The sequence below is a fragment of the Bubalus kerabau genome, chromosome 10, assembly GCF_029407905.1.
Source record: "Bubalus kerabau isolate K-KA32 ecotype Philippines breed swamp buffalo chromosome 10, PCC_UOA_SB_1v2, whole genome shotgun sequence".
Taxonomy (NCBI): Eukaryota; Metazoa; Chordata; class Mammalia; order Artiodactyla; family Bovidae; genus Bubalus; species Bubalus kerabau.
In genome coordinates this window covers 8,511,683-8,583,771 of record NC_073633.1, presented here as the reverse complement: position 1 = coordinate 8,583,771, position 72,089 = coordinate 8,511,683, and the positions used below count along the sequence as shown (strand labels likewise).

The following is a 72,089-nucleotide window of genomic DNA, read 5'->3' as shown; positions in this document are numbered from 1 at the left end:
GCATAGAAATTTAATATCTCGTAGTAATTGAAAGAAAAAAGCAGAAGATCTCTATATTCCAAAGCTGTTCTTTGTATAAACATCCTTAAAAAGGTGTCTCAGAATAGAAGCAGCCTGTGTCTCTATACACAAAACTTGCAGAAATTCAAGAGACCCTGTAGAAAATTATCTCCCAACAGTTGTTTGGTGGTATATGGGTAAAAAAAGTTTAAATATTTTTCCTTAGCAGGCAAGTTTAATTTTTCTTGCTTAAAGCATTTGACTAATTTTTTTCAATGTGAGACTTGCAATATGTATAATACATTGGTGGAGGACCAAATGCTCCTGGGCCCTTTTCCTTTTTTTTGGAGAAGAAAGAGTGGCTTTATTACTTTGTCAGGCAAAGGGGGAACACAGTAGGCTAGTGCCTCAAGACCTGTGCCCCCGAGAAGTCTTAATAGATGAAATGAAACTTATTCTGTATCATTATCCATGTCCACTCTCAGTTAAGTGTTCACTGATAACTCGGGCAGCTCTAACTGGAGTGCCTTAAAAATAACACCAGTTAGTATAAATTCTGACATATCCATGTAAAACCCAGCACAAGTCTCATCTACAACAAGATAATGTCTCGTCTTAAATTAAATGGACATTTAATGTCTTGGAAGAATATAGAAAAAGGGGTTTGGTGTCATATATGAAATGAATCGCCAGTCCAGGTTTGATGCATGATACAGGGTGCTCGGGGCTGGTGCACTGGGATGACCCAGAGGGATGGTATGGGAAGGGAGGTGGGAGGGGGGTTCAGGATGGGGAACACATGTACACCCTTGGCAGATTCATGTTGATGTATGACAAAACCAATACAATATTGTAAAGCAATTAGCCTCCAATTAAATAAATTTATATTTTAAAAAAAAGAAAAAGGGGTTTGGGGTTGTCTGGGAAAGGAGAGAAAGGCTAAGAATGTACAACAGGAAGAGCTACCTGATTCCATTATTTAACCATACACAAAGAGAAACTTTTCTCTGCATGCATAGCAGCGCTGACCTCCCCTCAGGTATTGTGACATAAGTTGGACTTCACTTCATCAGTTCCAGGGTGGAGGGCACCAGCAGACTTTGGAGTCAGATATTCCAGCCTCTGCGGCTGACTAGCTTTGAGAGTTGTGCACAAGTTTCACGTTTTTGCTCCTTAACTGGGAAGTAGATATAATAATAGCACTTACCTCATAGGGCCATTATGAAGAGTAAGTTCTGAAAAGTGCTTGTATAGAGTCTAGTATACATTGTCAGTAAATGGTAGCTCATATAGTTGTTGAAAAGACATTAGTGATGATGGTCTTAATAATATATGGGAGAAAAATCATATCTTGTCCTCTATCCATGTTCCTCGCATATATGAGACAAAAGCTATTCTGTAAATCACCAATGGTGAGTGTAGACTCGCCATCAGAGTGATGAGGCATATCTGAGACTCAGTGCACCTCCAGACCACCGTGAGGTTTCTCTGGTTAATGATCATCTGTCCATTTCCTGGACTCTGTGCAGCCATAGAGCTCCCAGATCCAGGAGTGGGCTGCAGGGTGTGGTAGTTAAACTTACAGAATGTTCAATATGTATTCTGGTTCCACTTCGTTTTATATTGAGTTCACTTCTTTTTCATATTGAGTTATCCCTGGTGGCTCGGATGGGAAAGAATCTGCCTGCAATGCAGGAGACTCGGGTTCGATTCCTGGGTTGGAAAGATCCCCTGGAGAAGGTCATGACAACCCGCTCCAGTATTCTTGCCTGGAGAATCCCATGGACAGAGGAGGCTGATGGGCTACAGTCCATGGGGTCACAAAGAGTTGGACATGATTGAGCAAGTAACAGTTTCACACTTACACGTAGTTGATATACAATATTCTGTAAGTTTCAGGTGTACAACATAATGACTCATAATTTTCAAAGGTTATAGTTATTATAAAATATTGGCTATATTTCTTGTGCTGCACAAATATATCCTTGTAGCTTGTTTATTTTATGCATAGTAGTTTGTACCTCTTAATCACCTACCCCTATCTTTCCCCTCCTCCCCCTCCCCCCCCTACTCCCCCTCTCTACTAGTCTTTTCTTTGATTCATGAGACTTTTTCTCTTTTCTTATATTCTCTAGTTTGTTTTATTTTTTTAATTCCACAGATAAGTGATATCACACAGTATTTGTCTTTATCTGACTTATTTCACTAAGTTATTTATTTCACTTATTTCACCATATTGTTGCAAAGAGTGAGTTTTCATTCTTTTTCTATATCTGAGTAATATTCCATTGTGTATGTATATGTATGTGTATATATAATGTTTTTAAATGAAACAGAATAATACTTCCCAATCATCTGGGGTCTAGAAGAAGCAGCTCTTGCAGCAAATCTGAAAGTCCTTAATTATTTTCTTTTGTCTTACTTTTTATTTATTTTTTTAATACAAATTTATTTATTTTAATTGGAGGCTAGTTATAATATTGTATTGGCTTTGCCATACATCAGCATGAATTCGCCATGGGTGTACACGTGTTCCCCATCCTGAACCCCCCTCCCACCTCCCTCCCCATACTATCTCTCTGGGTCATCCCAGTGCACCAGCCCCGAGCATCCTGTGTCATGCATTGCACCTGGACTGGTGATTTGTTTCACGTATGATATTATACATGTTTCAATGCCATTCTCCCAAATCATCCCACCCTCTCCCTCTCCCACAGAGTCCAAAAGACTGTTCTATACATCTGTGTCTCTTTTGCTGTCTCGTATACAGGGTTATTGTTACCATCTTTCTAAATTCCATATATATGCGTTAGTATACTGTATTGGTGTTTTTCTTTCTGGCTTACTTCACTCTGTATAATAAGCTCCAGTTTCATCCACCTCATTAGAATTGATTCAAATGTATTCTTTTTAATGGCTGAGTAATACTCCATTGTGTATATGTACCACAGCTTTCTTCTCCATTCATCTGCTGATGGACATCTAGGTTGCTTCCATGTCCTGGCTATTATAAATAGTGCTGCGATGAACATTGGGGTACACGTGTCTCTGAAAGTCCTTAATTTTAGTGAGCATCAGAATCACTCAAGGAGCATGTCAAAAGTGCAAAATCCCCAGGCTCTACCCACAACATTTTTGAATGAATAAATCAGGTGGTGCCCAGTAATATGCATTTTTAGTAAACTCCCTGGGGATTCTTCTGGTGTTGGTGATGCATGGACCACCCTTTGAGAAATATTGCCTCAAATGTACCAAGCTGGTTGGGGCTCATTTATCCATCTGATATTACTTATTTCTGTTTCTCTTTTACCATATTCCATCATAAAAATCTGCTTTTCAGCATGAGATGTAGAACATGGTGGAGAAGATCAACCAGGGTGAGGCAGGCAGCTCTTCTATTTCCACCCCAGCATCCTTATGTGGGTATCAGGGCCTAGACTTGACACTGCAAATGAAAAGTGAATTTTCCAGTGATTGAGAGACTGTGTCTTGGTTTGAGAGAAGAGAAATGGAGGAATTTCTGACTTTAAGGGCACAGAAATACATGAAAGAAAAGGTTATCAAAGAATAAAGCAAACAGTGTTTATTAAATAAAAGGAACACCATCCATTAATGTGGTTGGTCAGTGAGGATTCAGGTTATTATTACAGATAAATTCAGAAGTGATGTTTATATGTTTTCAGTGACAAAAATGGACCCTCAGGTTATAATTCTGTTAATTAATATCTCCCGTACTTGAGAAAAGTCATCTGAGGATAAAAGTGATGATAAACACTGGGTCCTTTTCCATGTTATCACATTGCAGGTGGACAATACATGATAGAAAGTGGCTGTCAGTTCTTCCCCCAACGTAGGACTGGGAGCAACTTGGTTATTATGATCTGTTCCCAGCTGGCTGTTTCTAAAGAATGAAGTATTTCTGTTACAGAGACTCTGTGTTTCTACAGGTGCTTTCCTGTTCATTATTCAAATCCATACAAATACCTGCTTCAGCAGCAAAAGTTCCTTTGCTTCAGAATGGCAAGGTATAAATAGTTTTGTAAGATGAGTGCCTAGATCATCTTAAATGTTGAGAACATTGGCATATAGCTGTGAATCAGGTTTCAAGCTGTTGTACCATTTCTTGGGGGAAAAAAAGAAGTGTACTTCTTTAATTTATCCCTCAAAGGTCTAATGAGTTTAATTGCTCCTATTTTGAGCCTGGCTTCAAACAGTACACCCAATTAACCTGGCTATATTTAAAGGAGGAGGAAATATCATCAAATAAAAATGCAACACCCAGAGATACAAAACTGAAAACAGTGTTACTCTTTATTGAGTCATTTTTTGAGAGGAGTCGAGTGACATGCTAGCAAAGTAATACTCAAAATTCTTCAAGCTAGACTTCAACAGTACATGAACTGAGAACTTGCAGATGTTCAAGCTGGGTTTAGAAAAGGCAAAGGAACAAGAGATCAAATTGCCAACATCCATTGGATCATAGAAAAAGCAAGAGAATTCCAGAGAAACATCTACTTCTGCTTCATTGACTATGCTAAAGCCTTTGGCTGTGTGGATCACAACAAACTGGAAAATTCTTAAAGAGATGGGAATACTGGACCACCCTACCTGCCTCCTGAGAAATCTGTATGCAGGTCAAGAAGCAACAGTTAGAACTGGACGTGGAAGAATGGGTTGACTCCAAATTGGGAAAGGAGTATGTCAAGGCTGTATATTGTCACCCTACTTATTTAACTTATATGCAGAATACATCATGTGAAATGCTGGGCTGGATGAACCACAAGCTGGAATCAAGATTGCCAGGAGAAATGTCAATAACCTCAGATATGCAGATGACACCACTCTATGGCAGAAAGCGAAAAGGAACTAAAGAGACTCTTGATGGAGGTGAAAGAAGAGAGTGAAAACGTTGGCTTAAAACTCAATATTCAAAAAACTAAGATCATGGCATCCAGTCCCATCACCCTATGGCAAATAGGTGGGGAGACAATGGAAACAGTGAGAGACTTTATTTTCTTGGGCTTCAAAATCACTGCAGATGGTGACTGCAGCCATGAAATTAAAAAACACTTGCTCCTTGGGAAAAAGTTATGACAAACTTAACATATTAAAAGACAGAGACGTTACTTTACCAACAAAGGTGCATCTAGTCAAAGCTATGGTTTTTCCAGTAGTCTTGTATGGATGTGAGTTCAGTTCAGTTCAGTTGCTCAGTCGTGTCCGACTCTTTGCGACCCTATGAATTGCAGCATGCCAGGCCTCCCTGTCCATCACCAACTCCAGGAGTTCACTCAAATTCATGTCCATCGAGTCAGTGATGCCATCTAGCTATCTCATCCTCTGTCATCCCCTTCTCCTCCTGCCCCCAATCCCTCCTATCATCAGAGTCTTTTCCAATGAGTCAGCTCTTCGCATGAGGTGGCCAAAGTATTGGAGTGTCAGCTTTAGCATCATTCCTTCCAATGAACACCCAGGACTGATCTCCTTTAGGATGGACTGGTTGGATCTCCTTGCAGTCCAAGGAACTCTCAAGAGTCTTCTCCAACACCACAGTTCAAAAGCATCAATTCTTTGACGCTCAGCTTTTTTCACAGTCCAACTCTCACATCCATACATGACTACTGGAAAAACCATAGCCTTGACTAGACAGAGCTTTGTTGGCAAAGTAATGTCTCTGCTTTTGAATATGCTATCTAGGTTGGTCATAACTTTCCTTCCAAGGAGTAAGCGTCTTTTAATTTCATGGCTGCAATCACCATCTGCAGTTATTTTGGAGCCCCCCAAAATAAAGTCTGACACTGTTTCCACTGTTTTCCCATCTATTTCCCTAGTCCAATCACTTCATGGATGTGAGAGTTGGCCCAAAAAGAAAGCTGAGCACAGAAGAATTGATGTTTTTGAACTGGGTTTTGGAGAAGACTCTTGAGAGTCCCTTGGACAGCAAAAACAAACCAGTCCATCCTAAAGGAAATCAACCCTGAATATTCATTAGAAGGGCTGATGCTGAAGCTGAAACTCCCATACTTTGGCCACCTGATGTGAAGAACTGACTCACTGGAGAAGAACGTGATGTCGAGAAATACTTAAGGCAGGAGAAGGGGACAACAGAGGATGAGATGGTTGGAATGGCATCACCAACTCAATGGACATGAGTTTGAACAAGCTCTGGGGGTTGTTGATGGACAGGGAAGCCTGGCATGCTGCAGTCCATGGGGTTACAAAGAGTCAGGCACGACTGAGTGACTGAAGTCAACTGTACTAAATGACCTGGAGGCATGAAGTCTCCAGGCCATCCTATATTTGGAAGTGAACATGGACACAGTGAAATGGAATGATTGACTTCTTCACGAAGAGGAGTACACTGATCCACAGCCCAGTGAGGGGAGAAGAACCTTTCTTCTCCATCTCTAACATAGACAATATCACACCTCCATAAATTCCTAAGAGAGAAAGTCTTCTTCCACCACCCTCCTGAATTCTGTCACAGAGGATATGATGGATGCTGTGAAAGATACTGATTCAGAAACTTTCCTATTGGAGAAGGCAATGGCTGTGCGTACCTCGTTTTCCTGGCCCTTACTTAGATCGAGCTGTCCAGCCATCCATCTATCTCTTCCCTCCCACTCTCAGATTCATTGTTCAGAGAAGATCATTTCCCCAACACTTTCCACTGTGGTCACTGACTTGTCTAACTTCTTATTCCCTCTGTTCAAAAACTATCGAAGGAGAGTGATGAAACTCAGAAGGCTGTGAATTACCGCATCTTCACGAAGTACCACGGTTTCTATGTGCATTTGAGAAAAGCACTGAGTTTGGGAAAACCAGACAAAAATAACCAGCTGATACTTAAGGGGTGCTTATCATGTGCCTTTGGCCTTGTTCTAATTTACTTGATCCCCACATCAGGCCATGCATTTATTATATCCATTTTACAAAGAAGTGAATCAAGGAGGAGGAAGGGTCAGTGACTTGCTCAAGGTCACAGTTCATAAGGCTTGGAGCCAGGATTGGAACACGGGCTGTAGAAGCTATGCCTTTAGCCACTATGTAAACAGGAAGATTAACCAACAGTGTGCACTGGAGCCCTGTTCTCCTGGCCAGACGTTAAGTGCACTGTGTGACTTGGGGAAAAAGGGGAAGAGTCGCTGCTGCTGCCGTCACTCAGAGTGGAGAGGAGCAGCCTGTCCGCAGCTGAGAACCTTCGGAGGAGGCTGCCGGCAACGTTACATGAGCCCCTCAGACCTGGGCTCTGGAAAATAGGCCTCCTTTCCTGAAGCTGCTAGCTCAGCTGGTAAAGAATCCACTTGCAATGTAGGAGACCTGGGTTCGATCACTGGGCTGGGAAGACCCCCGGAGAAGGGAAAGATTACTCAATCTAGTATTCTGGCCTGGAGAATTCCATGGATTGTACTTTCCATGGGGTCGCAAAGAGCCGGACACAACTGAGTGACTTTTACTTCACTTCCTGAAGCCGCAGGACTCTAAAGATCAGTTGACGTTTCGTTGAGCAGATGGTCTCTAAGGAAAGGGAGAAGTTTCATGTCCCCTTTCGGTGTCAAGACGTCCATCACATGTGCTGGTGGGGAGGGAGGCCACTGTCTTTTGTCCTGACTCTGTGTTTTATCATTATTAATTTTTATTTCTTTATTTGGTTGCACCAGGTCTTGGTTGCATTCAGGATCCTGTGGCCTGCAAACTCTTAATTTGGGTGTGCGAACTCTTGGTTGCTGCCTGTAGGATCCAGTTTCCCAGCTACCGATAGAACCTGGGCCCCCTGCGTTGGAGTCTTATCCACTGGACTACCAGGGAAGTCTCATGGCTCTGCTCTCTTGAGCCTTCTCAGCTTCATTCCCTGACACGGAGGTGCCAGAGCTCCCCCCACTGCCCCTCTGGTTGGGTGGAGTCCTGAGCTGTAAGGATGTGGTGCAGATGGAGGGGTTTTCTCCGTGAGCAAACAGGACCCTCAAGGCCCCAGGTGTGGCAATGCTCCGGAGGTGCATGCCTGAGAGAAGGAAGACCCACTTCCTGTTAGGGCCTGGTCCAGCGTGGCCCTGGGCACTCACAGCGACACTCATGGGCATCTTTCCTGTAGTCCACTCACAGGGCAGCTCCTTTCATGTGGCCCAGGATCAGGTTCCAAGTGCAAAAGAGTATGTAAATTACACCTGTTTTAATCACTTCAGATATGTGTGTGTGTGTGTGTGTGTGTGTGTATATATATATATACAAACTCAGAAAAATCTCTAGATGTTGTCTTCCTTTCTCTTTTTCTTTTCTTCTTTGTTTTTCTCCCACACGATTAAAGCACAGAGTATTGTCTGTAGTTTTGAACATCAGTTCTTTGTTAATGTTCTGTTCACTGTTTTAATAATAGTGCAGTAATTTCTAAACTTCAGTGCAATGCGAAGCTTGCTTGTCTTTGACAAGTAGAAAACCATTTTTACAGAAACAAAAGTGCATACTTCTGTTTATGTATGTTTGTACTAACATGGGGAAAAGATGAAAGAATATACCCTGGGTCAGGAATATTGGTTATCTTGGAAAGGGGGATAGTAATAGGGGGGTAATGGAGGCAGTTTATATTATTAAGGTTTTCTTTATATGTTTTTTATTGTTTTACTTGTGAGAATAAGCATTTTTTTTGTAGACTAAGAGAACATTTTCAAAGGAGAATGTAGACTTACACTTCTAAAAGGATGGAGTAGAGTAGACACACTTTTCTCTACTGCTCCCACCAAGTGCAACTAATAACCTTAGACATTTTATATAAAACAAAAATAAAAATACTCCAAAAGGTAGAGAGAGAAGGCAGACCAGCATTGGCCAGAGGACTCCATGGAACAACTTGGTATTTAATTCTTTGGGTTTTCCCTTCTGCCTTCTTTATTCCTGACTTTGAGCTAAAGAAGCTAGCCCCTCAGAAAAGCCAATGGATACAGACACAAATAAAGCCTAGCAAAAGCCTGCTGTTTGTAACCAAAGGACCCTGGAAAGGGCAGTCTAGTAAGACAGAAAGCATTTAGATAAGAACGAGTGGGGAGCCTAGACTTCTACTTCCCGCAGACTGTCAGAAGAGGGTGTCAGAAAAGACCAGGTCAAAAGCCACTGTGCTTGCCAGACAGTAACAGCCCTGCAGCTTTTTGATGTCAGGTGGGAGCGTGCGGGACCTGGACTTCCACCCTGCAGGGTCAGTGATAGGCACCCCCTGCTTCCCACCAGGTAGCATCAGGGCAGTCGCCACCATCCAATGGCAAGGAGACGCCCTCCCTCCCCAGGCAGTGTCCATGGGGCAGTAACAAGGGACTTCCAGCTCCTCCCAGTCGGGGAGATACCCACAGAGGCCTCGTGGGTGCGACCACAGCCCCTGGCCCCCACTGTAACATCTATCACCAATTTTTAAAAGCTGTGAGACTCAGAATAAGCAGAGTTGTATCTTGACTAATGAACTACTAATTAGCAATTCATTAAACATGTGCCTTGGATGTTTGAAATACCTGGTTTCCTAAAAAAATTTATATAATATATGAATATATTCTAATTTAAAAGTCTAAAGTCTATAAAAGTACATAGAAGAAGACAGTCACAGCTAGCAGTTTGATGTATACCCTTCCAGAAAATGTTATATCCATTTATATAAATATATACATATATATTTATAGATCTATGGATAGAAAAATAGTCATTGAAAATTTTAACATAAGTGGAATTAGGCTTACGTGTTGTTTTACTTTTTAAAAACTTATAAATTAAAAAAAAGTTAGCACAATATCATGGAACCCTTTACATGATGGTACCTACTAGTACATGATATTTACATGACACTGCACAGTTTTTTCTCCACTGCTGTGTATCTATTACATGCATATATCATAATGCCATCACTACCGTAATGAATATCTTTGTATTCTTTGGGCACATATATATGTATTTTTCTAAGAAAACTCTCTAGAAATGAAAATTATGGTTTGAAAATCGTGGCACGTTTAAAATGTTGACCCATGCCTCCGCACTGTCGTCAGTAAAGTGTGCACCAATATGTCCTCCCAACAGTGAGGGAGCCTCATGCCTCTGTATCTGGAACGCAGCGTCTCTGACCTGGGAGTGCTTGCCAGACAGACCCTCGCCCGCAGCAGCTCTCCAGCAGTGTCCTCTCTCAGCCCACTTCTTGCTGTCTTTCAGGGAATTTTCAAAACATCTGTTATGGCAGTCCTTGTTTTCTAGCATTCCTTTATTTATTTTAAAACTATGGATCTTGTTAATTGAAAGGATTTGGAGAGGTAGGTATGTGGGCTCTGACATCTCGTTCTCATCTTTTGGCTCTGCACAAAGGGAAGATGAGTGATTCAGAATTATCACAGGAAAAAGACACTAAGAACCTTTACATAGAAACTCTCTAGGAAATTTTCCTCTTTTGGACATCTCTGACCTTGAAATCTGCCAGTGGGCTCTATGAAACATCATCTGTCCTGCCAGCTTTTTGTCGTTGTTGAATGTCTCTCACTGTGGGTCATGGGGGCAGAGGACATTAGATTTTTGTATCATCCTAATGGATTAATGGCTCGAAATCATATCCTGGCAGAATATCAAAGACTTACATCAGAAACACAAGAGTGAAACTTCCGTCTCTTGAAAATATATAATTTGGGACTTGTTGTAAATGTTGAATATATTTATCATTTTCTTTTCTTTTTTTTTTTAAATTTTATTTTATTTTTAAACTTTATAAAATTGTATTAGTTTTGCCAAATATCAAAATGTATTTCATTTTCTTTTCATCTAAGAAGTCAAAAGAAAACCACATGGTACCAAAGTAAGAAAGCAAGCCTCCAAAGAACAAAATAATTTTGGAAGCAATAAAATCTACTTTAAAAGATTTGCTCATTTTGAAGAGCAGCTCAATGACCTCACGTTTTGTATCAGGTTTCTGAAGTCTGGACGATCGTATTCTATTTTCTGTAAGAGTCCCGTTCCAGCATCCAGGCACTGCTTTCTCCAGCTGCGTTGTGCCTTGAGCTGTCTCTGCTCTTTTACAGGATTTCACCCGCTTCAGGTGGCAGGAAGGTTTCCGGCCACAAACTCCACACTCAGGGCTGATCTCTGCAACGCTGTGAAGTCAAGAGAGTTTCTTTTTAACCCCTGGCTTGCTAGTTTGAACAGCCTTTTTCTTCTTCCTCTGCATTTTCTTCTGTCTCCTGGCTATTATAAACCTTTGGTTCTTTGCTAGGTTTAGGTGCAGATAACTGTGAGTAGCTTAAAATTTTACCCCTTTAAAAGTACCTGCCTCTGATCATCGACGCTGTAAGTGTGACGCCCTGCTGCCAGCAAGCGGGTGAGGGGCCGCTGGCACAGGCCTCTGTGGGCACCAGCACCTTCATCTGCCTCTCTTCTCCTCAGGACTCTCACCTCCTTGCAGCCAACCAGTTCCTGTGCCTCTTCTGTTCAGAGTCTAGAGTCAGCAGGGCTTCGTATGGTCACTGCTTCAGTGTGAGCCCCTCAGAGGCCTCCAGGGGAGGAAGTTGGTGAGGGCAGGTGGGACTCCAGTCCCTCCCTAAACCCGTACTTCAACCAAAGCAATTCTTATTTTTTCCTTTTCTTCAGTGTAAAATGTTTCAAAAGGGGGTTCTGTGGCCAAAGGAGAAATTAAAAAAAGGAAAAAAAGTTGTCTGGAAAGGGAAAGATCTGGGCTCTAACTCCATCTTCCTGAAGCTCAGGTGAGTTCAGTATACAGTTGTATATTGATGAATATACATGTCAGAATATACATGTATGAATGGGCAAATTTAACTCAGATGACCATTATATCTACTACTGTGGGCAAGAATCCCTTAGAAGAAATGGGGTAGCCATCAGAGTCAACAAAAGAGTCCAAAATGCAGTACATAGGTACAATCTCAAAAATGACAGAATGATCTCTGTTCGTTTCCAAGGCAAACAATTCAATATCATAGTAATCCAAGTCTATGCTCCAAGCAGTAATGCTGAAGAGACTGAGGTTGAATGGTTCTACAAAGACCTATAAGACCTTTTAGGACTAGCACCCCCAAAAGATGTCCTTTTCATTATAGGGGAATGGAATACAAAAGTAGGAAGTCAAGAGATACCTGGAGTAACAGGCAAATTTGGTTTTAGAGTGCAAAATGAAGCAGAGCAAAGGCTAACAGAGCTTTGCCAAGAGAACACACTAGACATAGCAAATACCCACTTCCAACAACACAGTAGAAGACTCTACACATGGACGCCTCCAGATAGTCAATACCGAAATCATATTGCAGTCAAAGATGGAGAAGCTCTATAAGTCAGCAAAAACAAGAACAGGAATTGACTGTGGCTCAGATCATGAACTCCTTATTGCAAAATTCAGAATTAAATTGAAGAAAGAAGGGAAAACCACTAGACCATTCAGGCATGACCTAAATCAAATCCCTTATGATTATACAGTGGAAGTGACAGACAGATTGAAGGGATTAGATCCGATAGACAGAGTGCCTGAAGAACTATGGATGGAGGTTTGTGACATTGTACAGGAGGCAGTGATCAAGACCATCCCCAAGACAAAGAAATGCAAAAAGTCAAAATGGTTGTCTGAGGAAACCTTACAAATAGCTGAAAAGAGAAGCGAAAGGCAAAGGAGAAAAGGAAAGATATACCTGTTTGAATGCAGAGTTCCAAAGAATAGCAGAAATAAGAGAGATAGGAGAGATAAGAAAGCCTTCCTCAGTGATCAATGCAAAGAAATGAAAACAATATGATGGGAAAGACTAGAGGTCTCTTCAAGAAAAGTAGAGATACCAAGGGGACATTTCATGCAAAGATGGGCTCGATAAAGGACAGAAATGGTATGGACCTAACAGAAGCAGAAGATATTAAGTAGAGATGGCAAGAATACACAGAAGAATCATACGAAAAAGATCTTCATGACCCAGATAAGCATGATGGTGTGATCACTCACCTAGAGCCAGACATCCTGTGTGTGAAGTCAAGTGGGCCTTAGGAAGCATCATTACGAACAAAGCTAGTAGAGGTGATGGAATTCCCATTGAGCTATTTCAAATCCTAAAAGATGATGCTGTGAAAGTGCTGTACTCAATATACCAGCACATTTGGAAAACTCAGCAGTGGCCACGGGACTGGAAAAGGTCAGTTTTCATTCCAATCCCAAAGAGAGGCAATGCCAAAGAATGTTCATACTACCACACAATTGCACTCTTCTCACACACTAGTAAAGTAATGCTCAAAATTCTCCAAGCCAGGCTTCAGCAATACATGAACCGTGAACTTCCAGATGTTCAAGGTGAATTTAGAAAAGGCCGAGAAACCAGAGATCAAATTGCCAACATCTACTGGATCATCAAAAAAGCAAGAGAGTTCCAGAAAAACATCTACTTCTGCTTTATTGACTATGCCAAAGCCTTTGCCTGTGTGGATCACAACAAACTGGAAAATTCTTCAAGAGATGGGAATACTAGGCCACCTTTTCTGTCTCCTGAGAAATCTGTATGCAGGTCAGGAAGTAACAGTTACAACCAGACATGGAACAACAGACTCGTTCCAAATAGGGAAAGGAGTACGTCAAGGCTGTATCTTGTCATCCTGCTTATTTAACTTATATGCAGAGTATGTCTTGCGAAATGCCGGGCTGGATGAAACACAAGCTGGAATCAAGATTGCCCGGAGAAATATCAATCACCTCAGATATGCAGATGACACCACCCTTATGGCAGAAAGTGAAGAACTAAAGAACCTCTTGATGAAAGTGAAAGAGGAGAGTGAAAAAGTTGGCTTAAAACTCAACATTCAGAAAACGAAGATCATGGCATCTGGTCCCATAACTTCATGACAAATAGATGGGAAAACAGTAAGAGACTTTATTTTTTGGGGCTCCAAAATCACTGCAGATGGTGACTGCAGCCATGAAATTAAAATACACTTGCTCCTTGGAAGAAAAGCTATGACCAACCTAGACAGCATATTAAAAAGCAGAGACATTACTTTGCCCACAAAGGTCCATCTAGTCAAAGCTGTGGTTTTTCCAGTAGTCATGTATAGATGTGAGAATTGGACTATAAAGAAAGCTGAGCAGCAAAGAATTGATGCTTTTGAACTGTGATGTTGGAGAAGATTCTTGAGAGTCTCTTGGACTGCAAGGAGATCCAACCAGTCTATCCTAAAGGAACTCAGTCCTGATTATTCATTGGAAGGACTGATGCTGAAGCTGAAACTCCATTACTTTGGCCACCTGATGTGAAGAACTGACTCATTTGAAAAGACCCTGATCCTGGGAAAGATTGAAGGCAGGAGGAGAAAGGGACATCAGAGGATGAGATGGTTGGATGGCATCCCCGACTTGATGGAAATGAGTTTGAGCAGGCTCCAGGAGTTGTTGATGGACAGGGAATCCTGGCATGCTGCAGTCCATGGGGTTTCAAATAGTTAGACATGACTGACTAAACTGAACTGATATGAATGAGTCTCTGTGCCATACCTGTGCCTTACAGCTGCTGCCCAGCTCAGGCCACACATTTGTAGAGAGAGCACTTCTTCACTCCTCCTTGGGGCAGGAAAGATAATGTACATGAGTACATAACCAAAAACCATTTGGTTTTTAGTAAACATGAAAAAGCAGACTGTTGTAAGAGACATGTGACATTTTAACTTACTCTCCAAGCCTCAGTTTCCTCATCCGTAAAATGGGCATGACGGCAGTGGCCTCATAGGGTTGTTGTGAGGATTGAGTAACGAGGAGCATGCCAAGCAGTCTGCCCACTGTTTGGCCCACAACCAGTGTAAGTGCAGCTATTATCATTAAGTATCTGCGGTTCTGTTTCATTCTCCCATCTCTTTTTGTGGGACAGTGTGTCTCCCAGCTGGACAGGAAGTGGTTGGAAAATACCCTATGTTTTTAAATTCCTATTTCCCTACTGCGCCTAGCATGGTGTCTGGCATATCATGGATTCTCAACAAAACTTGTTAGTTGAGTCATAAATATTGCACCTGAGATCATGAACTCTTTTCTTCTGAAATCAATGAAATTGTGTCACCTCAGCTGACCTCATTGCTGTTTGTTCTTTATATATAGAACACTACCTTTCCTTCTAAGCACTTTTTGATTTTTTTTCAGAAAGAAAAGTTTCTCCTATTTGATCTTTTGGTCTACCTCCATGAAAATGTAAAGGAAAAGAAGGGATAAAAATCAACTTCCTCTGTGTTTTTTTTGAATGTACTTTTGAGTCAACTCAGTAAGAGCTTATATTTTCTGCTCTTAAACTATAGCATGTTGGAAGAATCTTTTGTTTTCATTTTGCTTTATAGTCTCATCTTATAAAAAGAAGAGAAAAATATGTTTCTGAGTCTTACAGAGACTGTCTTGTTTTTATAAGATTAGAGAGATAAACATCAAGAAAGATCAACTGCATAAAATGTGTTCAGTAGTAGGGACATGAAGAGAAGAGGATTACATTCTCTTCCATCATTGGGTGGATTTTAAGTTAAAAACAGATCTGATATAAGGTTGCTGCTAAGTCGCCTCAGTCGTGTCCAACTCTGTGCAACCCCATAGATGGCAGCCCCCCAGGCTCCCCTGTCCCTGGGATTCTCCAGGCAAGAACACTGGAGTGGGTTGCCATTTCCTTCTCCAATGCATGGAAGTGAAAAGTGAAAGTGAAGTCGCTCAGTCGTGTCTGACTTTTAGTGACCTCATGGACTGCAGCCTACCAGGCTCCTCCGTCCATGGGATTTCCCAGGCAAGAGTACTGGAGTGGGTTGCCATTGCCTTCACTGATATAAGATTAGGTTTGTAATTTATGAGGTGGCAAAATAATGACTTTATTAAGTTTTTTAAAATTTGTTGTTGTTCTGTCGCTAAGTCGTATCAGACTCTTTGTGACCCCATGGACTGCAGCATGTCAGGCTTCCCTGTAATTTTAAGAATTACAGAGTAAATATTATAGTTAATATTAGATTACAAAGGAGTTTTCTTAGTTAACATATGCTTTATAAACAAATAGGAATAAAGTGGTAGAGTTACTCCAGAATACAGTTGGGTAGTTTCTTTACTACTAAACATGTGCTTATCATATGACCCAGCAATTGCCCTTTGGGGGATTTATCCCAGAGAAATGAAAGTGTATGTTTATGTAAAACATGTACACAAATATTCACTGCAGCTGTATTCATTATAACCTCAAACTGGAAGCAACCCAACTGTCCTTCAGTGCCTAAGAGCTCAAACAAACTGTGGTCCATCCTTTCTCAGCAATAAAAAGATGAACTGTCAATATACACAACAGGAATTAAGCTGAGTTAAAGAGCCAATCTCAATATATATGGCATTGAATACTGTATGACTCCATTTGTGTAACATTCTTGAAGTAGCAAAATTAGCACTGTGGAGAACAGATTAGTGGTTGCCATGGTTTAAGCAGGGAGGGCATAGCTGTAAAAGAGGAGCAGGAGGCAGCCTGGTGTTGATGATACAGTTCTGTGTCTTGATTGCGGTGATGGTTACATTAATCTACACGTGTGATAAAATTGCATAGAGCTGAACACAAACATACACACACGCATAAGGGCATGTGATGCTGGTACAACTGAATACGCTCTGCGTGTTCTACCAGTGTCAAACTCCAGGTGTTGGTATTGAACTAGCTATGCAGATGATACAGTTAGAATAAACTGGATAATGGGTATTTGAAACCTCCCCATGTATTTAACCCAGGTATGTTTATTAATCTCTTAAAAATCCAGGAGAGTTCCCCAGCATACTTATCCATATATTTAGAGAAATAAAGCATAAAATGTCTCACTCTATGTGTAGTTTATGCTACTGAATTTCTGTTATCCCAGAAATTCTTTATTCTCCACTATTCTCTGTGTTTCTTTCCCATTTATTTGATCCTCACAATAATCACATGGGATATGTAGGGGAAAAAACAGAAGTATAAAAATCTTGTGTGCATGCTCAGTTGCGTTTGACTCTTTGTGAACCCATGGACTGTAGCCCACCAGACTCCTCTGTTCATGGAGTTTTTCAAGCAAGAACACTGGAAGGGGTTGCCATTTCCTCCTCCAGGGGATCTTCCTGACCCAGGGATCAAACTTGTGTCTCCTGCATTGGCAGGCAGGTTCTTTACCACTGAGCCACCTGGGAAGCCTGGAGAACTCTCTGTTGTTGTTGTTCAGTCGCTCAGTCAAGTCCAACTCTTCATGACCTCATGGACTGCAGCATGACAGGCATCCCTGTCCTTCACCATCTCTCAGAACTTGCTTAAATTCATGTCCATTGAGTCAGTGATGCCAAAAAGCTCATCCTCTATCGTCCCCTTCTCCTCCTGCCTTCAATCTTTCCCAGCATCAGGGTATTGTCTAATGAATCAGCTCTTCACATCAGGTGGCCAAAGTATTGGAGCTTCAGCATCAGTCCTTCTAATGAATGTTCAGGACTGATCTCCTTTAGGATGGACTGGTTGGATCTCCTTGCAGTCCAAGGGACTCTCAAGAGTCTTCTCCAACACCACAGTTCAAAAGCATCAATTCTTTGGCATTCAGCCTTCTTTATGGTCCAACTCTCACATCCATACATGACTACTGGAAAAATCATGGCTTTGACTAGGTGGACCTTTGTGGGCAAAGTAATGTCTCTGCTTTTTAATATGCTGCCTAGGTTGGTCATAGTTTTCCTTCCAAGGAGCAAACATCTTTTAATTTTGTGGCTGCAGTCACCGTCTGTAGTGATTTTGGAGCCCAAGAAAATAAAGCCTGTCACTATTTCCATTGTTTCCCCATCTATCGGCCGGGACCAGATGCCATGATCTTAGTTTTTTGAATGTTGAGTTTTAAGCCAGCTCTTTCACTCTGCTCTTTCACCTTCATCAAGAGGCTCTTTAGTTGCTGTCCGCTTTCTGCCATAAGGGTGGTGTCATCTGCATATCTGAGGTTATTGGTAATTCTCCCGGCAATCTTGATTCTAGCTTGTGCTTCATCCAGCCTAGCATTTTGCACGATGTACTCTGCCTATAAGCTAAATAAGCAGGGTGACAAGATACAGCCTTGGCGTACTCCTTTCCCAATTTTGAACCAGTCCGTTGTTCCATGTGGCTGCTAATATTATAGTTCTTCTGTGAACAGCCCAGATGTTCACACATACCCAGGCACAAGTGCCCCCAATAGCCCGGAGACCGCAGGTACCCCTCAAATATCACATAAAGGGCACAGTGTGTGGTGACTTTGCAGATCCTCCAAAGCACTGTGCAGATACAAGCATCGTGCTGTTTGCCTCATTCCGTTCCCCAACACTCTGTTCTCTGACAGTCCTGTGAGGTAGGCATCTTATAAAGAATCCAGAGAACCTGTAAACCTTGTTGATGGAGTCTGCAGATGGCTCAGCCCAGGGCAAGTCCTGGCCGTGCCACACTTGAGGTGCCTCTATGCTGTGTGGGTCACGCTGTGTGGGTGTGCGCTTCCGCTCTAGGGTATGGGCTGTGCCACCCCATCCATATGACCTCTCTGTGCCACAGTCCCTCTGTAAAGTAAAGGGTATGATCGGAGTGCTTTGAAGACCAAGTAAGTTAATACAAGTAAGTCATTTAGATCAGGGGCCCTCAAGCTGCGTCCTGTGGCCCTCACCCAGCCCCACCCCGTTGGGGAAAATTCAGTGTCTCTGGAACACAGCCGTTCCCGTTCCTTCCCTGTTAACTCTGGCTGCCTTCTCACTGCAACAGCAGAACTGAGCTCTGCTTGCAACAAGACCATCTGGCCCACAGACTGAAAACATTTCCTGTCTGGTCCTTTACAGCAGTTTGCCATACCTGAGCTGGATGAATGCTTGGCGAAAACTCAGTGTTCGGGAAGTGGGGGCTGTTGTTGTTACTGTAGTTAAACTTGACACAGAAGTCTCGGGGCACAGTCTCACCCCATTCACTGAGGGCCTAGTGCCGTTCAGACTTCAAGTAGTGTATCCTTCAGTCGTCATTCTGAAGCCTCACACTACGGAAACCCGTACAGGTGGCCGTGTCTTAGGCCTCTGTTACAGGCCTCTGTCATGAGGGCAGTAACCTGATAGAACTGGTTCCTACTTTCAGAGGAAACTGCAGTCACTCTGATTAATTGAGTATAGCTGACCTGTCAAAAATCCCCGGGTCTCGGCAGAGCTGCAGCATGGCTTTCCCAGGTCAGACAAACAGATGTGTTTGCTCGGAAAGCAGGAGGCAGCGGACTGCTTCTCTCCTCTACTAGATCGTGATGGTCATGTCCTCTGGGGACGGGAAAGGTTATCACCTAGAAGGCCCTGCTATTTCTGGAGGTCACGTCTAAAGATAAGGAGAAAGAGAAACTAATCCGGATTTGCCAAAAACAGAAAATGAAAATAACAGCCCTTTCGCTGACCCCAGGAGAACTCCTAGATGAGTTGATATCAGTCCAAATCACAAAGCTAACATAAATCCATTTGTCACACAGCATGCCGCTCCATCTGTGAAGACACAGACCAGATTATGTCCCTCCTTTGACTAAAATCTTTCACCAACTTCTCACTTTAACCTAAAATCAGAATTTTGCGATCCCGCTCTGCTACTTCTCTGACCTCAATTTGCCACCCGCCTCCCGCCTGCTCACGGGGATCCATCACGTACGCCTGCTTTCCGTCCCGGCATGTGTCAGGCTCTCCCGCCCGAGCTGTGTGCCTGCTCCCCTCGCCCTTCTGCCTGCCTGGCACACCGTGTGCCTGCATCTCCACGGGGCTGCCGCGTCCTGCTCGTGTGTCGCATCTCAGCTCAGATGGCACACCCCCAACCCGTTTGCTCTCAAGATCTCCCACTCATGTTCTCCATTACATCTTCCTGTTCCATTCTGCGCAGAGCCCTCGCTACTAACTGAAATTATCTTATGTGCTTATTTGGTAACCATCTTCCTCCATGAGTACATGAACTCTGTGAGAACCTAGAATTTCCCTGGTACATGATTGGTCCTTAATAAGTAGTTGTTTGATGAAGAATGAATGAGTCAGCAAGGTTTTTACCTCACAATTTACCAAAAGTCTTGAGGTAAAGAACAGTAAAAAATAAATAAATAAATAAATAAGAACTTTCTAGGGAAAATTAATTTGGGTCAAAGAGCAAGGTGTAGTTGGAGTGTTGTTAGTAAAAGGTGGCAGAGACTGTGTCAGGCAGAGGTCTCCGGGATGTGCTTCCAAAAGATGATGTTCGGATAGGCACATCCTGTCTCCTGCCCCTTAGGCTGGGCTTTCCTACTTGAAAGGTCTATAGACGTGTGTTTTAACTAGCAATTCCATTCCTCCTTGTTAATCTTCATCAAAGTGCCACTAAGGCCAGCAGACAAATGAAATTTCTCAGAGTGCTGAGTTCACCAAAATGTCTGCAGGTAATTTTTTCCTTTCAGGTAGTTTTTCCTCTAGAAGCATGGTCAAAAGGTCAATCAAGTCCCTCTTTCAGAAGAGAACAAAAATCACTTATAAACACTTTTGAACTTTTGGTTAATGGTTCCATTTCCAGATTAAAAAAAAAAAACATAAAAAGTTATTAACATATAAAAGTCCATTAAGGAAAATCATGTTGTATGTGAGAGTGCCTGCTCATTCGCTCAGTCATGTCTGACTCTTTGTGACCCCGTGGACTGTAGGCCCCTGTGTCCATGGAATTTTCCTGACAAGAATACCGGAGTGCATTGCCATTTCCTACTCCAGAGGATCGACCTGACCCAGGTATCAAACGCACATCTCTTACATCTCCTACATTGACAGGCAGATTCTTTACCACTATGCCACCTAGGAAGCTACATATGCAAGAGTAGTTTTCTTATATTTTCACAAAAACTAAAACTGGATTTGTCATATGGAAGAAATGATGTCATTAACTCTTGGAAAGACCTCAACCATAAGTTCTTTTGCATTAGTACCAAAATTAGACAAATATCCCACACAGAATGTGAGATCTAGACAGCCCCTTAAATTACCTACACTGGCAAACCAAGACCACCATGAAAGCAGGCATCTGTTCTTCAGGAATGTCTCTTAGGACCAAACATGTCTAATTCATTTGTCAATAGTACATGGATATTGTCATTGAAAATGTATTTAAATCTGCATGCAAGGTAAAATGTACACAGTTCATACATGTGAAAAGTTCTAGATAAACTTGAGAAATCAAAAACAGGGAAGAGTTTCAAATAATTTAATGAAAAGAAAAACTACATGTAATATTCTGTGTATTTAGATGAAAGAAGCTTAGCCTAGTACAAATCTTATTTTCTAGCCCAGATACTGTTTATTCAGTTGTGTGGCAAAAAGCTTACTGGTTCATTCACCATTCATTTATTCACTCAACAGTGACTTATTAAGTTCCTACTATGTACCAGGTGAGATTTTAGAATAGAACTTATATACTAGTGAAGAGAGACAGACAATTATCAAAAAAAAAAACAAAAACCACAGAACTTACATACTAGACAATTATTAAAAAAAATGAACAAATTCAACTACATATTTAAATCTGGAAGTTTTAAATGTCAAGCAAATGATCTGAAAATGTTATAGTCTTGACTAAGCTTTAATATTCTTCATGTAAATTATTGAATGTTGGTCTGAACAAACTTAAGGAAGACCCTAGCAAGAATTCTGAATTTCTCATAGACACAGGTTTGAGTGAGAATTTCAAAATGGGACAGATGAGAAGTGTGTCTTCCAGTAGGATTTTATTTTTAATGAACTGAAAGAGGATTGGCCCCTGATTTTACTGAAGCAAATTAAATATTGGGCATTTGCTCTAATCATGTAACAAAATGCATTTTCTAAATGGAGTTTATAAAATAAAAAAAGCTTTTCATCTGTTTGGTGGCTTAGAAAGGCCAGTCTTTCCTGGAACCACACATTTGGCTTTCTCCACAGAGTGCTCCCCTGAGAGCAGTTTAAAGGGAAGCACATGTGTGTAGAAAAACAGGGTCTGGGGCTCTGGGGCTCTTGCTGGGCTCTGCCAGGGTGCAGACGGCTCTACAACCTTATTTAAACCTCACAAACAACCCATGCAAAGAAAATGACCAGAACCAGTTAAGTAATTTGCTCAAGGTTTGCACAGCTAGTGGGTCAATGGGAGAATCTAGGTTTGAACTTAGGTCTGACTCAAGAGTCCATCCTGGAGGAGGGCACGGCAACCCACTCCAGTGTTCTTGCCTGGAAAATCCCATGGATAGAGGAGCCTGGTGGGCTACAGTCCATAGGGTCCCACAGAGTTGGCCATGACTGAAGCGACTTAGCATGCACGCATGTAAGCAAGAGTCCATAAACCCTCAACTACTTCACTGGGACCTCTCTCAGTTGAGAAATATCTGGTGAACTTGAATTTGAATCAAGACAGCTTTATGGGCCAGTTGACTATTTCCCTAAAGTGAACTGCTCAAGTCCCCTGGATACACTCCTGGCATTTGACAGGCTTGTTTTAACGATGCTGGTCAAAGATATTTTGTCCCAATGCTTTTGTTTTTCACTGTGGATCTTCACTGTGGGTTTTGCCTTAAATTTTTGATTCTTCTTTTAAGTTTGTTAATAAACCTTATCAAAAGGAAATTCATGACATAGTTAAATGCTAAGAGACCAGGGGACAAACTTAGGGCTGGAAATAGTGACCTGGTTTCTCTAGCTATTACAGTAAAATTACTGATTTATAGGTCACTGGTTTTTTTCCTACCAGAAGTGTTTGACTAAATTAGGTTACAGCCTGTAGGCCCTTCACCTGTCTCTCAGATAAATAAAGTTTCCCAAGAGTGGCCTCTCAGCCCTGCTCATTGGATGGCTGACACAAAAACATTTGAACTAGTAAAAATTACCTTTAGTTTGTTTGTTTCAGGAGAAACTTGGTTCCCTCAAATGAGTGTGGTATGATAGGAAGATCTGCTCAAAGCCAACGGTAAGTGATAAAATGCCTCTGAAAGGATCCTTCTATGCCTAAGACTCTTCGATTATAGGATATGGAATTGAAATTAATGAGACATGTTTCACATAAATGAGCAGATCTAAGATTAGAAGTGTGTCATGATTTAAAGACAACTGCAAATTTGTTTTTAGGCTACATGAATCTTTCAAGATTCCTGAGTTTAAAAAAACACATACTTTAGTTTAAGCGAAAAAAAAAAAAAATTATTAAAGGTTTTAAGTAGCTCTCAGAATCTTAGTGAGGACAAGAGAATCAACCATGGATGCTCTGAGACCAGGAGCCACATGCAGGTTACATAGGAGGATGGCTCTAGAGGATACCCCGCTGTCCCTGTCTCCCAGGGTCCAGACAGCCCGTCTCCTACCCCCAGTGCTAGAAACTAAAGTCTCTAATCATGTATGAAACGAGTTGCCAGTCCAGGTTTGATGCACGATACTGGATGCTTGGGGCTGGTGCACTGGGACAACCCAGAGGGATGGAATGGGGAGGGAGGAGGGAGGAGGGTTCAGGATGGGGAACACATGTATACCTGTGGCGGATTCATTTTGATATTTGGCAAAACTAATACAATTATGTAAAGTTTAAAAAATAAAATAAAATTAAAAAAAAAAAAAGAAAAAAAAAAGAAACTAAAGGCTCCTGCTAGGACGTCTGGCCATGGCCTCTAGGAGGTGCTGCTTCTCCGTCTGCCTGTCATGATGGAGTCTGTAAGGTACCGTGCTCACCTCTCCATGGAGTTCTCAGTCAGGTGGGTCTGACTGGCAGAATCTGGACCCTACATCCTCAAATCTAAGGTGCCAAAAGAGTTTATGATTTCTCTGGAGAGCAGACTCTTAAATTAGTACATTCTCCAAATACAAAATGAGCCCAAAGGTAATGAGTAGCCAAATAACATGACAAATGCCCACTTCGGTGAAACAGTCTGACCTCAGCTTCCCCTCCATGCCTGGGGAGACTGAGTCTGCCTTGCCAGGGTAGTTAATGCTCCACGGGGCAGACTCATGACCAGTGGGAAAATGAGGAGTGGGAAAGAGCTAACAGATAAATTCCTTCCCTTTCCCTTCCCCTGATTGGCTGCCTTGCGATGCAGTAGCTTATCTGGTCTTACTGCACACACCCCATGAGATGGAGCTTAACTCTACCTGTTACCAACCACAGGCGCACTCCAGCCTCCCTCACTACACTTCCCCTCACTGTCGCTTTCCTGACGTGGCATCTCCTTAGAAAGTGGCAGCTCCTCAGCTTTTCCTGTAGGCTTCTTGCAACCCAGACTACAAGAGCATCTCTTGCAGATGCAGTATATTCTCACTAGAGTCAATTATTTTCTCTAGAAAACTGGTAATAGCAGCTTGTGCTGATTTGTAAACCTGTGTTTCCTATAACTGTCACTCATTTTGAAACTTTTCTGTTATCTCTATTTTTTTTCTCATGTGCAAAAAAAAGAGGGAATTATTCACTGGGTGGGGTTGGGTTGTGAGAGTGGCAGTGGAGGGATTAACTAGCTTCTAGTTAACTGTCTTCCAGTTCCCTAAATAAGCCATTGGGTCTCATTTCTCTGTGCCCTCTCTCAGATTATTTTCTCTTCTAAACAGTTGTTTGCCCTTTCTTTGTCCTTGAAAACTAAGCTTGGGTGTCTCCTCTTTAAGAAAACTGTCTTGAGGACCTCTGATCCCAAATCTAATTTACACTGGTTGGGTATTCCCATAATATACTGTACATTGTATTTATATGGGCCACGCTGGACTTCGCTTGTTGGTTTTCCTTGAACATCTGTCTTCCCTAAAGGATCGTAAGCATTTTAGGGGCGAGGACATGTCTCATTTGGCATTGTAGCCCCAGCTTAAATCAATGTGCTGCTGCTGCTAAGTCGCTTCAGTTGTGTCCGACTCTGTGCGACCCCATGGACTGCAGCCACCAGGCTCCCCCGTCCCTGGGATTCTCCAGGCAAGAACACTGGACTGGGTTGCCGTTTCCTTCTCCAATGCATGAAAGTGAGAAGTGAAAGTGAAGTCGCTCAGTCGTGTCCGACTCTTAGCGACCCCATGGACTGCAGCCCACCAGGCTCCTCCATCCATGGGATTTTCCAGGCAAGAATACTGGAGTGGGGTGCCATTGCCTTCTCGTGTAAATGGCACTTAATGATTATTCAATAAAACAGCTGCTGAATATGTGATTAATACTTATGGGATGACTCATGGAATGATTCCATTCATGATCCCTGTGCCATGCTGTGGCGGTGCTTGGGAAAGTCCCCCATCCAAGCTCTTTCCTGACTGGAAGAGCTGTCCCACCCCTGCACCCAGCTAAGAGGTGGTAATTGCGCTGCAGAGTCCTACTTGAGAAACCCCAGTAATTTCCCCAGGAAAGAAGAAAACCCTATGAAAGGATTTAGTGTTGTATCTGTGCTTGATTCCTGAGTGAGTGAATGAGGGTGATAAAAAAATTCCTACTGAAAAAAATATAAGTGTAATTTCACCTAAGATTTGCTTCATAAATGACCAGTGGTTTTGTTATTCACATACCACTTGGTCAGTGGACAAAAATAGTTGTTAAAAAAAAAAGACATTTATTTGCTCTTGTATTTGGTAACTCTGTCTAAAGTTAGTCCTCATTTAGTATATGTGTCCAAATATGTTCTAATTTTCTTTTATAGAAGAAGAGGGAAATAGGAAGATGGACAGGGCCGCAAAATGCAGGGTTTGTAGGTCATTTAAGGAATCTGGTCACACACAATAGGGAATAATAGATTATCAAAGATGAACGAGATTATTGGTAAACATTAACTTGTGAACATCAAAGATACAAGTCTCTAATCTTTTGGTTTATATTCTGAAATAAGTTGAGTTTTTTAACTGTTTATATCATATAGAAATTAGTAGTATTAAAAACTATTCTAACAATTTTCACTAAAAAGGCTTCTTAGATTTATTATAAAATTTGGGAAAGTGAAATCTATTTGAGAGACTGAATGTCAGTTGACTGTATTTGAGAAACTGAATATGAGAGTAAATGTTTTTATTTTCCTGCCTGGGTTTTAACTGGTATGTGTCTTCATAACCTGCTGCTGCTGCTGAGTCACTTTAGTCGTGTCCGCCTCTGTGCAACCCCATAGACGGCAGCCCACCAGGCTCCCCCGTCCCTGGGATTCTCCAGGCAGGAACACTGGAGTGGGTTGCCATTGCCTTAAATGCTGATATATCCTAAGAAGAACATTCTAATTTTCATGCATAAAAGATGAAAAAATTTTTCTTTTGTTAAGAATCATACAGTCTCTCTACTGTTGTTTATTGTTTCTCAGGTGCCATCTGGTGGATAAAAACTAAAATGCAGTTTTCTGTTTGAGAATGAGAAGCAAAGATGAGGTTTTCAAATTTCACTGCTGGGAAATCATTAAAGAATATGAACCGAACTGGTTGAAGATTAATTTTGCTTACACTTTTGGTTTTCGATTTTCTACATTAAATAGGCATTCTGGGGTCAGATGTAATGGAGAGAACACGCTAGAGAACAAATCCAGGAGAGAACATGCTCTCCTGGATTTGGTAGGTGTTGAGTTCTGCTCAGATTTCTGACAGATGATTTGCTTTTGTTTTTGCTTTTTTAAAGAGCTTCCAAGTTAAAGGACGAGATTAGTTATAGGTGGAAAAGAATCAGATTGTTCCTGGACTTCTCAGTGGCAATACTGGGTAGAATAGAAAAGAGAACGATATCTTCAGTGTTTGTGAGGGAGAATTTCTTTCTTTCTCTAGAGTATTCTACTGAGCCAGGCTCCCTCCTTCAGGTACCAGCAAAGTAAAAGCACTTTCAGACATACATGGGTAAGAAAGTTATCCTTTTGTATAAGTGCTCTCTAAAAGAGTTACTAATTTCAATGTCATCTTCGTTAGGCCCTGTGTTTCAGTTTAACTTTTTTGCACATATTTATATGTATCAATTCAGTTCAGTCTCTCAGTCATGTCTGACTCTTTGCGACCCCATGAATCGCAGCACGCCAGGCCTCCCTGTCCATCACCAACTCCCGCAGTTCACTCAGACTCCCATCCATCGAGTCAGTGACACCATCCAGCCATCTCATCCTCTATCGTCCCTTTCTCCTCCTGCCCCCAATCCCTCCCAGCATCAGAGTCTTTTCCAGTGAGTCAGCTCTTCGCATGAGGTGGCCAAAGTACTGGAGTTTCAGCTTTAGCATCATTCCTTCCAAAGAATACCCAGGACTGATCTCCTTTAGAATGGACTGGTTGGATCTCCTTGCAGGCCAAGGGACTCTCAAGAGTCTTCTCCAACACCACAGTTCAAAAGCAACAATTCTTCGGCGCTCAGGCTTCCTCACAGTCCAACTCTCACATCCATACATGACCACAAGAAAAACCATAGCCTTGACCAGACGGACCTTTTTTGGCAAAGTAATGTCTCTGCTTTTGAATATGCTATCTGCTGCTGCTGCTGCCAAGTCGCTCCAGTCGTGTCCGACTCTGTGCGACCCACAGACAGCAGCCCACCAGGTTGGTCATAACTTTCCTTCCAAGGAGTAAGCGTCTTTTAATTTCACGGCTGCAGTCACCATCTGCAGTGATTTTGGAGCCCAGAAAAATAAAGTCTGACACTGTTTCCACTGTTTCCCCATCTATTTCCCATGAAGTGATGGGACTGGATGCCATGATCTTTGTTTTCTGAATGTTGAGCTTTAAGCCAACTTTTTCACTCCCCACTTTCACTTTCATCAAGAGGCTTTTGAGTTCCTCTTCACTTTCTGCCATAAGGGTGGTGTCATCTGCATATCTGAGGTGATTGATATTTCTCCAGGCAATCTTGATTCCAGCTTGTGTTTCTTCCAGTCCAGCGTTTCTCATGATGTACTCTGCATATAAGTTAAATAAGCATACATATACATGTATGTATACATACATACATGTAAGTATGTATGTATACATATAAGTTAGGTGTAGGTGTACATATATGTATACATATAGGTGTACATACATATAAGTATGTATTCATATTTTCTTTTTTTGCTGTTGCAATTTTGGTGTTTATGTCTTTTCTTTTGTTTTTTTTTTGTTGTTTTTTTTTTTAAATTGGCATATCCATGATGTCTTCTGACTGGTTGTTTGTATAAATTAAGGCAATTCATTTTTACAAACTAATCTGGTATCCATCCATCTCATAAGTTCTCATATTGTTTACAACAGATTTTTAACTGAGTTTATTGGGTTTTGCAGGTATACAGTTATCTATGAATAATAATAATGTACCACTCTTCCAGTGTTTTTACCTCTTATGTATTTCTCTTGTCTAATTGCATTGGTAAAGCCTCTAGAGTTATGCTAAATAATAGTGGTGACTGTGGACATAATTGTCTTGTTGTTGATTTTAATGGGAATACTTCTAGTGTTTCCTCACTAAACATAAATACTGGCTTTTAAGAAATATGGATCTTTCCTATGTTGTGAAGATTTAAAAAATTAATAATGGATGTTGAAATTCATCAAATGCCTTTCCAGCATATTTGAAGAAAATTGTATACTTTTTTCTCCCTTTTAACCTATTTTATCAGCCAGAGTTCACTTGCAGAAAAGTGAAAGGGATTTAGTACAGGGAATAAACTGCTTATGAATCAGTGGAGAGCTAGAGATGCAAGCTCCACTGGGAATATTGCCCAAATCCACACTGTAGACCTGGCCCGCCAGGAGACCCGCTCCCCCTGCCACAGTAGGAAGTCACGCCTGCACTCTTAGCTCCAAGAGCACGCTGTCTTCATGTGGTCTGGGAACAAGAAGTTGCTACCAGAATTCTTAGCTGCAGGAGCATACCTTCTTCTCTCTCATACCTCTGAATAAGGAGACTGATGCTAGAATTGGCAGCTGCAGAGTTTTACTGCGTCTGCCATGATGTGTCCTGGAAAAACGTGCCTCACCACTGTGTCTTCCCCTACTCAGTTTAGTTCTGAAATGGAATTTCACACAAATGCATCTGATTAGCAAAATTGATTTTTACATTGTGAACCCTAACTACAAGGGAGCCTGGGAAATGAGGATCCTGAGCTTTTCCGTCTCTGCAGTATAGATGGCACACCAAAGAGAAGCTGAAGTAGATGCTGAGTGAGCCAGCGGGTGGTACCCACCCACGGCATAACATGGGAAATGATACTGAAATGCTCTTATGATACTGGGTGGGGGCAAAGTAGTTTTCTTTTAATTCTTCCAATATGTTACTGGATTCTGTTTGCTGAAACTTGGTAAACATTTTCTGCATCAATATTCATATTCTTTTTTGTGTTATTGCTGTCAGTTTTTGGTAACAAACATGTGCTGCTATTAGAATGTGGAAGTTTTCCACTCTTTATCTCTGCTCTGGAACAATTTAAAATGCATCAGAGGCTGTTTGTTCTATTAAGTTTCATAATATTAGCCTATGAAGTCCTCTGGGCCTGGTGCTCTTTGGGAACCTACCATTTTAATATTTTTTCCTTTTTCTTAGGTTTTTAATATTTAATTTAGGTTTTTAATTTTCCAACTTTAGTAAATTGTATTTTCTTAGAGAAATGATCCATTTCATCTGGATTTTCAAATTTATCTGCAGACATTTGTGAGCAAAGTTGCCTCCTGTGATTCTTTTTTTTTTTTTCATTTTTCTTATGAATGTTTAGTGGGGCTTTCTTGATTTTAATTCTTGATCAGGTTAGCCAGTGATTTATCTGTCTTAACTGGTTAAATTTATTCATTAGAATTGTCATTTCCCTGTTTTTTGTTTTATGTTTTCTTTTATATTTCTTAATTCATATTTCCTTTTTTTCTGTTTTGATTATTGATTTTTTCCCCATCTTCTTGAGTTGAGTGGTTAGTTCATTTATTTTTATCCTTCCTTATTTACTAATATAACTACTGAAATTGCTTATTTTCTTCCAAGGATGGATTTAGCTGTATTCCATGGATGTTGGTTTGTAGTGTTACCAACGTATTTTAATTAGATTGCAGTTTTAGTTTTCATATTTTCTTTGACTTGGGAGTCTTAAATATTTATGTAATAGAGTCTTTATGTCTTTTCAGTTTTGTGTATGCGGGTGTGTGATCAGAGGATTATATCTGCATTGTTTCTGCTTTTTGACATTTATTGAAGTTTTGGTGGCCGAAATAGATGGTCGTTTTTGTGACAAAAATGACCCATTTCATGAGTGTTAAAAAAAAACAAAACAGTATAATCTATGTTTTCAATAAATACATTTCAGGATATGTCAATTGGAATTATCTTATCAATCTATCATCTAATCTACTCCATATTGAAAGCTCCTGTCTGTGCCCTTCTTCATATAGTCTCCCCGTGGCCTGACAGCCTTAAAGAAGGAAAACAATTCTGCAATAGATGTCTGATAGCTACAATCCCAAGCTCTGCCAAGTAAGTGAGCACCCCTGCCTCCCAAGTTAAGGACTAGCCTTTGCAGAAATATTGACAGACAGAGGAAGCAAATCTTATTCATTTACACTGACCAATAGCCAAGTCAAGCACACCAAAACCTTTCCTTTTTTTCTTTCTTTCTTTCTCATTTGATTCCACTAAGGTTTCCACCAAGTACTTCCTGCAGACAGATCTATATCACCCTCTGAGCAATCTTTCAGTGCTGCCCAAGCCAGGGTGGGCTGTCCACTTCCTTGTACTTTCCTGTCCTTGGAAACCTGGTTTGGTATCTATAGTCTTTCATTGATAATGGCCCTAACACTTATTGATTTTCCTTCCAATGTGAGCAAGTCATATAGTGTCTCTGTGCTCCAAATTATGCCTATCACTAGACATTTCCTTTCTGTTATATGTTATAAGCACTGTAGAAGGAAATGTCAACCCACTCCAGTATTCTTGCCTGAAGACTCCCATGGACAGAGGAGCCTGACAGTCCATGGGGTCGCAAAGAGTCCGACACCACTGATCATGCATGCATGCATAAGCACCATCTGGGGCTTCCCCTGCGGCTCAGCAGTAAAGAATTCACCTGCAGTGCAGGAGACACAGAAGACATGGGTTCAATCCCTAGGTCAAGAAGATCCCCTGGAGGAGGGCATGGCAACTCACTCCAGTATTCTTGCCAGGAAAATTCCATAGCCAGAGGAGCCTGGTGGGCTATGGTCCATGGAGTTGCAAAGAGTCAGACATAACTGAAGCGACATAAGCACCAGCTAGTATTAAAATGTTAAGATTATCTCAGTTTATATGTAACAAAACTTCAAAAAACACTGGTTTAAAAAATAGTTCTTTTTCTCACATAAAAAGAAGCCCAGAGGTAGCCAGTATATAGCTGCTCAAATTAATATATGTAATTGTAAATAAACCTCAAACATTACAGAAGTCCCAACCATTCAGTAATATTTTCTGTATCATTTTCATGATGTACAATTTCTTAACTTCCACATTTATGTAAAGAAATGGTTTAAAATTCTCAAGTAAGAGTAAATACGTCATTGAAAATTTATTGTGTTCCTATGAGCTAGGAGTTCCTGACATTTTTTGTATAAATCCAAGGGAATATATATGTATGATACATGAGTTTAATTTTCTATCCAACTGTAGAAGAATGACCCTGCAGAAGAATGACTTCTGAAATTAATTTTTAATGGTAGGTTCATGTTCATCAGATGGGTTTGAATTTTCAGGGAAAAGTGCTCTATTGGGATTAAGGGGTGTAGTCATAAAACTGTCAACCGTACTAAAGATTTTTCATTTCCTAAGGCTGATTTGAAAGATGTAAAGCTAGGACCACCCGAAAAAGAATAATCAACATCCATTCAAACACAACTGATTGTCTTCTTTATTTTCACTTGTCTCCCAGGAAAAAAATATTTTTCAAAAGAAGAAAAGAGACTTAGAGGCTTTTTTGTTTGACTTTGTTTTTGCTTTAGGAAAATAAGTTTTAACTATTAAGTTAGATCCAAGTCAGAGCCAGGCTTGATGCTTGGCTCTGCCATATTCTAGCTATATTATCTTAGAAAGTTTATTGACCAAGATTCTCAAACTTCATTTATTTATAGCAAAGAGTAGTTATGTGTGTTGATAAGAGTGTTTGGCACCAATAGGTCATCAAAAGTGAAGATTGTTATTTTTAAAGTAAGAATGTTCACATTTTCCCCTTTTATCTAGACCTACTTTCGAATTGTCTTAACAGTTTCATTTGATGTAAAGATCCACTGTTGTTGCTTTGGCTGTTGTTGTTATTGTTCAACAATAAATATTTTCAGCCCATCCCTAGGGAACTGACAGCCTGTTGAAGAGTATATGGTTAAGGAATTCTAACATTACCAAGGAACTATAAAAAAAGAGCTGAAAGACTGGGAACTCTTTAAATCACTTTCTCTTTTCAGTTTCTAGAAATATAGCTGTTTAAACAATTGAACATTTTGCATGGGGATAGTCATTTAAAAGTTAGTGGAAGGAGTTCAGCTGTTTTTATTTGAGAATGAAATGGAAATTGTTTAGAAGTTATCATCTCTTACATAGGTAATAGGGCTTGCCTGGTGCCTCAGTGGTAAAGAATCTGCCCGCAGTGCAGAAGATCTGGGTTCAATCCCTGGGTTGGGAAGATCCCCTGGAGAAGGAAATGGCAACCCACACCAGTATTCTTGCCTGAGAAATCCCATGGACAGAGGAGCCTGGTGGGCTACAGTCCATTGGGTCACAGAGTCGGACACAACTGAGCGACTAACACCACATAGGTAATATTGGTTAGTTTGTATTCTAATTTCTGAAGTCAATATGAGACAACCTTATTCTAGCCCTGTCAGTTTATACTGATGAATTCTATAGCTCACCATACAGTTATCCATTTGTTAGTGTTTAAGAAGATAATACAAATATTTTGTTATTAATTAAGCCTTATATGAAAGAATAAATCCAGTGCACAGGCATGAGAGTATATGTGATTTTGCTTAACTGTCTAGAGCAGTTCCACACATTTTCAGCATATTATTCTGTGACTTTGGGATGGATCATAACTGTTTCATCATGCAATAGTGATCTCTGCATAATTATTAAGACAAAAAATTTGCCTCTTCTAAGTCCTTGTTTCGTGATCTGACTTCATGCTGGTTGCTTCATTTGTGTCCAACTCTGTGTGACCCCATGGACTGTAGCCCACCAGGCTCTTCTCTTCATGGGATTCTCCAGGCGACAATACTGGAGTAAGTAGCCATGCCCTCCTCCAGGGGATCTTCCTGACCCAGGGATCAAACCCAGGTATCTTATGTCTCCTGCTTTGGCAGGCAGGTTCTTTACCACTAGCCCCACCTGGGAAGGGGAACCCAAATTGACAGCCTTCTTCTGTCTTCCTGTCTGGAGTAAGTGTGAGAACTAGAAAGAAACAGATAACATTATCTCTATTTGCAGATAATGTAATGTATAAAGGGAAACCCTTAATGTAAAAATATAAAATTAAGAAATCATTCTTAACTGTACAACCAAAAGTAACAATTGATTAAAGTAGCAATATAAAAAACTAACAAAGAAAAATCAAGTGTTTATATATCCAAAGGATAACACTAGAGGATATCAAGGGAGGGTAAATCACACCTGTAGTTGCAATAGAAAATTATTAAAACCTAGGAATAAGCTTAAAATATTCATTCTTCAAAAGTGCAAAAGTAGACTTGAACAAATGAAAGGCATACCTTTATTCACGGGTAGGGCAACTCTACATCATACTTATGTAAATTCTTCCCAAGTTAAGAAAAAATTTAATGTAATTCCATTAAGAATATTGCGATTCTTCTCTTAAAGTAGACTCTTGATTCTAAAGTTCTTTGGGGATTAGGAAAAGGCAGAAGAATCCCATAAAGAAGAACAATGAGAGGAACTAGCCCTGTATGATACTAAAACATTTTATTATTGCCCTATAAATTTAAAAAAGCATCTTCATTGATACAGAACTAGATATACAGAATGACAGACTAGAATAAAATATTTAACATAGAACAATTATATGGGAAAAGTGATACCTCAAGTCACTGGTGAAAATATACTGTTTTTAATAAATGTTTTTGGCATAACTAGATAGCCGTTTGGGAAAAGTAAAATTGAATCCATATTTCATCCTGGATACCAGAATGAAATCCAAATAATCCAGATATATAAATGTAAAAAATAAAACTGCAAAAGAAAACAGATTCATTTCTTTATAAACTGGGAGTGAGAAAAACCCTTCCAACTCTGATTATCAATCCAGAAGCACCGAAGAAATTACTAAAACACTGACAGACTTGACTCCATAAAAATAAACTTTTTCAAAGCAAAGGGGGAAAGAGGCAAAAGTCAACTAATCAAATTAAAATCCAGAAGAAAATACTTGCAATTTATATCAAAAAAAATCACAATCACTTAAGTGATAAAGAGCTCTTAAAACCTGGAAAGAGAAAGACCAAATACCATTGAGGAAAGATATGAACAGAATTTAAAGAAAAAGCCAATGTCCTTCAACTTACAAAAAAGAGCTTCATTCATACCAAGAGAAAGGCATATTAACATTACTTACACATACTATTTCTCACCTATTGAGATTGTCTAAAATACAAAGATTTGAAGAACTGTGATGGCAAATAATAAGGAAACAGGCACCCTTAGGCAATGCTAGTGGGAGTGCAAAATGGTACAACTTTCTATGGAAGGGAATTTAGCAATATCTAACTACATTGCCTTTGCATTTATCATTTGACTCAGCAATTCCACTGAAGGTACACTTCCCCAAATATGAAATACTAATGATCATTACCAGGCTTCCCTGGTGGCTCAAGTAATGATCATTACTTGTGATGGAGTTCGGGGCAGACCAATCCAAAGTATGCTACTTTGACATATTGATTGTTTTGAATTCAAGTTGAGAACCAGCCAGTGCAAGAAGGACATTCTGACCCTGCCCTCTTTCCCCTGAAATCAGGAAATAAATCTCCCATCCAAAAGGCAGCCTCTGAGCACCAGGGCATGGGACATCTTTATGTCCAGGGATAGAAAATTCAAGACAGAGACGACTCTGCTTTGTTTTTTCACTCATTAGTACCCAAGCCTAAGTGTCTTTGTCAGTTCTTCACAAAGAAATCTATTGTTTCTTTGTCTAAACAATATAAAAGCTGCCTGCTTTAGTCATTTCTTTGAGTCTCATATTTCCGTGAACTCCCATATGTGTGGAGTTAAAATTTGACCATTTTCTGTTAATCTGTCTCATGTCAATTTAATTATTAGACTACAAGAAGAACCTAGAAAGGCAGAGGAAAAAAATTTCTTCCCCAACACTGTAACTGCAAAAGATTGGAAGTAACCTATCCTCAGTTTGTCAATAGATGACTGAAAGTGAAAGTGTAGTCCCTCAGTTCAGTTCAGTTCAGTTCATTCGCTAAGTTGTGTCCGACTCTTTGCGACCCCATGAATCGCAGCACGCCAGGCCTCCCTGTCCATCACCAACTTCCGGAGTTCACTCAGACTCACGTCCATCGAGTCGGTGATGCCGTCCAGCCATCTCATCCTCTGTCGTCCCCTTCTCCTCCTGCCCCCAATCCCCCCCCAGCATCAGAGTCTTTTCCAATGAGCCAACTCTTCGCATGAGGTGGCCAAAGTACTGGAGTTTCAGCTTCAGCATCATTCCCTCCAAAGAAATCCCAGGGCTGATCTCCTTCAGAATGGACTGGTTGGATCTCCTTGCAGTCCAAGGGACTCTCAAGAGTCTTCTCCAGCACCACAGTTCAAAAGCATCAATTCTTCAGCACTCAGCTTTCTTCACAGTCCAACTCTCACATTCATACATAACCATTGGAAAAACCATAGCCTTGACTAGACGAACCTTTGTTGGCAAAGTAATGCTCTGCTTTTCAATATGCTATCTAGGTTGGTCATAACTTTTCTTCCAAGGAGTAAGCATCTTTTAATTTCATGGCTGCAATCACCATCTGCAGTGATTCTAGAGCCCCAAAAAATAAAGTCTGACACTGTTTCCACTGTTTCCCCATCTGTTTCCCATGAAGTGATGGGACCAGATGCCAGTCCCTCAGTTGTATCCAACTCTTTGCAACCCCATGGACTGTACCCCGTCAGGCTCCTCTGTCCATGGGATTCTCCAGGCAAGAATACTGAAGTGAGTTGCCATTTGCTTCTCCAGGGCATCTTCCCAACCCAGGGATCAAACCCAGGTCTCTTGCACTGAAGGCAGATTCTTTACTGTCTGAGCTACCAGGGAAGCCAGATAGATGACTAGCTGTGGTTGGGCATTGTGGTTGTTCATTCACTAAGTCATGTCTGACTCTTTGTGTCCCCATGCTCAAATTCTAGCCATCTCTTCCTCTGCCACCCCCTTCTCCTTTTGCCTTCAATCTTTTTTAGAATAAGAGTATTATGCATTCATTTTTTAAAAATAAGGAATATTTCTGTGAATTTACTTCAAGGAGTTACAGAATCAGTTCAGTCAGTTCAGTTGCTCACTCATGTCAGACTCTTTGTGACCCCATGGCCTGCAGCATGCCAGGCCTCCCTGTCCATCACCAAGTCCCGGAGCTTACTCAAACTCGTGTCCATTGAGTCGGTGATGCCATCCAACCATCTCATTCTCTGTTGTCCCCTTCTCCTCCCGCCTTCAATCTTTCCCAGCATCAGGGTCTTTTCCAGTCCAAGAGACTCTCAAGAGTCTTCTCCAATACCACAGTTCAAATGCATCAATTCTTTGGCGCTCAGCTTTCTTTATAGAGTTACAGGATATATTAAGTTAAAGAGTGTAAGGTATAGAGTATTATATATGTGCTATAAATTGTGTCCTCTAAAGAGATATGCTGAAGTCCTAATGCCCGGTATCTCTGAATGTGACCTTATTTAGAAACCAGGTCTTTGCAGATGTAATAAAGTTAACATCAGGTCATATGGGATTATAAAGAACCCTAATTCAATGACTGGTGCCCTTATAAGAAGAGGGAAATTTGGACACAGAGACACGGACACAGGGGAGAGAAGGCCATGCAACCATACAGGTGACGACTGGAGTAATGTTTCCACAAGCCAAGGAATAATACTTCTCTCCAGAGATCCTAGGAGAGAGGCATGGAACAGATTAACCCACTCTGAGTAGGGAGGAACTGAGGAACCAGGATCAAAGCCCTGCTGAGATGGTGGAGGAGATAATGAAGGTTATGAGATTCTTAATCATTTTGTTTTGGGGAATTTTTCATCCTAACAAAACAGGAAAAATCTTAAAGCAGGTATTTTGCATATTGTTACCACATTCCCTTAAGAGTATCCAGTGGCCTCTGCATTGTCAAATCTAACCATCAGTTCTGTTTTCATGTCACTCAGCCTCTGGGCAGCAGAGCACAGTTGATCATCCTCTCCTTCTTGAAACACTACCTTCCATAGGATTGTGGACCTCTCCTCTTCTTACGGACCTCTCCCACTGTCCATGTCATCTATGTTGGAGAGTTCTAGGCCTCACTTTCCAGACTCCAGTTTGTACTCTTCCTGAGTGGTCTCGTTAGGTCTTTTAAGATATTTTCTTAAAATATCTTATGGAGATGAAGACCAAATTCATATCTTTAGCTCCAGTCTTTGTCCAGGGCTCCAGAAGCATTTATCCATCTGCCTATTTAACATTTCTACCCGAATGGTCTCTGGAGTCCGGCCACCCAAGCTTGTATTCTAGTTCCCACCTGTATGATCTTGTGTTACTTAACTATATCCGTGAGATGAAAATGATAATAGTACTACTTCTCTAGATTATTTAGAACAGTGCTGGCTCAAAGTAAATGTTCAGTAAATACACTGTTTACTTGTTTGAAGTCACTGCTAGAAGTTTGGAAGGAACCTTGTGTGTTCACCTGATTCAACAGTTAATTTTCCAGGGCTGTCAGCTGGATATTGATTTAATGGATGAATCTATTCCTTTAAAGGAAGAAAATGCAAGGTATTCACAAACTAGCTGAATTTTGACTGGTTGCCCATGCCTTGACTGGAGAAGGCATCTCTGCCTTTTTCCCCACCTTCCCAACACTGTATCTTTGAAATTTCTCTTCTCTTTGGCCAAGTCCTTGGAGTGGGCCATTCCTGCTTCTGATATCTGATGGTGTGGGGCATGCTCTGTTTTGTTTGTTTGAAAATGTGAAATATCGTTTATTGTTCAGGCTCATCAATCGTGTTTTTTCATTTTATACTCAGTTTCACCAGAACTTAGTAGAAACCTAGAAAAAAGTTCTATTATGTAAAGTAATCTATCTTTGTTTTTTTGTGAAGTTGCTAAGTCGTATCCGACTCTGCGATCCCGTGGACTGTAGCCGACCAGGCGCCTCTGTCCATGGAATTTTCCAGACAAAAGTACTGGAGTGGGTTGCCATTTCCTTCTCCAGGGGAATCTTCCTAACCCAGGGATCGAACCCAGGTCTTCCACGTTGCAGGCAGACGCTTTACCGCCTGAGCCACCAGGGAAGCCCAAAATACCTATATCTATGAATATATAGATACCTATTTATATAATATATATGCTGCTGCTGCTGCTAAGTCGCTTCAGTCGTGTCCGACCCTGTGCGACCCCATAGACGGCAGCCCATTAGGCTCTTCTGTCCCTGGGATTCTCCAGGCAAGAATACTGAAGTGGGTTGCCCTTTCCTTCTCCAATGCATGAAAGTAAAAAGTAAAAGTGAAGTCTCTCCATCGTGTCCGACTCTTAGCGACCCCATGGACTGCAACCTACCAGGCTCCTCCGTCCATGGATTTTCCAGGTAAGAGTACTGGAGTGGGGTGCCATTGCCTTCTCCGATATAATATATATATGACATGAATAAATTTAAGTATGACAGTGAAAGACAGTGAATTTTCCTGGCAGTTAGGGAACCGGGGGCAGGAGAAATATTTTTGCCAAGTAAGAGTAGATACATGGACGGTGATATATCAATACTGCCGCCCCACACAGCACGGCACAGCCCACCCCGCGACCGGGTTCCCACCCCCCGCCCCCGGCCACCGGCCCCCACGCCCCGCCCCGGTTCCGACCCCGCCCCGCCCCGCCCCGCCCGGCCCCAGCCCCCGCCCCGCTCGGCGCTCTGAGCCGGCCCCGGCCCTTGCTCGGGTCCCTCCCCTGCCCCGCGCTCCCGCCCCGCCCCGCCCCAGCCTCGCCCCGCCCCGCCCCGCCCCAGCCTCCGTCCCGCGCTCCGGCCCCGCCCCACCCCAGCCTCGCCCCGCCCCGCCCCAGCCTCCGTTCCGCGCTCCGGCCCCGCCCTGGTTCCGACCCCGCCTCGCCTCGCCCCGCGGCCCGGCTCCGCCCCGTTTCTCCGTCGCGCTTGGCATCCCGGTGGAGGAGCCCCGCCGCCCCTGCAGAGCCCGGATCTCCGCACAGCCGAAGCCCTCCACCCCAGACCCGGGTGGCCGCTGCTGGAGCGCGCGGCGCGGCGTGAAAAGATGGCCGCCCTGACGACGGTCGTGGTGGCGGCGGCTGCCACCGCCGTAGCCGGGGCTGTGGCGGGGGCGGGCGCGGCCCCGGGAACCGGCGTGGGAGCCGCGGTGCCGCAACAGGTAAATAAATGGAGGAGGCAGAGGTGGGTCTGAGGGGGCTGCGGGCGCCGGAGGCGCGGGACTGGTCCCCGGCTGAAAGGTGTCCTCTGCCGCGGCCGTTAGCCTCCCTTCGCTCGGGGCCTGGCGCTTGCTAGCCTAGTGCTTTGTTCGCTCGTGCATTTTTAACTGCTGTTACGGAGCCCCCTCCCTGGTGGTTTGGGAGTGCAAGAAAGTCTGGGTGGAAACCCTGGCTCTGCCTCTGTGACAGGAACACACTTAACCTCTCGTGACTCCGTTTCTTCTGTAAGCGTTGGATCTGATCATACGCACCTTCCTGAGCCGTGCACCTTGTCTGGGAAGCCCCTGGTACAGTGCTTGGTTAGAGAGAGAATCTGCCCAGTGACTGATGGCTGCTCTATTATTGTGTCAGCGCTGGGAACACAAGGAGGAATCAAACTGGGATGATCTCTGAGGCAGATGTGTTTCCAAAGATCTCCTTGGGACCCCTTTCTCTGCAGTAAAGACTAGGGAATTCCCGGAGGAGAATCGTTGGAGCCAGCAGCTCTTGTCAAAGATCTCGACTCCTCCGCATTCTCCCACAGCCCACACCCAAAGCACAGGCAATTCCTGTCTGCCGTATCTTCAGAATAAGTCAAGAATCCCACTTCAAGCACTACTACCCATGTCCACACCATCATTTCTCCCTTAGCAGAAACACTTGCCTAGTTGGTTTCTATTCACCCACTCTTGCCTTCCTGACATATTCACAACAACCAGACCATTCAGGAATGACACTTGTCTGCCTAGATCCCTCAGAGTGAAAGCAAACGTTTTCACCATGTTCCACACCTTAGACTCTACAGGGCCTCTGAGCTGCCCCCAAGATCTCCCTGTCACCTCATCTCCAGTCCCCTGCTCTGGGTCTGCTGCAGCCATACTGGCTTCCTGTGGTCCTTCAGACAGGCGAGCACACTCCTACCTCAGGAGCTTTGCAATTGCTGTTCCCTCTGCTTGCAATGCTCTTCCTTCCTGGTCTCATGGCCAGCACCATCTCCACCTTCAGATATCTTTGTTCAAATGCAATCAGCTCAGTGATCCTTTCTTTGACCTCCCCAAACTGAATCCCCTTACCTAGCACACCGTTCTCTTTTTAGGTTTTTTCTATAGCACTTATCCTATAATATACTACATATTTTATATTCATTTTTTGTGTGTTGTCTTTCTCCACTCCATCTAGGAATGTAAACCCTGCCCTCTATGAGGGAAGAAACTTTTGGAAATTTTATTCACTGTTACATCCCCAGCACCAAAAACTATGCTGCTTTACTCCAGAAACGTAGTAGACACTCCCTAAATGTTTGTGGATTAATCCAAACCTGAAGGAAGGCTGTTATGAGCTGAGGACAGCTTCCATCATTTTCTTCCTCTAAGGAGATACAGTGTCTTTATGTATTTCTAGAAATTCCACTTCATCCTGGTTTGCATATCTCACAAGTTGCTTAGTATTGTTACTGACGCACACTCCTGCCCACTAGAGTGGTTCTCAGAGGTTTGCCTTCCTTAGTGTTGGATCAGAATCACCTATGGAGCTGTTTCAACTGTTCCATCAGCCCCTCACATTTAGCAATGTCTGGAGACAGTTTGGGTTGTCACAACTGCAGGTGGACTGTGGGGAAGGTTGTGTGTGCTACTAGCATCTAGCCGGTACAGGCTGAGGGGCAGCCCCCACAACAAAAATTTCCCTGGTTCAAAATATCAGTAGGGCTGAAGTTGAGACACCCGATTTTATACGCTCTCACCAATTTAGAGAAGGCAGAGCCTCATGGTTGGCTATTGTGGCAGTAACGAGGTAGAATTTCTCAAGGGTGTTTGGGTTTTAAAAAAGAATTAGAATCTCTAGCATCTTGTGACTTTTGAGGAGTTTATGTGTTATCCTTCTTTGTACCCCCCAACATACCACATATACACACACACACACACACACACACACACATATATACATACAAACACATGCACGTTATAGACTCAGATTCTGTAGCCCAGCTCTGGACTTGAATACTTGTCATAGGATTTCATGAATCTATGACCCTGACAGTGAAACAGCTAACATTTTTCTGAGAAGAGATCATTTTCCTCGTGACAGCCTCATGATATTAGAGGTATCTGCCAAAACACTAAGGTTCCTAGATTAGCCTGCCCGGGCTTCCATAATAAAATACCACAGACTGAGTGATTTAGATTACAGAAATATATATATATATATATATATATATATATTTTTTTTTTAACACTTTGGGAGGCTGAAAAGATCCAGCTGAGATCTTGTCCAAGATGAAGGAGCCGTTGGGGTTGGTTTTTGGCTTGTAGACAGTTGCCTTCTTGCTGTGTCCTCACGTGGCCCTTTGTCTGTGCACATGCAGAGAGAGAGTTCTCTGGTGTTCCTCTTCTTATAAGGACACCAGTCCTGATGGATTAGGACCCTATCCTTATGAGCTTATTTAACCTTAATTACTTCCTTAAAGGCACCACCTCCAAATCTAGGGCCTCCACATGTGAATTAGGGGAGTGGTAATTCAGTCTATACCAGTTCCCTTAAATTATTTTGGAACAATTATCTTTGAAGTTTTAGAACTATTTTATATTGCATTTTATTTTATTTTACAGCCTCCATAGAGGGTGAAATCTTCTGATTCATCATTAGGAAAAGTAGTAATGTACCCTATCTATGTATTTTAACGTTTGTATATTATTTGTTCATAATTCCTCTCAGCCATTGCTTTTCAAGACCAAAGACTACAAATTTCTTGATTCTCCTCTTAGATGCCATCTCCCTCTTGATCTTTTTAGCATGTTGAATTATGACTTTTTTGAAGTATCTCTGGCTGTATCACACGAGTGTATGTCCCGGTTTTGCTCCAGAGTAGGGCTGTGTCCTCTCTTTGTCTCTAGTGCCCTCTCTGTGATGACCTGTATTTAATGGCATTCGGCTGACTGGAGTGGGTCTTCAGTAATAACCACATTACTTTTCTGACTTTACATAATTACTCAAAATGGATTTCCTCTAGAAGATCACACAAATGAATAGGGCTGTGTATATGTCCAGGTGTGGCAGAGTGAAGAATTCCCCCACACACACCTTTTTTTGGTCCTCTTTTGACATTTCCTTTAATGTTGTTATACAACAAACACAAATAATACACAATAAGCACAAATAGGGGAGGGGGAATCCTTTGTTATTAATATACTTTTACAAGCAAGCCTGTCCCAGACAGCTGCTTGGACAGTCCTTCTCTGCCCCATGTCAGCCATTTATTTCCATCTGCCTCAGACAGAGTGGATTGTAAGTCAGTGTGCATCCTCACTGTATCATTAGGTTCCCTCAAGGATAGTCATATCCTAACCCCCAGCACCTGTGAACGTGTGACCTCATGTGATAAAAGGAACTGTGCAAATGTGATTAAGTTGAGGCTCTTGAGGTGGGGAGTTTATGCGGGATTATCTGGGTGGGCCAATGTATTCACAAGAGTCCTTGTAAGAGGGAAGCAGGAGGATTAGAACCAAGAGGAGATGTAACAGTGAAAGCAAGAGGCAGTGCGATGTGAGGAGGCGGCCATGAGCCAAGGAATGAAGGTGGCCACTAAAAGCTGAAAAAAGGTAAGGGAGTAAATTCTCTGGATCTCCAGAAAGAATGCAGTCTTTTCAACACCTTAATTTTAGACTTGACCTCCAAAACAGTAAAAGAATAGATTTGTGGTGTTTAAGTCTCTTAAATTTGTGGTAAACTGGTTTTTTTGGTAAGTTCGTTACAGTAGTGATAGGAAATGAATGCAACCAGAGAAAGCCTAAGAAGGCCTGAGCTCTCATCTTTGGCTGACCTCGAAACTGTACAACAAGAAGTGAAGGCTAAAGTGGAGTTGTAAACTGCTTGCCCCAGTACTGATACCATGTTCCAGCTTGCACACAGACCCCCTCAAAGTGTGGGGACTTACAGGTTCAAGACATCTAAGAAAATCTTTGATCAACCAATCATTCACTGACAGCTAACAAAGCAGAGATTTCAGTGCCACACAAACAATCCAGACTTTACCGAATTAGTTCAGAGAAATGACTGAAAAAAACCCAGCAACAACAGCAGACCTTGGAGAGAGGGAAAAAAAAATCTCATTTTTAGTGTTGCCACATTGTGTATTATTTAAAGTGTTGAGTTGCTGACAAATTATGAGATATGCAAAGAAATAAGAAAATATGGTCCACACACAGAAGAATTAAAAAAAACAGAATAGTAAAAAGAAACTGTCCCTTAAGATGACCAAATGTTGGACATAACAGATAAAGATTTTAAATTATTGATTTAAACATGTTCAAAAAGCTAAAGAAAACCATTTCTAAAAAAATAAAGTATGAGAATGGTGTCTCACCAAATAGAAAATATCTATAAAGAGACTAGAAAAGGTGAGTTTTCAATCCAATCCCAAAGAAAGGCAATGCCAAAGAATGCTCAAACTACTGCACAATTGTACTCATCTCACATGCTAGCAAAGTAATCCTCAAAATTCTCCAAGCCAGGCTTCAACAGTATGTGAACCATGAACTTCCAGATGCATCAGGCTGGTTTTAGAAAAGGCAGAGGAACCAGAGATCAAATTGCCAGCATCGGCTGGATCATGGAAAAAGCAAGAGTTCCAGAAAAACATCTACTTCTGCTTTATTGACTATGCCAAAGCCTTTGACTATGTGAATCACAACACACTGTGTAAAATTCTTAAAGAGATGAGGATACCAGACTCCTGCCTCCTGAGAAATTTGTATGCAGGTCAAGAAGCAGTACTTAGAACTGGACATGGAACAACAGACTGGTTCCAAATCGGGAAAGGAGTACATCAAGGCTGTATATTGTCACCCTGCTTATTTAACTTATATGCAAAATACATCATGAGAAATGCTGGGCTGGATGAAGCACAAGTTGGAATCAAGATTGCCAGGAGAAATATCAATAACCTCAGATATGCAGATGACACTAGACTTATGGCAGAAAGTGAAGAAGAACTAAAGAGCCTCTTGAAGAAAGTGAAAGAGTGAAAAGTTGGCTTAAAACTCAGCATTGAGAAAACAAAGATTATGGCATCTGGTCCCATCACTTCATGGCAAATAGATGGGGAAAGAGTGAAAGACTTTTATTTTGGAGGGCTCCAAAATCACTGCAGATGGTGACTGCAGCCATGAAATTAAAAGACGCTTGCTCCTTGGAAGAAAAGCTATGACCAACCTAGACAGCATATTAAAAAGCAGAGGCATTACTTTGCCAACAAAGCTTCATCTAGTCAAAGCTATTGTTTTTCTAGTAGTCATGTATGGATGTGAAAGTTGGACTTAAAGAAAGCTGAGCGCCGAAGAATTGATGCTTTTGAACTGTGGTGTTGGAGAAGACTGTGTTGAGAGTCCCTTGGACAGCAAGGATCCAACCAGCCCATCCCAAAGGAAATCAGTCCTGAATATTCATTAGAAGGACTGATGCTGAAGCAGAAACTCCAGTACTTTGGCTACCTGATGCAAAGAACTGACTCATTTGAAAAGACTCTGATGCTGGGAAAGATTGAAGGTGGGAGGAAAAGGGGACAACAGAGGATGAGATGGTTAGATGACATCACCAACTCAATGGACATGAGTTTGAGTAAACTCTGGGAGTTGGTGATGGACAGGGAAGCCTGGCGTGCTGCAGTCCATGGGATGGCAAAGAGCCATACATGACTGAGTGACTGAACTGAACCAAACTGATAAAGAGAGAAGTTATAGCAAAAGAATGGAATAGAAATTTTGGAGTTAAAAAGTACAAAAATGCAAATGAAAAATTCACTAGAGAGACTCAGCACTGCGTTTGGGCTGGCAGAAGAAGGTAGGTCAATTTAGATTATCCAGAATGAGGAATCTAAAGAAGAAAAGAATGAAGAAAAGTGAACAGAGTGTTAAAGACCTGTGAGACACCATCAGATGTCACAGCTAATGAGAGTCCCAGAAGGAGAGAGGGAAAAGCGGGAAAGAATTTTTGAAGAAATGATGGCTGTAGTATTGATCTACACATTATTGGAATTTGGTGAACTTCAAGATCCATACCTAGACATGTCATAATCAAACTGTAAAAAGAGACAAAAAGAAAATTCTGAAAGCACCAACAGAGAAATCAATTCAACACATATTAGGCATTCTCAATAAGATTAACAACTGATTTCTCAACAGAAACCTTGGACTTCAAAAGTATGGGATAATATGCGTGCATGCTAAATTGCTTCAGTTGTGCCCGACTTTTTGCAGTGCTGTGGACTGTAGCCTACCAGGCTCCTTTGTCCATGGGATTCTCCAGGCAGGAATACTGGAGTGGGTTGCTGTGCCCTCTTCCAGGGGATCTTCCGGACCCAGGAAGCGAATGCATGTCTATGTCTCCTGCATTGGCAGGTGGATTCTTTACCACTAGCCCCTCCTGGGAAGCCCCATGGAATAACAGACGTAGTTATGCTGTTAGAAATGCTGAAAGAAAAGGACTGTTGACCAAGAATTCTGTGTTCAGCAAAATAATTATCTAAAAATGAAGGAGGCTACATCAAACCGAAACGATTCTGCACAGTAAAGGGAATATCAGCAAAATGAAAAGATGACCTACTGAATGGGAGAGAAACGTTTGCAAATCATATTTTGATAAGGACATATCTAAAAATATAAAACTCTTAAAACTCAAAAAGACACCCCAGTTTTTAAAATTGGAAAAGATATAAGTAGGTATTCCTTCAAAGAAATAGCCAATAAGTACATGAAAGGATGCTCAGCATCATTAGTCATTATGGGCTAATCAAAACCACTGTGAGATACTACTTCACATCCAGTAGGATGATTATAGTAAAAGAGACAGACAATAACAAATGTTGGTAAGGATGTGAAGAAACTGGAACTCCCTTACATTTTTTACATTTTTACAGTACTCCTTTACATTGCTAATGGCAATGTAAAAATTATATAATGATGCAGCCACTGTGGAAAACAGTTGGATAGTTCTTCAAAAGTTCAAAACTTCTGTGCTTCAAAGGATATTATCAGGAAAGTGAAAAGAACTCAGAATTGGGGAAAATATTTGCAGGTCATTTATCTGATAAAGGACTTACAGGAATGCTTCCACTGTAACAATAAAAAATAACACAAATGGAAAAGTAAAGAATTAACTGTGATTAAGAAATTCCACTGCTAGAAATACCCAAGAAAATTGAATTCATACTAAAACTTGTACATAAATGTTCTTAGTAGCATTATTCATGGTGACCAAATAGTGAAAGTAACCCAATTGTCTGTCAGGTAATGAGTAAACAAAATATGTTAGAGTCGTGTGGAATATTACTTAACCATGAAAAGGAATGAAGTACAGATTCACAGTACAACATGAATGAATCTTTAAAATATTATACTCAGTGAAAGAAGCCAGACACAGAAGGTTGTACATTGTATGATCCTGTTTATGCTAATTGTCCAGAATAGGCAAATCCATAGAATCAGAACGGAGATTAATGATTACCAGGAATTGGGCGGGGAAAAGGGTATGGGAACTGGCTGCTTAATGAGTGCGAGCTTTCTTTTGGGTATAATGGAAATATTCGGGCACTAGATAGTGTTGCGGAGAAGGCGATGGCACCCCACTCCAGTACTCTTGCCTGGAAAATCCCATGGACGGAGGAGCCTGGTGGGCTGCAGTCCATGGGGTCACTAAGAGTTGGACACGACTGAGCGACTTCACTTTCCCTGTTCACTTTCATGCATTGGAGAAGGAAATGGCAACCCACTCCAGTGTTCTTGTCTGGAGAATCTCAGAGACGGGGGAGCCTGGTGGGCTGCCGTCTATGGGGTCACACAGAGTCAGACACGACTGATGTGACTTAGCAGCAGCAGCAGCAGCAGCAACAGATAGTGTTGATGATTGCACGACTTTGTGAATATAGTAAAAAACACTAAATTGTAAACTTTATGTGCACATTCTATGGTATGTGAAGTAAATCTCAATTTTAGAAGTATTAACCTAAAATCATTACTTTATTCTTGTTTGCTCATTCCTCGAAATTTGAAGGCTTGGTTCCTTTATTTTCTTTTTAATCTCTCAGGCTGTCAGCAATTCCTCTTGGTTATACCTCCAAGATACGTTTAGGCTTCTTACTTTTAGTCTCCACCATCACCCTGGTAGACCTGAATACCATCATTCCTTTTCTTTGTTGCTGCATCACCTGTCTATTGATTCTCCTGCTTCCAGCCTTGCCTCCCCTCTTCCTCCACCTCCCTGAATTTTTTCTTTAAAAAATAGAAAGATTTTCTTTAAAAATTAATGTATCATGGCATTCTCCTACTCTAAACCCTTCAGTAAAATTCAGACTCCTGTAGTGCCTTAAAATGCTGGTGTGATATGCCACTTGCCTGGTTCTATACCCTCAACTCCTACAAAGCTCTGCGTTTCACTCATCTTATGTCACCATTGCGTTTGCTCTGCTTGAACCAGCCAAGCTTTTTTCTGCTGGAGGGCATTTGAACATGCTGGTCCCTCTGCCCGGCACATCTTTCCCTGCAGCTTTTGGCCTGGCTGGCTCCTTTCTTCCTTAAACATCATCCCCTCAAATAGATCTCTGTGGCCATTCTAACTGAAAAGAAACAAAACAAAACAAAACAATCCCTTGGCCCCATTATCTTCATCTCAGCACTGTTTATTTCCTTAATAGGCCTTACAATGTTGGCTTTTTTTTTTTTTTAATGTATCACTTATTTACTCTTTTCTTAAGTCTGTTTCCCTCTCTAGATTTTAAGGCAGAGGCCCTATTATCATGGGCCTTCAGTGGCACCAATGGTAAAGAACTCGCCTACCAGTGCAGGAGACATAAGAAACGTGGACTCGATTCCCCAGTCTTCTGGGTTCAGAAGATCCCCTGGAGGAGGGCATGGCAACCCACTCCAGTATTCTTACCTGGAGAATCCCATGCACAGAGGAGCCTGGCAGGCTGTGGTCCCTAGGGTCACAAAGAGTTGGACACAACTGAAGCAATTTAGCACACAGCGCATACATGTTATCATGGCCCATCTTTGTTTCCCTAATGTCTAGGCCAGCACCTGTCACATCGTAAGTGTTCAATGCATACTGGTAAACGAATGAATGAATGAAAAAAAAAAGAGATTTTTATAAAATTCCCTGAAGACTTAACATTTCTCACTAATATAGCATTTTAAAACACACATTCCTTCTTCCACGAGCTGTATTTTTAAAAATTAAATAAGATTGGCCCCAAAATTATCCCTTGAGAAACTCCATTATTGATGTTTTATCTCTGAAAAAAGGGCTTCCCTGGTGGCTCAGACAGTAAAGAATCCACCTGCAATACCAGAGCCCTGGGTTCGATCCCTCGGTTGGGAAGATGCCCTGGAGGAGGCATGGCAGCCCACTGCAGTGTTCTTGCCTGGAGAATCCTCGTGAACGAAGGAGCCTGGTGGGCTACAGTCCATGGGGTCGCAGAGAGTCGGACACCACTGAGCAACTAAGGACAGCAGACGCTCTGAAAAAAATTCCATGTTCATCTCCCACCATTTTTATTTTTGAGGATAAATTTATCTTTGTTTTCTCTTCAGAATGATGGCTGTCTCGGTACTTCAGGTGGAATTCGTCCTTTTCAGCTTCAAAACTGGAAGCAGAAAGTTAGTCGAACTAAGAAAGCAGAATTCATACGTACAGCTGAAAAATATAAAAATCAGTAAGTATAAGAACATTATCTTAAAGGAACATTACTCATCATTTTATTACGAACGATATAAAGTTAATTCTCCTCCACTCTATCTAATCCCATACCAAAGACTAGTCACTAGTCTTTCAAATGTAAAACAAGGGGCCCGTGAGAAGTGTGAAATATACAAATGATAGTAAACTATTTAATATAAAGTTAATTTTAAGTAGAGTTCTTTAAATCTTAATTTCACTATTTTGAATCAGTGTATATCAAGGAGAATCAAGGATTTCTTTAGATCACATATATCAAGTAACAGATTGGATACATTTTGACTTAGCAAAGTAAGCACTTGGTAAATATTTTTGAGTGAATAATTTTAATGAAGAGTCCTACTGTACTCTTGAGGTTTTTGTTTCTTTTTTTTATTGGCCTTTTAATTGGTCTCCCTTCCTTGGTCTCTATCTCTTTCAGATCTACCCTGTACATTATGACTAGAAAAATTGAGAAGGTGGCATTTAAGTTTTAGTGTTTATGTATTTTTAAATAACCAGTGATATTTACTGAATGTTCACCATTGTTAGTAGCACCATATGATTTAATAAATATAATGAGTAAAGGTAAAAGAACTGGAGCTCAGAGCAGCTAGCCCTCTCCTATAGTTGGAGGCTTTATAATACACTGCTCTGGATTTATGCAGTATCAATTTGCTGAAGAACCAAGAGAAAAGGAGGCTTTTGTACGAAATGATCTCTGGACCAGAATTATTGGCAGTTGTCTGTTTAGAAATTCTACCAATAAATAGTATACTGTTTGAATTTTAACAAGTTATACCATAGCTCAGCCTTGTGAGACTGAATTCTGACTGTATCGGTTTAATTCTTTCATTTTTAATACTCAGAATTTGATAAACTACAGTTTTTTTTTAATTTATAAAATGCATTATCTTAGATAGAATTGGACTCTAGGTTAAGATTTCTGGTTTATGTTTCTTTCTAGATAAGATAATCTGCCAGATGATTAATGTACATAAATATAGCAAGCCAGTTAGATTATGCCAGTATAGATAGGTACCTTATCTGTGTATAGGTTTTATAACTCTGATTAGGCTTTCTTCATCTGTTATAAGGTTTTGGAAAAACTCATTGAAAGAGTATTAGAAAAATCCATTGAAATTGAATCCAACAATTCTCATTGAATATAAAGGGAAGAACACCATTTGTAATATTTTTATTTTCAGAATAGGTTATATATTCACATAATTCAAAAATTAATTCATATCAAAGGATCCACAGTGGAAGGTCTTTGTTTCACCTGTGACCCATATCACCCATTTCCCTTCTCTCCAAACAACCATTTTTAGTTTCTTGTATATCCTTCACAGGTATTTTATATGCTTTTTTAAGGACATAAAAATGCATATGCAAATGGTTCCTTTTTTTTTATATAAATGGTAGTATACTATATATACATTCTTGTGCATCTTGTTTTGTATTTTTAACTTAAGAGTATATCCTAGATACCAAGAAGTTATTGGTTTTGTTCAGGCATGATAATGGTATTATAATTATACAAATCAAATACTCATAATCTCTAGAAATGCACACTGAAGTATGTTGGGGTGGAAGTACATAATGTAGTGGATTTCCTTTAGAGTAATTAAGCAAAAAAGGAAGAGGAAAGATAAAGTAGATGAAAGAGAGGAAAAAGACAGGTAGAATTGTTGAGTTAGAGTGATATGAGGTATATCATATGGAATGATACGAGGGGAATCAGTTTACCATTCTCTAGTATGTCTTAACATTTTCATGTAAAACTTTTGTTAAAAAGGAGTGTATCTTGGAGATCTTTCCTTATCAGTACGTAGAACATGGTACTGCGTTGTATTCCAGTGTATGCGTGTACCATCACTTATTTAATCTGCCCCTTAGTGATAGACATTAGATTACAGAAAATGTTAAGTTATAGTAAATAAACGCTTAATTAATTGGAGCATCCATGGAGGTTCATATCATTTTGCGCATCTATGAGTGTATCTTTAGGAAAAATTCCTACAAGTAGAAGTGCTGGATCAAAGGTATATGAATTTGCGATTGTAATGAATAATTTCTGATTATTCATGATTGTGATGATTAATGAATAATTTCTAAAAAATCCTTGATAGGCCATTTATGATTTCACCAACAATATATGAGAGGACCCATTTCCCCACAGTTTTATCATCAGAATATATTAAACTTGTGTGTTTTTTTTTCCACCAGTCTGATAGATTCACCATGTTACCATGGTATAGTTTCAGTCTTTTCTCATGTTACGAGAGAGGTTGAGCATCTCTTTTTGTTTGGCAATTTGTCTCCATTATTACATTTTGAATATCTTTATGGGTCAATATTTCGAATCCAGGAGTAACAAAGCATGACTTACTGTTGTAGCATAGCCTGTGTCCATGATGGGCATTTCTGTTTGATTTCAGTGCCTTTCCCCACCCCAGCCAGAATTGAGATGGGCTGGCTCTCAGTGCAGGGCTCCAGGAGCTGCCCGCAGCCTGTTAGACTGACCTTCAGACTAAAAGCTTTTTGATGTCTCTGTTCTCCCCCTTCCTTCCTCCCAACATAGATTGAAGTTCTGACTCCCTCAACCTTGGGGCAGCCAGGTAGGGCCTGTGGCATTCTCATCTATTTACCTCAGTGTGCCTTTTATATTAAATTCTTTTCTTGGTTGGCAAGTGAAAAAGATTGGGAAACTCTGCCTTATACAGTTGCCCCTCAGAATAGAGGAAAGGAAATCAGTGACCAGAGATACTCTACCACTCATTAAATTCAGAATTAGTGGAGAAGTATTTATATTAATTTCCACCTTGTGGGAGAAAGAAAATAGATGTTGAGAAAATAAATTTCTTTGTCCAACCGAAAAGTTTCTTGATGGTAAATTGTTTTGTTTTACCCCTGGGTTCAAGCTAACATTAGAAGTCCTTACTGGTAGATGGATTAAAGCCAAGGAGCAAGGATGAGATGAAGAAGCTTTGAAGTAAATGTAGACCATATCCCATAAAAACACTAAAATCCCTGCCTTCATAGATTGTTTGCCTTTTGAAGTTTTAGTTTTACTAGCATTAATAACTTGCATTTCTGTAGTGCATTTTGCTTCCCTTGTGGCTCAGATGGTAAAGAATCTGCCTGCAATGCCAGAGACCCAGGTTTGATCCCTGGTTTGGGAAGATTCCCTGGAGAAGGGAATGGCAACCCACTCCAGTATTCTTGCCTAGAGAATTCAATGAGCAGAGGGGAGCCTGCCAGGCTACAGTCTGTGGGGTCACAGAGTCGGACACGACTGAACGACTAGTATACACACACACAACACTTTCCTAACTACTGTTTTCATTCCATAGCCTTATTGATCCAAGTAATTTCATTTTGAATCCTTTGATGAATTAATACAAAGTATGGATTGTAAGTATATCCATATTTTAAACAATTAAAAATGTACTTAAATCATATTTATACTATTTGTTTTTTTCCCTAAAGGGTTATTAATCTAGAAAAAGACAAACACAGTCATTTCTACAACCAAAAAAGTGACTTCAGAATTGAACATAGTATGCTGGAAGAATTGGAAAATAAACTGATTAACAGCAGGAAAACAGAAAGTAAGTTGAGTTCATGATGAACAAAACTCATTGAGAGATATAAAGTCATAGTTTTGCCCTGTGCGTTGTCCTTGTGTGTGACTGTTACAGTCTCTATCAAGATACATTCTAGTTGGTGTAATGAGTTTATCTTTTAAAGATATATATTTATTTTGGGGGGGTCACTATTGAGTCTGGATATTTATAACTGGATTGTTATAACTGGATTGTTTGCTGTGTATATTTCGTCTTAATAGGAAAAAGAGGGTTTTGTTTTCTGGTTGTCAAATCAGTTAATGATACTACATTATTTTAAAGTAAAGGAAGGTGCCTTAAAGATCTGCACAGGCTGGGCTTGCAAAAGGATCAGCATGCCTTTAGCTGGAGGTGCACTGTAGCCTTCCTTGGAAGAGGAACAGAAAAAACATAAAAAGACACAGCTGGTTCAAAGTCCAAATTCTTACTTTATGTATGTAAAATATCCAGGTAGCTGCAAGATTACTTACAGCCAGGCTTACACAGTGGTATTTGGTGTAGATTGTTCAACTGTTGTGCCAGCCAATAGGAGGAAAGGCCAGACTCAGAAGGATGTTCATTTAGAAGAAAGCAATACTAATGATCCACAGTTTCCTGAATCTGTGTCCTGTCGCAGAAAGCCTTTTCAGTTCAGTGATTCCAGTTAATCTACCAAGATAATGTAATTATATTTAATTTTTTGCAAGGTTTGCATCTCGTATTTTGGTGTCAGTTTTTAAATAAAGCTTTGATTATGGGCAATAAATTTGAAAAATAAAGGAAAACTGATTACTGGGTATCTGATCTTAGCTCATCACCAGGATCCTATTGACTGAATCCCAGACTCAGTAAGCATCAACAGATTCAGAACCTGTATGACCGTTCAAGTGCTCAAGTCACATAGTTGCTTAAACTTGAGTTTACTTGTCTGTGGTATATTAATAAAACCTGCCATTTCTACCACAGGAGAGCTGTCTGTGCATCTGATGAAATAGTATTGGGTAGGCTCAAAGCTTCGTTCGGGTTTTTCTGTAAGATGTTATGGAAAAACCCAAATGAACCTTTTGGCCAACCTAATATATAAGAAAGTGTTAGAGATTGTACGGTGAATATGTTCTACTGCTTGTTATGAATATTAATAATTACTAACTGTACTAAATGTTGGCCTTTAAAAAGAATTTTACAAGAATACCTTGTTTCCTTGTACAGTAGATTTTTTAAACTGTAAAGTCCTTATTTTATAGTAAAAACACTTCTTAACTTTGATTAAAGGAAAAGTAATGGTTTTCAGGGGCTTCCCAGGTGGTGCTAGTGGTAAAGAACCTACCTGCCAATACAGGAGACATAAGAGATGTGGGTTTGATCCCTGGGTCAGAAAGATGTCGCTGGAGGAGGGTATGATAACCCACTCCATATTCTTGCCTGGAGAATCCCGTGGACAGAGGAGCCTGGCAGGTTACGGTCCATAGGGTCGCAAAGAGTCAGATACAACTGAATTGACTTAGCACAGCACAGCACAGCAATGGTTATCAACCAACTGAGCTTTATAAAATATTAAGACTTATTACATAGAGATTATACTGCTCATGTGACACCTTTATAGTTAATTAAAAGAAATTTTTAGTAAGTTTTTCCTTTCAGAATATAAGATTGCACTATTTTAAAAAGTCATCTTTTGTCAGACGGTGGCAAGAATCATTCTCTTTCATCTGTTGGAATGATGAGACCTAACATAAATGCCAGATTTCTAGTTCTCCTCTTTGATTCATAGAAGAATCTGAGCATCCCTTGTTTAATATTAATGTTTCTTAATATCCCTCAGTTCTTTTACAGACAAAAAAGGCTGATCTTTCTGTCTCTCCATCATGTCATTAAGTAGAGTATCTCCATTCTGTGCATTTTAAGTCACTTGATTTTCTCCCTTTTAAGGCACTTCTTTTTATTTTCTAATTTCCCTTTGTCTACAGTTTTGCTTCTCTTTATTTATACTTTGTGTTTATCTTATCTTGGAGAAGAAGGAATGCACTGCATTAATATAAGGATATAGAAATTTCCCTTTCACATGTTTCAGCTCCAAAGCATTAAATAGCTATGCTTTACCTCAAATATTATGTCACATTTTAGCATGCATTTATGTAATGTTGTACTTGAATGCTTTGCCTATAGTGCAGAATGTCAGTTCCAAATGAATTAATAAAAGATCATTTTCTCTATAGTGGTATCATTGTAGCTGTTCAAACTATGGCAAATGTAAAACAACAGAAAACACTTTCCTGATTACTAGGGAAGTTTCTTGACTTAAAATTCCTAAAAATGAGTAAGACCCTATAAAATACATTGGGTAAAGTTTCTACTTTTATAGAACTCTGGAATTTTAATAAAAAATGGAAAAAGCCAAAGTCATATATGCATATTTGGGTTTGTTTTGAATATTAGCACTGGCTTCCAGCCTAAAGATAAACTTTTTAAAAAAATGATTGTTTTTAAGGACTTTTGAACAGAGCCGTTTGGTGTTTCATGTTCATTTGTGGAAGAGTTGCAAAAAAAAATAAGGGGGAGGTGGATAAGTAAACTACCCAAAGAGGATGATCAAATATTATTATATGAATATGTATATAAATATGAGTATTTGACTTTATGCTAATAATTTAAGTAATTACAGTAAGGTTACTACTTCAGAAGGGAAATATTAAAGAAGAATCCAGTCTTCCTGCTGATGATACAGAGCATCTGAAAATGGCTTTGAGACCCTTTGTTCTTCAGGCTTCTATTGTGGGCCTAGCACCTTACTTGAGACTGGTCCTTTGGCTGCGCTTGGCAGCCTGTAGTATAGCAATAGCAGCGTTAGTCTCTCAGACGTGTCCATCTCTTTGTGACCCCACAAACTGTAGCCCACCAGGATCCTCTGTCTATGGGATTTTCCAGGCAAGAATACTAGAGTGGGTTGCCATTCCCTTCTCCAGAGGATCTTCCTGACCCAGGGATTGAACCCAGGTCTCCTGCATTGCAGGCAGACTCGTAACCATCTGAGCTACAGGGAAACCTATAGCATAGACACCAGTAAATGGCACCTGAGACATCTCCTCAAGACCATGACTATGACACCAGTGGGTGTCACCAGCCCGCCTTAGATGGTGTGGTTAGATAAAGTTAATTCTCACTGGGCATTAATGTTGGCAATACAGTTTTAATATTCTAACAATAATTGAGATCAACTCTATGTCTGCAAATTATAGCAAAAAGGAAAAAACTGTTAAAAAATAAAACATGACTAAAATTATGCTACTGATCCATGTATTGGAGTGTCCAATAACTCAGTCTCCAGAGTTAAAAAAATATTTCTAAGGACATTTCCCTGGCACAGGTTATAATAAGGCTTGACCTGTTGTGCCTTAAAAGATTAGACAAAATTAGATGCTTTGTTTACAGCAAGAGTTGGTTCGGGCTATTTTAACACTCATAAACCATCTTTTGTTCTTTAATTGTTCTTCAATAATTTACTAGGTGAGGGTGATCAGTCTTGTGTGAAGAATCCTGAATTGGTAACCACAATTGTCATAGACTTACTTTAAAGTACATCCTTCTTCCTTCAGTAGTTCAGTTCAGTTTAGTCGCTCAGTCATGTCCGACTCTTTGTGACCCATGAATCGCAGCACGCCAGGCCTCCCTTGTCCATCACCAACTCCTGGAGTCTACCAAACTCACGTCCATCAAATCGGTGATGCCATCCAGCCATCTCATCCTCTGTCGTCCCCTTCTCCTCCTGCCCTCAATCCCTCCCAGCATCAGAGTCTTTTCCAATGAGTCAACTCTTCACATGAGGTGGCCAAAGTATTGGAGTTTCAGCTTCAGCATCAGTCCTTCCAATGAACACCCAGGACTGATCTCCTTTAGGATGGACTGGTTGGATCTCCTTGCAGTCCAAGGAACTCTCAAGAGTCTTCTCCAACACCACCGTTCAAAAGCATCAATTCTTCAGTGCTCAGCTTTCTTCACAGTCCAACTCTCACATCCATACATGACCACTGGAAAAACCATAGCCTTGACTAGACAGACCTTTGTTGGCAAAGTAATGTCTCTGCTTTTGAATATGCTATCTAGGTTGGTCATAACTTTCCTTCCAAGGAGTAAGCGTCTTTTAATTTCATGGCTGCAGTCATCATCTGCGGTGATTTTGGAGCCCCAAAAAATAAAGTCTGACACTGTTTCCACTGTTTTGCCATCTATTTGCCATGAAGTGATGGGACCAGATGCCATGATCATAGTTTTCTGAATGTTGAGCTTTAAGCCGACTTTTTCACTCTCCTCTTTCACTTTCCTCAAGAGGCTTTTTAGTTCCTCTTCACTTTCTGCCATAAGGGTGGTGTCATCTGCATATCTGAGGTTATTGATATTTTTCCCGGCAATCTTGATTTCAGCTTGTGCTTCTTCCAGCCCAGCGTTTCTCATGATGTACTCTGCGTAGAAGTTAAATAAGCAGGGTGACAATATACAGCCTTGACGTACTCCTTTTCCTATTCGGAACCAGTCTGTTGTTCCATGTCCAGTTCTAACTGTTGCTTCCTGACCTGCATACAGGTTTCTCAAGAGGCAGGTCAGGTGGTCTGGTATTCCCATCTCTTTCAGAATTTTCCACAGTTTATTGTGATCCACACAGTCACAGGCTTTGGCATAGTCACTAAAGCAGAAATATGCTGGGAGCCGGCGAGAGACATTCCACTCGTGACAAAGGTCATGAGGAAGGGGGCTCGGCATACGCAAAGGCGGGATCGAGCCTCGGGAGTGCCCCCGGATATTCTCGAGCATCTACCCCCCAAAAACCAGAGTCTGCCTACTTTATTGCTTTGTGCTCTCACCTCTGACTTTACTGGGGGCTGTCCCCCACCACCATCTCACTCTCTCTGTCAAAGAGTTAACTTATAGCTCCAATTAATAAAGTTCCTGGGCAATTAGGAGTGTTTAAATCCAAACCCCTCAGATGGCTCTCTAACTCGCCTGACAAGTTTACCCGGACACCTACAGCTATGCATACGATTGTTTACAGTCTCCCAGCCTCCAGAGGCACGGGAAGCTTAAGATATTCAAATAGCTTAGAGCCTCTCAGAGAATTAGAAACTGTCAGAATAAAGCTAGTAAAAGATTTCATTGATGAGCCAATGTTTGTTGCCAAGTTTTCACATCCCTTGAATTGTATCCTTGAATGTGCATTAATTAATATAGTTGGTATGTAGAAAAAATAAGTAGTGGCCTGGTGTTAGTAACTTTAGACCCTTAAGGTAGTAAATTCTTTCCTTTGTAAACCCATTACACATCCACCCTATAGGAACGTAATCTTATCTTCGGAGGATGGCGCCAAACCTTAAAATAATTACTCTTAGAGAAAATAAGTCTTTGTTGATAAGTCCTTGTCAAGAGTCATAAAATGTTAATAGGCCTCTGGCCAGAAGATGATGTAAATCACCTAAACCATTTGTATACGATAAATCTGCAGGAAAGAAACCCTGGTTTTTGATAAGCATCAAAGACTGCTGATTTTGCATCCCCTATTGTCCTCTATGTGTAACTTAGGGTATAAAAGCCCCTGTTGAAAATAAAGCTATGGGCCTTGCTCACCAACGCTTGGTCTCCCCATGTCATTCTTCCCTTTAACTTCTAGCTGAGTGTCCATCTGGAGCGTGGATGTCCTCTGCGACCATTTATTTGCCTGGGCTTCTAAGACCCACTCGAGAAGGTGTCTAAGGTGGGGCACCTTCCGCTATTCGAGAGGGCGCCTGTGGCCTCCGTGGTCAGAGCTAACCTGGTGTCACGGGTTATATTGATTTTCCGCGTAAACCAAGCCACTCAGCTTCTTTTCTCCACTGAATTTTCCTACTGAGCTATCCTCATTCTATTCCTCTTTATTATATCTAATTAACATTTGAATAGGCCGCCTAGCCGTCTCTCCTTCGAAGACCCTGGATCAGCCGGGGCTGGACCCCGGCAGAAATAGATGTTTTTCTGGAACTCTCTTGCTTTTTCGATAATCCAGCAGATGTTGGCAATTTGATCTCTGGTTCCTCTGCCTTTTCTAAACCCAGCTTGAACATCTGGAAGTTCACAGTTCACGTATTGCTGAAGCCTGGCTTGGAGAATTTTGAGCATTACTTTACTAGCGTGTGAGATGAGTGCAATTGTGCGGTAGTTTGAGCATTCTTTGGCATTTCCTTTCTTTGGGATTGAAGTGAAAACTGACCTTTTCCAGTCCTGTGGCCACTGCTGAGTTTTCCAAATTTGCTGGCATACTGAGTGCAGCACTTTCACAGCATCATCTTGGATTTGAAATAGCTCAACTGGAATTCCATCACCTCCACTAGCTTTGTTCATAGTGATGCTTCCTAAGGCCCACTTGACTTCACATTCCAGGATGTCTGGCTCTAGGTCAGTGATCACACCATCGTGATTATCTGGGTCATGAAGATCTTTTTTGTACAGTTCTTCTGTGTATTCTTGCCACCTCTTCTTAATATCTTGTGCTTCTGTTAGGTCCATACCATTTCTATCCTTTAGCGAACCCATCTTTGCATGAAATATTCCCTTGGTATCTCTAATTTTCTTGAAGAAATCTCTAGTCTTTCCCATCCTGTTCTTTTCCTCTATTTCTTTGCATTGATCTCTGAGGAAGGCTTTCTTATCTCTCCTTGCTATTCTTTAGAACTCTGAATTCAGATGCTTATATCTTTCCTTTTCTCCTTTGCTTTTTACTTCTCTTCTTTTCACAGCTATTTGTAAGGCCTCCTCTGACAGCCATTTTGCTTTTTTGCATTTCTTTTCCATGGGGATGGCCTTGATCCCTGTCTCCTGTATATTGTCATGAACCTCCATCCATAGTTCTTCAGGCACTCTGTCTATCAGATCTAGTCCCTTAAATCTATTTCTCACTTCCACTGTATAATCATAAGGGATTTGATTTAGGTCATACCTGAATGGTCTAGTGGTTTTCCCTACTTACTTCAATTTAAGTCTGAATTTGGCAATAAGGAGTTCATGATCTGAGTCACAGTCAGCTCCTGGTCTTGTTTTTGCTGACTGTATAAAGCTTTTCCATCTTTGGCTTCAAAGGATATAATCAATCTGATTTCTGTGTTGACCATCTGGTGATGTCCTTCTCCCTTACAGGAGCAAAAATCCAGCAACAGTTGGCCAAAATATACAACAATGTAAAGAAACTTCAGCATCAGTTAAAAGATGCGAAGCCTACACCTGATTGTAAGTAAATTTACATTTTCTATTTTTTTTTTATGTATTAGTTTTTCCTATTGTTCATTAGAAAAATATATACTTTTAAAATAAATTTTTCTGTTTGGCATTAATGGAGGAGCTAAACCTTACTTTTTGTTAGAGATTAATAAGGAAACATTGGAAAACTGTAATATCTGCTGTTTATGTATTTTTTTTAGTCTTTAAAATGCTATTAAATGCTTATAAATTATGAAGTAGAACAGATATTAATGTCATATATAGGATGAAGAGAGCTTCCCAGGTGGCACTAGTGGTAAAGAAGCCGCCTGCCAATGCAGGAGACTTAGAGATACAGGTTTGATCCCTGAATCGAGAAGATCCCTTGGGGGCGGGCATGGCAACCCACTCCAGTTTTCTTGCCTGAAGTATCCCATGGACAGAGGAGCCTGGTGGACTAGAGTTCCTGGGGTTGCACAGAGTCAGACACGACTGAGGGACTTAGCAGCAGCAGCAGCTTCAGATGAAGAATCTGGTGTGCAAAGATTCAGGTTCAGCTGATAAAGAGGAAACGATTCTTGATTCTTTGCCTACTGTTCCCATCATTTGCTAATTGAAATTATTGCCTTTCAGAGGCATTTCAAATACCTGAGGGAATGGCTAAGTAGTATTAGGGCAAATTTCAGTCATTTGTGAAAGACGAAATAGTGTCCTTACCTCTTTCCTTATACCAACGTTCATTCCTGAGAGATCAAAGCAGTACAGTAAAGTGCTCAAGATGCATGGACTTAAGAATCAGACACAGGCTGGGTCAAATCCTTGAATTGTCAGGTACGTGGTTTTAGGCAAGTTACTCAGTCTGTTTGAACTTTCACTTACTGAGCTCTGAAATGGAGATAATCATACAGCCTAACTCAGAGTTGTGGGAATGAAGTGAGACGGCACATAGAGCACTGATGCACTGCTTATGGCATAATCACTAAAATAGTAAATATCCAAAACCATTAAAAATATGAGAAAAGAACATGGATTACTATTTTTATGATTATATTATAATTTATGACAAAAGTCAGAAATCATAAAGAAAAAAGTGGACATAATTGACCATTCAAAAATACCACAAACCTATCAGAAAAGTTGAAATACAAATTAGGGTAATATTAGCAATATATATGTAACTTAAAAAGCTAATATCCATAATGTGTAAAGAGTGTCTACAAATTCGAGCAACAAAGGATCAATAGGCAAAGATTATAAGTTGCATATTATAGCCAAAGAAACACAAAACACATATGGGAAAGTGCTCAGGCTTATTAATTATTATAAAAATGTCAGTTAAATCAATGATAATAAATTTTTGATTATTTTGGAAATGGCTGGAATTACATGAGCAGGAGTACTCCCAGGAGCTGTAAATAGCTCGAGCCTCTTTGAAGGACAATGTGACAGTATTTTACATACTGTAAAGTGGGCATACTTTTTATAGCAATCAGTTATCCTCTAAAAATACTTATTTGAGGGGGGAGGGATAGATTGGGAGTTGGGCATTGACATGTACGTACTGCAAAATAAATAGGCAACAGGGACCTACTGTACAGCACAGGGAACTCTGCTTGATATTATATAATAACCTGAATATGAAGAGAATTTGAAAAAGAATAGATACATGTATATTTGTAACTGAATCACTTTGTTGTACACCTGAAACTAGCACAACAGTGTTAATCGATGACAGTCTAATATAAAATGAAAATTAAAAAATAAAAATACTTATTTGAGCATGCAGAAGTATGCAAAGATAGTTACTTCAGCATTGCATCTATTTAAAGATTCATCAGTTGGAGAATTAATGATTTAGGGTAGCATTAGACAACAAAATGCCATGTAGCCATACAAAGAATGAAGTACCATATGTATGTTGATATGGAAAGTTAATTACAACATATTGTTAAAGAAAAAGTGCAAGTCACAGAAAACATATGTGATATAGAAGTTTTTTTGGAAAAAAAAATAATATGTAAGGTATGTATGCTTAGGAAAAAATCTGTGATAAAAAAATTGCAATCATAAAAATTTACTTTTTAAAAGTACATTTTTTTCTTATCCTTTAGGCTGAGAAATGTTTTTTAATTAAGAGAACATTCTAATTTTCTTCCTAATTTTTAATTCTTAGTCATAATAAAATATGGCATAATTTTTCCTTTTTTTTTTTTTACAGTTGTTGAAAAGCTCAGAGAAATGATGGAGGAAATTGAAAATGCAATTAACACTTTTAAGGAAGAGCAGAGGTTGATGTATGTTTTAAACACATTTTAATTTAAAATTATTTACCTTTATTTTTCAATAACTTTTTAGGTAGTTGTATGTAAACTATTTTATTGTTACAAATTTAATACTAGTCTTACACAAAAGCAGCATAATACTTCTCTTTTGCTTTAGGTTTTAGACTGCTTTTCATGTTTAAAGTGAATTTTCATTTATATTTGGAGCCTATAAACTCTCAAATAAGAGTTTGAAAGACTGTTTTTTCCTCTGAGGAAACTCTTTGAAGGCTTAGATTTATAAATGTTAATAATGTGAAGTGGAGAAGATATCAAGAGTTGGGAATAATAAAATTTGAAGGAAAACAAAGGGCTAATATGGATTGGTTTGTATCTTATTTTTCAAACTTTTATTTTTAAAATTTTAGATATGAAGAGCTTATTAAAGAAGAGAAAACAACTAATAATGAGTTGAATGCCATATCAAGAAAAATTGACACATGGGCTTTGGGTAATTCAGAAACAGAGAAGGCTTTCAGAGCAGCATCGAGCAAAGTTCCTGGGGACAAAGTCACACCAAGTGCTCTTCCAGAAGAAGTGGTAGAGTTTGAAACGTTCCTTCAGCAGACGGGAGGGCGCCAGGGGGGCTGGGATGATTATGACCACCAGAACTTTGTGAAGATGAGAAGCAAGCATAAAGGGAAGCCAGCGTTCATGGGAGAAGTTCTGGAGCACCTTCCCGGAAGAACGCAGGATGAAGTTCAACAGCATGAGAAATGGTATCAAAAATTTCTGGCCCTGGAAGAAAGAAAAAAAGAGGTAATAAGAATTGTAATAGCTATTATTTACTGTATATTTCTGTGTTCTAGGACTAGGACTGTGCTACACTTTTTAACATATATTATTAACTTTAGTGCAAGCCTATGAGATATGTTAACAGTTTTCCCCCGTCTCAAAGCAGGTGAAACTGAGGTATTGAGAAGTTAAGTCATTTTAGTGGAACTATAGTTGACATACTCAACACCCAGCATAATCTACTCTAAGAAATAATACAATGAGTCAGAAAACATCTGACAATGGTAACATCCTGTGTGCACTGGAAATGGGAAATTCAGATTTAACCAGGCTTTTGATAAGTCATCTTACTAGTGAAGTCTACATTATTTTCAACAGAAAATAAAGAGGGCAGTAGGAAAAAAAAATTGTTTGACTCAAAAGTTTCTAAATAGTTTTGGAACTTTAGTTGCACTACTTATTTTAAAAGACTCAAAGTTTTGGCGACCCCAGAGTCGAGTAACTCTTAATTGTAGCAAATACCTAAAAGGTCCCATTTTTACAAAAATATTATTGTGGCTCTGGTTTAGATTAGGATTCCTCGCTGGCATTGGTGACTGTTCGGACTGGATAGTTCTTCACTGTGAGGGCTGTCCGGTGCGCTGTAGGGCGGTGAGCAGCGTCCTTGACCTCCACCCAGTAGATGCTGGTAGCACCACCTTAAATGTGATGATCAAAATATCTCCAGGCATTACCAGACGTCCTCTGGAGGGTAGAAATTGCCCTTGGTCAAGAACCATAGGCTTAGATAGTCCTAAAAAAAATTTTTTTTTTTTTGGTAGACTTGAACACAATAAACTTTAATTCGATTTGGTTTGACAAGAAAGGTATGATGGTTCAGCAGGCAACATACCCAAAAAGGAGCATTAAAGAAATACTTGATTCTACATTTAAAGTATTAGAGGAAATAGCTGGTGGTTTGTTGTTGCTATTGTTTCTCTCCAAAATAAGTTGAATGTTCATAAGGTCGACACTTAAAACTTGAAGAAAACATTTTGAAACATAAGTCATTTTTAAAGACTCAAAATAACAATCTAATAAGAATTATTTGGACTTCCCTGGTGGCTCAGACGGTAAAGCGTCTGCCTACAATGCGGGAGACCCGGGTTCAATCCCTGGGTTGGGAAGATCTCCTGGAGAAGGAAGTGGCTACCCAGTCCAGTATTCTTGCCTGGAAAATCCCATGGACGGAAGAACCTGGTAGGCTACAGTCCATGGAGTCACAAAGAGTTGGACGTGACTGAGTGACTTCACACACAAGAATTATTTGAGATTTTTTTCCAGGGGCCAGCAAAGTGGTCTGAGGACCAGCAAAGTCAGCATCACCTGGGAACTTGTTAGAATTTAGCAGGGTCCAATCCCAGACCTAGTCTGAACTCAGGGGGTGGGGCCCCAAAATCTGAGTTTAAATAAAGCCTCTAGGTTATTCTGTTAACAAGCTCAAGTTTCAGAACCACCTGTCTAGGGTAAAGGAACAGACAGTGTTCCTTAACTGTGCTTCTTGTAATAAAGGTAAACCACCTAGATTCTGGCTTTCCCTTCTTGTTCCCAGCCACTGTGTTTCCGGATCCTTGATGACTGATTGAATGTCAGGGTGATATAGGAAAGAGTGTGAAAGAGGAGATGTCATTTACGGAAGCAGGACATGTTCGAGGAGAAGTGGGAAGTTTGGGAGTATAGCATCAGGAATGCAGTTTTGTGTTTTGGGGTTTTTTTGGCTGCACCCTGCGGCATGCAGGATATTATAAGTTCCCTGAGCTGGGATCAAACCCATGCCCCCTGTGATTAAAGCATGGAGTCTTAACCACTGGGTGGCCAGGCAAGTCCAGAAATGCATTTTAAATCTGTTGAGCTGAGAAGGTTGAGTAGAAAATTTACCATTCTTATCTCCCACTTCCTTTAATATATCGTATGTTTTGCCTAAATGAACATACTTCTTTTCAGATGTTCCATGAACTTTCTGGTCCACGTCCTCTTGCTTATCTTGTTCTCACTTTCTGGAACCTCCTTCTTTCTTCCACCCTCCACTGCTAACTTATCTACATCTGCCCAAATCATGTGCTGCTTTCTTTTGCCTACTCACCCCTCAGAATTTCACTAGCACTTGTTTATATGTCTTGTGTGATATGCGATGGCATGTTCTAAAATATGTTCTAGTATTTATGCGCATGTCTTATCTCACCTAGAGCGGTGCTGGTCAAACTTGGTCCATGGGTTGGATGTTAGTTTGCAAACTGTTTCTGGTCTTCAATGTGTTATTGTGATTATACAAGAATCAGCTACCCAGTAAGCATGCTATTTAGTTCAAGTGACTGTTTTTTCATAGAAAACTTCCTCGTTGAAAGAAGCAGTACATTGATTTACCTTCCGGCTTGAATTCCTGATATTGTTGTGGACTGGTACTTTGAGTAGCACTGGAGTAGATGGCATCTGGTATTGTTTAATCACCTGTGGGTCCTATTCACATTGTCTTGCTTATAGTACACACAGCAGAAGGATGTATTTCATGAAAATGGATGATATACCATGAGGAACTTCAGGGGAAAGTAATTCAGTTTCCTTTATGGCATAGAAAAGGCCTCTAGAATTTTAAATAATCTTTACATACCCACATATAAAGATATGAAGCTATTTTCCTTTTTTTTTTTTTACACTTTTGAAGCACTATGTGCCAGGCACTGACTCATTTAAACTTCAGAACAACCCTCTTTGAGAAATGCTACCTACCACTTACAGATGAGCAAAATGAGGACAGACACATGCGACTCATCCAAGGTTACATCCAGTAAATGGCAAAGCCAGGATTTGGTCCCAGATACCTGGCTTCAGAGCACATATCCTCACCTACCTCACTTTTAACTCCTTTTCTGAATTTGACCAGAGATGGGTCACTGAGAAAGGATTATAAGCCTAGAAAGAGAATTTGGAAGCAGAAGTGAAATGATCAGAGGAAAGGACTGTTTCCCCTGAACATCAAGGAAGGAGGTAAAGGGGATGAGGAGACTTCATGAGGTGTAGTCCTTGTGTACCTGGTGATTCAAAGAGGAAGAGAAAGGCCAATGGAATAGCCATTATTTAGTGTTTTAAAAGATACATTAAATTTTTTACAAAGAGAAGTAGAAAAAAGTTGCATTGGTTTAAAAAACCACTTTTCAAATCTAAGCAACAAGCATACCGCAGTCACTATGTAGAAAGAGATACGGATTTGAGGTTGTATTTTAAAATGCTTTTGGCGGGAATTCCCTGGCAATCCAGTGGTGAAGACTTGGTGCTTTCACTGTCGAGGCCCAGGTTCGGTCACTGGTTGGGGAACTAAGATGCCACATGCTTCACGGTGCAGCCAAATTAAAATAAAATAAAAAATAAAATGCTTTTGGTTATCAAAATTTTTTTTTCTTGCTATTGTTGTTTTTTAACCACATAGTCTATTCAGCATTGGAAAACCAAAAAGCAGCAAAAAAAGGAGGAAATTTTCAAATTAAAGGAAAAAGACAGCATACAAGTACTTTCTCATAATAAACAGGAAGATAATCAAAAACAAAAAGAAGAACAAAGAAAGAAGCAAAAATTGGCCCTTGAAGCTTGGAAAAAACAGAGAAGTATAGAAATGTCAATGAAAAACGCCTCCCAGTTAAAAGAGGAGGAAGAGAAAGAGAAAAAGCAGCAGAGAGAGCGTCAGCGCCAGTGTAAACTGAAATTGCTGCTGGAGACTTACACCCAACAGAAGAAAGAACAGGAAGAATTTTTGAGACTTGAAAAGGAGATACGGGAAAAGACAGAAAAGGCAGAAAAAAGGAAAACTGCTGCTGATGAAATTTCCAGGTTTCAAGAAAGAGTGAGTAAATACATTTCCTGAATAATTTTTCAGTGATACACATGGAGGTATTACTTCCAGGCTCAATTCAGCAAAAATTAATTGAATGCTTCTTACGTATCTGGCCTGGACCTAGCATTAGTACACCAAAATAAGTAGGCTGTGCTCCCTGCTTTCTAGTAGGTTATAGTCTAGTGGGAATGAGTGGTGTGCAAATAGGGGACTTCGCTGTGATACGGTAAACAGTGTGGCGCTTGGGGTGCGGACAGACAGCTTGGGGAGGTGGAGTGCACCGAGGGAAGCTCACACAGCTGCGTGGGGCAGAAGGCGATACTTGAGTCCTGAGAGAAGAAAGGGAAAGAAAGAGAGCTCCTTCCTAGCAGAGGGAACAGCGTGAATGGGCAGCTTGGAGGAACGTAACAGTAGCTTATGGGGGAAACTGTAAACACTTCAGTATTCTTAGGGAGAGACGGAAGCCAGTATCAAGGGGGAGACGGAAGCCAGCAGGAGACGAGACTGGAAAGGCAGCCACAGTCCAGGCCATGAAGGTCTCGTCTGCTCTCCCACACTGGCTGGGTTTTCCCTGTAGGTGACTTGCTTCCTTGGTCGCTGTCCAGCTTCCTACCATAGTGTAAGCTCCATGAAGGCAGAGGTTTTGTCCTTTTTGTTCATGCTTTACCCCAGGGTCTAGCACATTATACTCAGTATATACTTAAAGGAATCAAGGTTATTGCTGAGAGGTAGGGTTATAGTGATTTTAAACAAATGTATACAAGAAAAATCCTAATCAAAGAAAGAAGTTGCAGTCTCATCAGATAGGGCAGAATTCAGTCCAATTATTTTAAAAAAGACAAGGAAGGGTACTTTAAAATGAAAAAGAGTACAAGTGAGAGATAACTTATGAATTGCATCAAAATATATGTGCAAATATAGGCAACACTTATAAAGCAAAACATAAGGGAAGTACAAAGAAAATAATAAAAAATAACACATTACTAATGGTATTTCTTTTGGCTCATATATAAAAATAAAAATCTCCCTAAACAACCAAAGATCCATTCCGCAAAAAGGCAAGCAAGTCATATAATAAAAGACTTAGAAAAAAAGAAAACCTTGTATTGCACAGAAAGTATAATGCAAGAGATCTAAAACCAGATATCTCTGTATTGATAACTGAAAATTTTACCCATTAAAAGAAAGGAAGTTTTAGATTGACCCATAAAATAGAACAAGAAACAGTTGAGACAGCAAAAGAGACACTGATGTATAGAACAGTCTTATGGACTCTGTGGGAGAGGGAGAGGGTGGGAAGATTTGGGAGAATGGCATTGAAACATGTAAAATATCATGTATGAAATGAGTTGCCAGTCCAGGTTCGATGCACGATACTGGATGCTTGGGGCTAGTGCGCTGGGACGACCCAGAGGGATGGTATGGGGAGGGAGGAGGGAGGAGGGTTCAGGATGGGGAACACATGTATACCTGTGGCGGATTCATTTTGATATTTGGCAAAACTAATACAATTTTGTAAAGTTTAAAAATAAAAAAAAAAAAAGAAAAGAAACAGTTGAAAGAAAGTGATTCAGAAAGGATGTGCATGTGTTATGCTGATATTCAGAGAAAATAAAGCTCTTAGGTTTTCTTTTTTTGGGAAAAGTTGATATTAAAGGTATATCGCTGTTTAAGGTAATTTAATTTTATATGCAAGCAACTAAACGTTGAAATAAATATTAGTTAATTTTACTTCTTAATGTTATCTTTTTTGTTGGTATATGTCTTTTAGGATTTACATAAACTTGAATTGAAAATTCTGAATAGACAATTAAAGGAAGATGAGAAGGCAGAAAAACAAAGAAAACTGGCAAAATTAAAAGAAAAGGTACTCTACACTGAGATTACTTATTTTCATTGTTATTATCATAATTCTTTTATTTGTAAGGCTCCAAACGTAAAATCCAATTCTCTTTTATCTCCATCTCCTTTATTTCATACTTACTTATTTACAAATTACAAAGCAACTGTTTTAATTCTACCATTTCACATTATAAGCACCTCGTTTTCTTTTACCCTAAATTCCTTCTTTCTTCCTGCTCTTCATTCTTTTCTTCATTCTTCCTATGTGAAAAAAAAGTGAAAGTGTTAATTGCTCATTTATGTATAACTCTTTGCGACCTCATGGGCTGTGGCCCACAAGGCCCCTTTGTTCATGGAATTCTCCAGGCAAGAATACTGGAGTAGATAGCCTTTCCCTTCTCCAGGGGATCTTCCCAACTCAGAGATCGAACCCAGGTCTTCTGCATTGCAGGCGGATACTTTATTGTCTGAGCCACCAGAGAAGCCCCCATTTTTCCTATATGAGCCTGTACTTTAGATCTATAGCAGCTATGAGCATTGTTTAATTTCATTGGTGATAAAGATACTAGTGACTCTCACAGGTGAAACAAAGGACTACTTACTGGTGGTTATTTATCTTAAATTTATTGTCTGTCATAGTTTGCTGTGTTACATTTTCCTCATGCTGCTGCTGCTGCTGCTAAGTCACTTCAGTCGTGTCCGACTCTGTGTGACCCCATAGATGGCAGCCCACCAGGCTCCCCCGTCCCTGGGATTCTCCAGGCAAGAATACTGGAGTGGGTTGCCATTTCCTTCTCCAATGCATGAAAGTGAAAAGTGAAAGTGAAGTTGCTCAGTCGTGTCCGTAGCAACCCCATGGACTGCAGCCTACCAGGCTCCTCCATCCATGGGATTTTCCAAGCAAGAGTACTGGAGTGGGGTGCCAGTGCCTTCTCCGATTTCCCTCATGAGAGAAATACAAAAAAATACAACAGCAAAATAGAATAAAGTAACTAGAAAAAATAAATTAACATTTTATTAGTAGATTGATGTAATCCAAATTTTATTTTAGCTGTATGAGCACAATTAGAAGTTTACTGAAGAGGTTATTAACAGTTGTATTTCTGTCTAGGGAATATCAAATATTTTTCTTAAACCTGCTTTCTGTTACTAAAGATCTTACAAGTACAAACTGAATAGTTCATTTAAATTAACTGACACTCATTTTACTTCCGATTACAGGTTGAAAACAATGTTAGTAGAGATCCCTCTAGACTTTACAAACCTACCAAAGGTTGGGAAGAACGGACCAAAAAGATAGGACCAACAGGCTCTGGGCCACTTCTACATATCCCACATAGGTAAAGAAGGAGTTAGAATGGGTGTTCACTCTATAATAATCTAATAAACTGTATATGACTGTATATATTTTATGTAATTTATATATATTTTATAATAAATAGTTTATTATAAACTTTTTAAAGAGTGTATAGATAAAACACATCTATATACTTTTTAAAAGTTAACATTTAATCAAGACTTTAAAAAAATACGCTATATATTTATACTCTTTTCTTCTTCTCCTTAGGGCTATTCCAACCTGGAGACAAGGAGTTTAGAAAATATGGGATCATGAAATTGTCATTCAGTTGATGAGAATGTTAGCATATGGAGTTACAGGAGGAGAGAATGACCATGTCCTTAAAATTTTATTAGCCTCTTCAGATTGATTATTGTGTTGCATGTGAACTGGCAGGTATTAAGTTCTACAACGCATTGTCATTAGTATTTCTTGTTTATACTAAGAGGGTAATTAATACATGTTGGCCTACTGATGTAAAAGTTCTTTGAATAAGTTTATGTTAGAAACAGTATTTTATTTAAATACTTAAAACATTTGAAAGATTTTTTTTTGTCATGGCATGGCAAAATAAATTGAGACAATCATAGAGTGACATTTTTAAACCAAGATTTTGTACCATTTATAACTTGGAACTAAATTAACTTGAGTAACAAAAATTTTAAGTTTTTTCTTTTGAGTTATGAAATAAGTTAGAACTTTTTCTAAGTTTAACAGATTGGTAATTTGTCAGTTACTACATTTTTGTGTAACAAATATTTTGTATTTGTTTGAAGCATGCTTTGTTTTATAAGGAAAATATTTATTTTAAAAATACACCTCTCACCTCCTATATATTCTGTTATTTGCATTATTGATATACAATCTTACTGGTCTCCTTCAGCTGTTCCACGTCTCCGTTCAGCCTTCCTGGGCCCACATGTTTATAAACCTGTGTCCTTCACATCTTCTTCCTGGGCCCACACGTTTATAAACCTGTGTCTTTCACATCTTCTTCCTGGGCCCCACACATTTATAAACCTGTGTCCTTCACATCTTCTTCCTGGGCCCACATGTTTATAAACCTGTGTCTTTCACATCTTCTTCCTGGGCCCACATGTTTATAAACCTGTGTCCTTCACATCTTCTTCCTGGGCCCACACATTTATAAACCTGTGTCCTTCACATCTTCTTCCTCGGCCCCACACATTTATAAACCTGTGTCCTTCACATCTTCTTCCTGGGCCCACATGTTTATAAACCTGTGTCTTTCACATCTTCTTCCTGGGCCCACACGTTTATAAACCTGCGTCCTTCACATCTTCTCGGCTGATGCAGTTTTCTTTGGTGCTTTGTTTGCCTCAAGATATGAAAGTTTTGTTTTTAACAGCATCGGAAAAGCTTGACTTTAAAGGACTATGATATTTCTTAGTAGTATTTAAATTTTTTTAAATTGCTAGACTAATATGTTTGGTCAAAAGAGTCAGTTTTAAAATTTCCAAACTTTTATAAATGAAAACACAATTAAACTTCATTCGACTCAATTTTATGAAAAAAATTTTTTAAATCTTAGTTCCTAACTTTAAGTAGTTCCCACCTTACAGGAAGTGCATCACACACATGATAAATATAAGAAACTTCATTTCTTATAACTTTTATCTCAGAGTATGTCAATTATAATTTGATCATTTAGGTCAAATGATTTAGATACAAATTTACTAGGAGTAGTGTTTAAAACCTTTTCTTATTTCACAATTAATATTCAAAGTAGATGGCTTCCAGATTTTGGAAACTGAATTCTATTTATACAATTCTTGGTGCAAAAAGAGAGAATTAATATAAAACACTGTTACTCAGGAATGCCCATTTTATTTGTTGCACTTGTTCTCCTTAACTTTTTAAAATGATTTGAGGTGGCTTAGAAATAAAATACAAAGAACAGGACAAGAGAATTTAAAAACAGAATTGAATAACAACAAGATAGAGCAAAGTAAAGGTTT

At 40.2% G+C, this 72,089-nt stretch overlaps 1 protein-coding gene and 1 pseudogene across 3 annotated transcripts; both read left to right on the top strand.

Annotated features, from left to right (window-relative positions):
• Window positions 1-39,141: 39,141 nt before the first annotated feature.
• Window positions 39,142-70,942, top strand: CCDC112 (coiled-coil domain containing 112). 3 transcript variants are annotated; one of them, XM_055536535.1, is made up of 10 exons: window positions 39,143-39,443; window positions 49,062-49,183; window positions 52,678-52,799; window positions 59,949-60,038; window positions 62,227-62,302; window positions 62,698-63,088; window positions 66,528-66,938; window positions 68,701-68,796; window positions 69,993-70,111; window positions 70,339-70,942. In XM_055536535.1, the coding sequence occupies exons 1-10, from the start codon at window positions 39,330-39,332 to the stop codon at window positions 70,367-70,369; spliced, it is 1,572 nt and encodes a 523-aa protein (XP_055392510.1). In that variant the 5' UTR covers window positions 39,143-39,329; the 3' UTR covers window positions 70,370-70,942. The 3 variants fall into 3 exon arrangements, with proteins under 3 accessions (XP_055392512.1, XP_055392510.1, XP_055392511.1); XM_055536536.1 differs by lacking the exon at window positions 39,143-39,443 and adding an exon at window positions 42,953-43,076; XM_055536537.1 differs by lacking the exon at window positions 66,528-66,938 and having other exon boundaries at window positions 39,142-39,443.
• Window positions 53,150-53,394, top strand: LOC129620812 (40S ribosomal protein S27-like; annotated as a pseudogene).
• Window positions 70,943-72,089: the final 1,147 nt, after the last annotated feature.

Coding starts and splice junctions, on each gene's coding strand:
- CCDC112 (XM_055536535.1), top strand. CDS start 39,330: ATGGCCGCCCTGACGACGGTCGTGGTGGCGGCGGCTGCCACCGCCGTA. Junction 52,800..59,948: donor TAACAGCAGGAAAACAGAAA/GTAAGTTGAGTT, acceptor TCTCCCTTACAG/GAGCAAAAATCCAGCAACAG. Junction 66,939..68,700: donor TTTCCAGGTTTCAAGAAAGA/GTGAGTAAATAC, acceptor TATGTCTTTTAG/GATTTACATAAACTTGAATT.